Genomic DNA, 72,089 nt, shown 5'->3' on the forward strand with positions numbered 1-72,089 from the left:
CAGAGCTGCTGGTCCAGTTAGAGGGTACTGATAGAGGTGGCTGCTGCTGAGGCTACAGGGAAAAGAAGAGGGCGTCTCTATGTTGACACGCCCTCGAAGTCAAGGTAAGATTTTATTTTACTGTGCCATAGCCAGGCAGGCAGGTCGGCCTCGGCAATCAGATGGGTGAAACCTCCAGCAGTGGAGGCGGAGCCTCGGGGTAGCCGTTGCTACCAGGGGGCCCCTCCATGTGCCATGGAGCGGCCATAAAGGAAGGCCCCCACCCCAGAATCCGCTGGGAGGCCACCACAGCTTACCTGGCGGTCTCCCCATGCAGTGGCCCTGTCCCAATGCGAGCAAAATGCCAGGGGAGCAGGACGTCGCCCTTAATTGGCCAATTGATTACTTCCAAAGTATAGTAACTGTTGAAATGCTGGTAAATGTGGCATGCAGTTTGAACACAGCCAGGTTCTACAAACATTAGTGAGATACGAAACCAGATAATTTGTTTTAGTGGTGTTGGTTAAGGCATAAATGCTGGCTAGATAACTACTCTACTCTTCTTCAAATAGTGCCATGGGATCTTTTGCACCCATCTGAGCAGGCAATTTAACATCTCAGTCAAAAGACAGCACCTCTGATAGTGTAGCACTCCTTCAGTACTGCACTGAAGTATTTAGCTTAGGTCATGTTTCTGGAGTGGAGCTTCAACCCACAACCTTCTAACACAAAAGCAAGAAGGCTATCATTGAGCCATGGCTGGCATTGAATTATAGTTTTCTAAATATGGTTTGAACACAGATTAGTATCTCTTCTCTATTAATACAAATGTTGGAAAGGCAGTTCCTGTTCTGTGGGGAGGAAATGGCACTGCTGAAAATATGACAGGCAGTTGTGTTTCATAATTTCACTATTTAAATGAATGCAAGGTAAAAGATATGACCTAATCTCCTGGTTGACTTTGGCATATTAATGAGGAAAAAAGAACTGATACATAAACTTGATCTGATTAAGACAGGAGTCCATCAATAAAGCAGGGTCACTTAACTGTGACAATAGAAGATTACTAATAATTGGTAAAACAAGAATGGCAGCCTGTTCTATGTGATCTGCATGCTGAAATTCCCTCAATACAATAAGGTTAAAATATCCACTGAGGTTGTATGTGTGCTCTCAATTCACTGGTGTACTTTAAAATATTTATTTCATAATCCTCATCAACTGTCAGTAATGCTATCTTCAATGCTTGAAAAGAGGGAAGGAAGCTGTAATGCATTTACTAAACTAGCATGTTAAGAATTTTACAGGCACGTATGAGAATGATTTGACAAAGATGGCTAATTTAAGATAAACAGCGTGAGGAAAGGAATGGGAATTGAAAGAAATTGTGGAAACATTCTAGTCACCTGATTATTCACTTCTTAAATCCTACCATTTTTCACCAAATGGCTCCGTATCAAATTTTCTTCCATAATGCTCCTGTAAAGCATCCTGGGATGTTTTATTAGGTTAAAGGTGCTATATAAATGCAAGCTGTATTTTTGTTGATTGGAGGGCTCAGCTCAATACTCCCTGGGATCTTTGTAATGTGCCATTTTTTGCTTTCAGCTGATGATGATAGTTCTAGCACGTACACATATGGTAACCCCGTGTCACCTTAATTGATTCACAAAAAAACAACTTCTATTTGTATAGCATCTTTAATGTAATAAACCATCCCAACACACTTTACAAGAGCGTTATAAAGCAAAGTTTGTCACTGAGACACATGAGTAGATATTATAGCAGACGAGTAGGTATAGAAATAGGAAGGGGCAAGGCCATGGAGAGATTTGAAAACAAGAATGAGAATTTTTAAACTGAGGCATTGCTTAACCAGGAGCCAATGTAGATCAGCGAGTATGGGATGATGGGTGAACAGAACTTGGTGCAAGTAAAAAAACGAGCAGCAGAGTTTTGGATGACTTCAAGTTTATGGAGGATAGAGTGTGGGAAGATGACCAGAAATGCGCTGGATTAGTCAAGTCCAGAGGGAACAAAGATATGGATGAGGGTTTCAGCAGCAGATGAGCTGAGGAACGGGCAGAGTTGGGCGATGTTACAGAGGCGGAAATAGGCATTCTTAGTGATGGTGAAATAAAACAACATCACAGAGCTCTTTTTAAATCTGTCATAAGATCTGCCTTCCCCTGTTGCACAATGGCCAAATGTAGAGCTCCAACTAGCTCCTGAGTGTAAAAAGGGTTGAAAATACCACTGGAGACTCAGGGAAGGATATTGGTCATTTAAAAATTGAGGTAAGGAAATACTGCTAATGACTCGCTGGTTAGCAGTTGATCTATGTGCAGGGCTACAGTGGCTTTACTTACATACAGTCTTATTTTGTAGGAAAACATATAAAAGCAGCTTCATGGTGCCTCACTTGTGAGAGCCTGTACATCCATTCCTCTGTTAATTCCAAGGGTATGAGTGTGGCTGCTTGGAGTATTAGCATAATTCTTACTTATTGATCTTACCTTTTCTGTGCTCGGTGGGAAAATAATACAATTGAACACAAATCAAGCCTGCTTACACCGATGTGTCTATTCTTGTGTCAGGAGAGAATGAGGCCCTGGATGGCCTGATGCCTGTACTGACGCTGCATAACTGCCATTCTGTATGAAACTATATGGTTCTGCATGTAAGTAGTTTAAAGCAGAGAGGGGAATGAAAGTGTTTAGTTGTATTTTTTCATTTTGATTCATTTCATTTATACCGACTGTAATTGCCACATAATTCTGAATGGTATTTAAGCTGTAACTTCTTCTTCTTCTTCTTCTTCTTCTTTGGCCTCCTTGTCTCAAGAGACAATGGGTAATTGCCTGGAGGTGGTCAGTGGTTTGTGAAGCAGCGCCTGGAGTGGCTATAAAGGTCAATTCTAGAGTGACAGACTCTTCCACAGGTGCTACAGATAGAATTGGTTGTCGGGGCTGTTACATAGTTGGCTCTCCCCTTGCGCTTCTGTCTTTTTTCCTGCCAACTGCTAAGTCTCTTCACCTCGCCACACTTTAGCCCCGCCTTTATGGCTGCCCGCCAGCTCTGGCGATCACTGGCAACTGACTCCCACGACTTGTGATCAATGTCACAGGACTTCATGTCGCGTTTGCAAACATCTTTAAAACGGAGACATGGACGGCTGGTGGGTCTGATATCAGTGACGAGCTCGCTGTACAATGTGTCCTTGGGGATCCTGCCATCTTTCATGCGGCTCACATGGCCAAGCCATCTCAAGCGCCGCTGACTCAGTAGTGTGTATAAGCTGGGGATGTTGGCCGCCTCGAGGACTTCTGTGTTGGAGATACCGTCCTGCCACCTGATGCCAAGTATTCTCCGGAGGCAGCGAAGATGGAATGAATTGAGACGTCGCTCTTGGCTGACATACGTTGTCCAGGCCGCGCTGCCTTAGAGCAAGGTACTGAGGACATAGGCTTGATACACTCGGACTTTTGTGTTCCGTGTCAGTGTGCCATTTTCCCACACTCTCTTGGCCAGTCTGGAAATAGCAGTAGAAGCCTTTCCCATGCGCTTGTTGATATCTGCATCGAGAGACAGGTTACTGTTGATAGTTGAGCCTAGGTAGGTGAACTCTTGAACCACTTCCAGAGCGTGGTCGCCGATATTGATGGATGGAGCATTTCTGACGCCCTGTTCCACGATGTTCGTTTTCTTCAGGCTGATGGTTAGGCCAAATTTGTTGCAGGCAGCCGCAATCCTGTCGATGAGTCTCTGCAGAGACTCTTCAGTGTGAGATGTTAATGCAGCATCGTCAGCAAAGAGGAGTTCCCTGATGAGGACTTTCCGTACTTTGGTCTTCGCTCTTAGACGGGCAAGGTTGAACAACCTGCCACCTGATCTTGTGTGGAGGAAAATTCCTTTTTCTGAAAACTTGAACGCATGTGAGAGCAGCAGGGAGAAGAAGATCCCAAACAGAGTAGGTGCGAGAACACAGCCCTGTTTCACGCCATTCAGGACAGGAAAGGGGTCTGATGAGGCGCCGCTATGTTGAATTGTGCCTTTCATATTGTCATGGAATGAGATGATGATACTTAGTAGCTTTGGTGGACATCCGATCTTTTCTAGTAGTCTGAAGAGACCACGTCTGCTGACGAGGTCAAAGGCTTTGGTGAGATTAATGAAAGCAATGTGCAGGGGCATCCGTTGTTCGCGACATTTCTCCTGTAGCTGGCAAAGGGAGAACAGCATGTCATTGGTGGATCTCTCTGCTCGAAAGCCACATTATGTCTCAGGGTAGACACACTCAGCCAGCTTCTGGAGCCTGTTTAAAGCGACTCAAGCGAAGACTTTCCCCGCTATGCTGAGCAGGGAGATTCCACGGTAGTTGTTGCAGTCACCGCGGTCACCCTTGTTCTTTTAGAGGGTGATGATATTGGCATCACGCATGTCCTGTGGTACTGCTCCCTCGTCCCAGCACAGGCAAAGCAGTTCGTAGAGTGCTGAAAGTATAGCAGGCTTGGCACTCTTGATTATTTCAGGGGTAATGCCGTCCTTCCCAGGGGCTTTTCCGCTGGCTAGAGAATCAATGGCATCACTGAGTTCCGATTTTGTTGGCTGTACGTCCAGCTCATCCATGACTGGCAGAGACTGGGCTGCATTGAGGGTGGTCTCAGTGACAACGTTTTCCCTGGAGTACAGTTCTAGGTAGTGCTCCACCCAGCGGTCCATTTGCTTGCGTTGGTCAGTGATTGTGTCCCCTGATTTAGATTCGAGGGAGGCGATCTTCTTGATGGTTGGCCAAAAGGCTCTCTTAATGCCATCATACATTCCTCTGATGTTTCCGGTGTCAGGGGCCAGCTGAATATGACTGCATAGGTGTTGCCAGTAGTCGTTTGCGCAACGCCTAGCTGTTCTTTGTGCAGTACTTCTGGCTGCTTTAAGTGCTACGGATGTTAACTCGCTGGGGGCTTTCTTGTAGTTCAGCAGTGCAATGCACTTAGCGGCTATGACAGGTTCCAGCTGTTCAAATGAGATTGAAACCAGTCTGCATTCTGCTTCACACGTTTGCCATAGATGGTCATTGCTGAGTCAGAGATGGTGTCTCTGATGTGGGCCCACGTGGTCTCTGCATCCCCTCCAGGAGTGTTTTGAAGGGCTTTTTCAAGAGAATTTAGAAACTTATGTAACAGCTGTGGATAAGAAATTCTGCTAGTGTTGATGCGCTTCTGCTTGGAGTGATGCAGATTCTTTGGTTTGAGTCTAATCTTGCTGCACACCAGGGACTGGTCGGTGTCGCACTCTGCACTGTGGAAGCTGCGTGTGATTTGAATGCTGTTTAAAGAGGCTCGCCTTGTGACGATGAGGTCCAGCTGGTGCCAACGATGTGATCTTGGGTGCCTCCAAGAAACCTGGTGACAGGGTTTCGTATGAAAGAACGAGTTGGTGATGCAGAGGTTATGATAGGTATACAACTCAAGCAGTCTCTGTCCATTCTCATTCATCCTTCCAACGCCATAGCGCCCAAGGCAGGAGGGCCATGAGGCATGGTCGGTCCCAACCCTTGCATTAAAGTCCCCCAGCAGGAACAGATGTTCGGTATTGGGAATGCTACTAATTATATTATGGAGTTCCTCGTAGAACTGGTCTTTAGCTTCATGTGGGGATGCAGAGTGTTGGTGCATAGATGCTGAGTAGGTGTACTGGACCATAAACGGTGAGCAGTCGGATGGACAGTATGCGTTCCGAGCCATTTGAAGGTGGCTCTATCATGCTGAGCAAAGAGTTTCTGATGGCAAAGCCCACTCCATGCTGTCTTGGTTCTTCAGGATCCCTACCCTGCCAGAAGAAGGTGTAGTCTTGCTCTGTTAGAGATCCGCTCGCAGGGAGGCGTGTCTCCTGAAGTGCTGCAATGTCCACATTGAGTCTACTGAGCTCGTTGTTAATGATGGCGGTCTTCCAAGAATCATTGATTTGTGTAAGGTCTTCCGACAGGCCAGGACACATCGTTCTGACGTTCCAGCTTGCAAAACGAAGGGCTGGTACCTTCTTTCCTTTTTTTGTTGTGCTGTTTGGTGCGGTGTTGCAGTCCACTTTTCGGGCAATGACCCTGAGCTCCAAGCACCCATTGAAGCAGGTGGATTGTGGCGGGACAGAACCTTACTGACTGGGGGTTGCCCAGTTTGAGGCGGGCGGTAGCTGTCCAGTGAGATGCGATGACCTCTCCCACCGACAAAGGCAACCCGTGGCACCCAATCTCTATGCCAATTGAGCTGGAATTATAACCCGTAACTGCTGCCTTCCGTGTTGTTTTGGTCGCTGTGAGGCGACTATGGAATGACCTCTCCATGGCGCAAGCCTGGGCGGATGTATGGAGGTTGTGAGTTGCCCAAGCGTCAAAACCCCCCTCTCAGCCTTTTTGGTGGGGTCCAAAGGAACGCAGAGCACGGCGTTTGGCACCGGTATGGCTGCAGGAACTGCCGGAAACATGCCAAAGGTGACACATGACCGCCTTCGGGGTTCCGCTCCAGATTTTCTGTTAAGGTTTACTCCCTTAGCCTTGGTCTCTCCCGAGCTGCCCACAAGGCAGTGGGATTGTTGGGGCCCCTGCCCAGGGATAGGTGGATGCCGGTGGGTGGAGGTGGGGGGGAAAGGGGTTGCAAGGGGTTAGGGGGGTGCGAGGGGGAGGAGTACAGTGGGAAGGGGTGGAGGGAAAGGGGTGCGAGGGGGAGCTGGGAAGGAGGCTGCAGTGGGGGGTACGGGCGGGGGTGAAGGGGAAGGGGGTGCGAGGGGAAGATGGTGCGAGGGGGAATCTGGGAAGGGGGTGCGAGGGCGTGGGGGAAGGGGTTGCGAGGGGGTTGAGCTGGGAGGGGGGAGCCTGGTGAACCTGTTCGCTTCCATCTGCATCGTCTTCGTCAACAGGTGGATCGCGACCCTGGCGAGCAGTCCAGCCCACAGCCTGCACGACCTCCTCAATATCAGCACCCCCCAGTGTACAGCATGGAAGGAGACCTTGCCTTTGTCGTACCTGACTTAGTTCAGGTACTCTGATGCAGCTCGAAGCGCATCTGCAGCGCAATGTCGGTGAATTCCTGCTGGTAACTTAATAGAGTGAAAAGCAACAAATTATATAAGGAGCAAATATTCAATATGCTCTTTCCCCCCTGATGATACAACAGTTTTGTACCATCCTTGGAACATTTACAAATAACATTGTAAGTAACACATGTTGTAAATGTTAGGACAGGCCCACTGGTAGCACTCTTGTCCCTGAACTAAAAGGTTAAGGGTTCAAGCCCTCTGCCAATGACTTGAGCATATAATGTAGGCCACCACTTCATTGTAGTACTGAAAGAAAGGAAGGTTACATTTATAGAGTGTCTTTCAAAACCTCAGGATGTTACAGGCAATTAAGCACTTTTGCAGGATAGTCATAGTTGTAATGTAGGGAACACAACAACCAATTTGTGCACAACAAGATACCACAAACTGCGATGTGTTAATGACCAGCGGAGGTTCTCTGCTGTCAGAAATGCCATCTTTTGAATGTCAAACCAAGGCTCTGTCTACCCTCTCAGGTGGATGTATAAGATCCCACAGTACTCCCCAAAGAAGAGCAGGGGAATTCTCCCAGTGTTCTTTCCAACATTTATCCCTCCGCTAACACTAAAAAATAAATGATCTGGTCACTTATTTTATTGCTGCTTATGGGACTTTGCTGTGCAGTGTCTCCTCCAGTGTTTTCAGTTGTCATGCCTTAATGGTGCCCCCTGCCCATAATTTTGCCAACACATTCTCTTCAATGGGAGAGAGCATGTGCAGTCAGACTCAGCAGGCTGAATTTTATGGGTGCTCCACAGTTCGCGGCGGTGCACTGTAAAAATGGCGTGTATCCTGCGCGAATGCGCCGTCCCTGAGCCCCCGCGATATTACACGCAGGGGGCTCATTTAAATAGAGGGGACTGAGTGGCCGCCCCTGATGACATAAGGGGGCGGCCACCGCATCCCTGGCAACTGCGTTCGGCGCCATTGTGCAGGACCAGCACCATTTTTAAAGGGCTTTAAGTAATTTTAATTTTTAAAGGTGCAGTCATCGGGAAGTTTTATTGGCAATGAATAAAGATGTTGAGGCCCTTCCCCAACTCCCTCAATGGTCACTTAAGTGGCATTTATTCTCAAAAAATAATTTGTTCCCCTCCCAAACCTTCCCCCCGAACCTTTGAGCATTTGGCCTCTAACCCCTTCCCACCAACCCCACATCCAATAAAATGTGTTCTCCCCACTCCTCCACCCCTCCCACCCTGACAATTTTATTATTTCCCCCTCCACACCATGTTCTTGCCCAGAACTCCGTATGGAGTTCCGAAGGCACAAGGAGCACGAACGATGGCCATAATATTGGAGTGGGACAGCCGCCGCCTGAGGGTAGGTGAATTTGCATTTCATTAGGTCTTATTTTAATATGGAGATGAAGGGCCCACCGCCTGGCGGAGGGGGACCGCACCAAGGTCCCACCACCACTGGTAATATGCGGTGGGCCCTTCTCGTCATTGAGGGCCGAGGTGGGCCTCCCCCCTCAGCATTTTCCCATCCCTCGCGCCATGACCCGCGGCGTCGAGCGGCTGGTAAAATTCAACCCAGCATTCCCGCAGGGCCAGCCTCCTGTCCTTAGTTTGTCGGCAAGTTTCTCCTGAAAGAAAGAAGGGAGTGTGTTAGTGAGTCTTGAGAGGAGTTTACAGAATATGGCTGTCATGGTTGAATAGTCAATATGCAGTCTGTGTCAGATGTGATGTGTGGAGAAGTGAGGGTTGCAATAGTGGTGAGTATGAGGAGAAGGAGGTGTACTCAAGGTTGGTGCAGTGTTTATAGGGGAGTGAACTGTAGTGGGGAGGGGAATATTAGATGGACTGAAGATAGAGCTTTAAAGGTATGAACAGAAAACAAGAGAGCAAATTGAAACCTTGACAAATTTGGTGAAATTGTTGAACTTTTTATGGCATCGAAGGCATGTCCTGGAAACTAGGCTCCTTGCATTCATTTCCTCTGCCACCTCTTGCCATTGCAGGTGAAGCTGTTGCCTTGGAGGCTTTCTACTTACTGCGAGGAACAGGATCTCCCTCCTCCCATCCACTGCCTGCATCAGGGCCTCCGAGATAGCATTGGGAAAACTTTGATACCATATCAGTACTTATGACAGCCATTCCTGAGCTCAGAAGTGTTTCCCCTTTCTACAGCTTGAGTGCACCTACCCTTTAGGCGTGCCGTCTGGCTTTGAATGGTATCAGAGACATCCGATTCCAGACCACCCTAAATAAGTGTGCAGCCAATGAATAGCACGGGGAGCACTGGCTGCATGCCTGACTCATGATAATGAGTTGAGAGCGCAAATATAACATGGGACAGCGCGAACAGTGTGTGCCCCTCCCCTGCACACCTCCTCTTCTCCATTAATGACTAGTTTGGACTAGCCTACTATACAGCTAAAAAACAAAGAGCTATTCTACTCACTCAAAAAGCTACTTGATTTGAAGTGCCTCAAAATTCATGCATCAAGATCATGTGGTTACTCTCCAAGAGTCCGTGTTCCCTCGTTGAACTTCTTAGAATGTTACAAACTGGACCCAGTTGGCAAGGTAGCTGCAACACATCTGCTGTGTTATCTAAACTGCATAGCTCAGATGGACTGCCAAAGAAATTTTCTTCAGGTGAATAATTTTTCATCATCCTACAGGGTGCCCAACATCTCATGGTTATGGCAGTATGAAGCTCTTTTAAAACTGCTCAAGACAAACAGCAGTAGAACAGAAAGGTCTAGTGTATTTTTTGTATAACCATTCAGCACTTCACAGCTGTACATGATTTGAGCTAGTGACAGAGGAGAAGTCATTGATTGGTTTGGAGACAAATGTTTGAAAGTAAGTGTTCTATTCTGCTCTTAACACGAAGCTGCAAATGGGCGTTTACAACTAACGAGTAACTTTGAAGTTATTTTTATCACAGTCATAAGCCAAGGACTATCCTCTTGAAGGGTAAGAACAGGACTTAATGTCTTTTTAAGATTTAAGCATGTAATAATTTCTCTGCTACAGTTGACTATAGAGGTATCTATTGCTGATCCAATCTTCGATCCAAATAGTGAATTCCAATGTTGCAAATCATTGCCATTTCTTCAATCTTAGAAATTGTTCCTTTCAGACACCCAGCAAAAAAAGCTTGTGGGATTAAATATTGACAGTCTAGCATGTGTCAATCATCTTGAATGTGCCAAAATATTGTATAAGATATTCTGTATAATGATGTGCTTCAATTTGGATTCAGATCAAATAGGCAAAGGTATAATAAAAGCAAAATACTGCAGATGCTGGAAATCTGAAATAAAAACATGAAATGCTGGAATCACTCAGCAGGTCTGGCAGCATCTGTGAAAAGAGAAGCAGAGTTAACATTTCGGGTCAGTGACCCTTCTTCGGAACTGACAAATATTAGAAAAGTCACAGGTTATAAGCAAGTGAGGTGGGGGTGGGGCAAGAGATAACAAAGGAGGTCTAGATTGGACCAGGCCACATAGCTGACCAAAAGGTCACGGAGCAAAGGCAAACAATATGTTAATGGTGTGTTGAAAGACAAAGCATTAGTACAGATTAGGTGTTAATACACTGAATATTGAACAGCAGCAAGTGCAAACCTGAAAGAAAACAGTGGGTAAGCAAACTGAACAAACTAAGATGAAATGAAATAAATGCAAAAAACAGGGTTCCCCTTGTCCTCACTTTTCACCCCATCAGCCTCCATATCCAAAGGATCATCCTCTGCCATTTCCGCCACCTCCAGCGTGATGCCACTACCAGTCGCATCTTCCCCTCCCTTCCCCTGTCAGCATTCCGAAGGGATCGTTCCCTCCGCGACACCCTGGTCCACTCCTCCATTACCCCCACCACCTCGTCCCCGTCCCATGGCACCTTCCCCTGCAATCGCAGGAGGTGTAATACCTGCCCATTTACCTCCTCTCTCCTCACTATCCCAGGCCCCAAACACTCCTTTCAGGTGAAGCAGCGATTTACTTGTACTTCTTTCAATGTAGTATACTGTATTCGCTGCTCACAGTGTGGTCTCCTCTACATTGGGGAGACCAAGCGCAGACTGGGTTACCGCTTTGCGGAACATCTCCGCTCAGTCCGTAAGCAGGACCCTGAGCTTCCGGTTGCTTGCCATTTCAACACTCCCCCCTGCTCTCATGCTCACATCTCTGTCCTGGGATTGCTGCAGTGGTCCAGTGAACATCAACGCAAGCTCGAGGAACAGCATCTCATCTACCGATTAGGCACACGACAGCCTGCCGGACTGAACATTGAGTTCAATAATTTCAGAGCATGATAGCCCCCCATTTTACTTTCATTTTTAGTTATTTTTTTCTTCCTTTTTTTACATTCTTTTTTACAATTTTTACAATCTTTTTTTTTGCATTTATTTCATTTCATCTTAGTTTGTTCAGTTTGCTTACCCACTGTTTTTTTTCAGGTTTGCACTTGCTGCTGTTCAATATTCAGTGTATTAACACCTAATCTGTACTAATGCTTTGTCTTTCAACACACCATTAACATATTGTTTGCCTTTGCTCCGTGACCTTTTGGTCAGCTATGTGGCCTGGTCCAATCTAGACCTCCTTTGTTATCTCCTGCCCCACCCCCACATCACTTGCTTATAACCTGTGACTTTTCTAATATTTGTCAGTTCCGAAGAAGGGTCACTGACCCGAAATGTTAACTCTGCTTCTCTTTTCACAGATGCTGCCAGACCTGCTGAGTGATTCCAGCATTTCTTGTTTTTATTTTAGGCAAAGGTATAATTTCAACTCGATACTTGTACCTAAACTGTTTACAAAAATCATGATTTGATCAAACCAGAATTCTTAAACTGAGCCCCATTATCACAGTTGGGAATCTTTGGCCATTCTTTAATGGAAAACAATTGGACATGAGTTGCGTTAAGACATGTTTTTTAGCAAACAGCTTGACTAAGAGGTTAGCTTCTCGAAGCAGTGCTATGCTGCGTAGGCGAAATGCAGGATTTGAAGATGTTCCTCTGATGTCCAAACCATAGACAATTCATTAACCACATTTGGATTTGTTTTTTATTAATTTCAAGGGATGTGGGCATCGCTGGCAAGGCCAGCATTTGTTACCCATCCCTCATATCCCTTGAGAAGGTGGTGGTGAGCTGCCTTTCTTGAACCGCTGCAGTCCATCTGGCGTAGGTATATCCACAGTGCTGTTAGGGACGGAGTTCTAGGATTTTGACCCAGAGACAATGAAGGAACGGTGATATATTTCCAAGCCAAGATGGTGTGTGGCTTGGAGGGGAACTTACAGGTGGTGGTGTTCCCACATGTCTGTTGCCCTTGTCCTTCTAGTGGAAGAGGTCGTAGGTTTGGACAGTGATGTCTAAGGAGCCTTGGTGAGTTGCTGCAGTGCATCTTGTATATGGTACACACTGCTGTCACTGTGTGTCAGTGGTGGAGGGAGTGAAGGTTTATGTGGTGGATGGGGTGCGCTCAAGCAGGTTGCTTTGTCTCGGATGGTGTTGAGCTTCCTGAGTTTGTTGGAGCTGCACACATCTAGGCAAGTGAAGAGTATTCCATCAAACTCCTGACTTGTGTCTTGTAGATGGTGGACAGGCTTTGAGGAGTCAGGAGGTGGGTTACTCACCACAGAGATCCCAGCCTCTGACCTGCTCTTGTAGCCACAGTACTTATATGGCTGCTCCTGTTCAGTTTCTGGTCAATGGTAACCCCCAGGATGTTCATAGTGAGGGATTCAGCGATGGTGATGCCATTGAATGTCACGGGGAGATGATTAGATTCTCTCTTGTTTGAGATGGTCATTGCCTGGCACTTGTGTGGCACGAATGTTACTTGCCACTTGTCAGCCCAAGCCTGAATGTTGTCCAGGTCTTGTGGCATAGGGACACTGACTGCTTCGGTATCTGAGAAAAATTGTACAATCATCAGCGAACATCCCACTTCTGAGCTTATGATGGAGGGAAGGTTATTAATGAAGTATCTGTAGATGGTTGGGCCTAAGACACTACCCTGAGGAAATCCTGCAGCGATGTCCTGGGGGGTTGAGATGATTTGCCTCCAACAACCACAGCTATTTTACTTTGAGTTAAGTATGATTCCAACCAGTGGAGAGTTTTCCCCCTCATTCGCATTGACTTCAATTTGGCTGGGGCTCCTTGATGCCATACATGGTCAAATGCTGCCTTCCTATCAAGGTTACTCACTCTCATCTCACCTCTTGACTTCAACTCTTTTGTCCATGTTTGGACTATGGCTGTAATTAGGTCAGAAGCCAAGTGGCCCTAGAGGGACGTAAATTGGGCAATGGTAAGTTGGTTGTGGCTGTGTAGAGTTATCGAGAAACAGGCCCTTCGGCCTATCGTGTCTGTGCCGACCATCAAGCACCTAACTATTCTAATCCCATTTTCCAGCACTTGGCCAGTAGCCTTGTACGCTATGGCGTTTCAAGTGCTCATCAAAATACTTCTTAAATGTTGAGGGTTCCTGCCTCTGCAACCCCTTCAGGCAGTTCATTCCAGATTCCAACCACTCTCTGGGTGAAGATTTTTTTCCTCAAATCCCCTCTAAACCTCCTGCCTCTTACCTTAAATCTATGCCCCCTGGTTATTGAGCCCTCTGCTAAGGGAAAACATTTCTTCCTACCTAACCTATCAATGCCCCTCATAATTTCATATGCCTCAATCAGGTCTCCCCTCAGCCTTCTCTGCTCTAAGGAAAACAACCCTAGCCTTTCCAGTTTCTCTTCATAGCTGAAAAGCTCCAGCCCAGGCAACATTCTGGTGAATCTCCTCTGCACCCTCTCCAGTGCAATTACATCCTTCCTATAGTGCGGTGAAAAGAACTGTACACAGTACTCCAGCTGTGGCCTAACTATTGTTTTATACAGCTCCATCATAACCTCCCTGCTCTTATATTCCATGCCTTGGCTAATAAAGGCAAGTATCCCATATGCCTTCCTAACCATCTTATCTCACTGTGCTGCTGCCTTCAGTGATCTATGGACAAGTACACCAAGGTCCCTCTGACCCCCTCCACTTCCTAGGGTCCTACCATCCATTGGATATTCCATTGCCCTCTTAGTCTTCCCAAAATGCATCACCTCGCACTTCTCAGGATTAAATTCCATTTGCCACTGATCCGCCCATCTTACCAGCGCATCTATATCGTCCTATAATCTAAGGCTTTCCTCCTCACTATTTACGACACCACCAATTTTCATGTCATCTGCGAACTTACTGATCATACCTCCTATATTCACGTCTAAATCATTAATGTACACTACAAACAGCAAGGGTCCCAGCATCGATCCCTGCGGTACACCACTGGTCACAGGCCTCCATTCACAAAAACAATCCTCGACCGTCACCCTCTGCCTGCTTCCGCTAAGCCAATTTTGGATCCAATTTGCCAAATAGCCCTGGATCCCATGGGCTCTTACCTTCTTAACCAATCTCTCATGCGGGACTGCTTTACATCAACTGCTTTACCCTCATTCTACACGTCTAGTCACCTCCTCGAAAAATTCATTAAGGTTAGTTAGACTTGATCTCCCCCTGACAAAGCCATGCTGACCATCCCTGATTAATCCCTGCCTCTCCAAGTGGAGATTAATCCTGTCCCTCAGAAATTTTTCCAATAGTTTTTCTACCACTGATGTTAGACTCACCGGCCTGTAATTACCTGGTTTAACCTGCTACCCTTCTTGAAAAATGGTACCACATTCGTTGTTCTCCAGTCCTCTGGTACCTCTCCTGTGGCCAGAGAGGATTTGAAAATTTGTGTCAGAGACCCTGCTATCTCCTCCCTTGCCTCACATAACAGCCTGGAATACATCTCATCTGGGCCTGGGGATTTATCCACTTTTAAGCCCGCTAAAATAGCTAATATTTGCTCCCTTCAATGCTAATATGTTCAAGTATATCACAATCCCCCTCCCTGATCTCTATATCTACATCATCCTTCTGCATAGCGAACACAGATGAAAAGTAATCATTTAAAAACTCACATATGTCCTCCGGCTCCACACATAGATTGCTACTTTGTTTCCTAATAGGCCCTACTCTTTCCCTGGTTATCCTCTTGCCCTTAATATACTTAGAAAATGCCTTGGGATTTCCCTTACCTTGCCCGCCAGCGTTTTTTCATGTCCCCTCTTGGCTTTCCTAATTACTTTTTAAAGTACCCCCCTACACTTTCTATACTCCTCCAGGGCTGCTTTCAGCACTCTGAATCTGCCATCAGCCTCCTTTTTTTCTCTTGTCCAATCCTCTATATCCCTTGACATCCAGGGTTCCCTGGACTTGTTGGTCCTGCCCTTCACCTTTACGGGAACATGTTGGCCCTGAACTTTCGCTATTTCCTCTGAATGACTCCCACTGGTCTGATGTAGACTTTCCTACAAGTAGCTGCTCCCTGTCCACTTTGGCCAGATCCTGTTTTATCATATTGAAATCAGCCTTGCCCCAATTCAGTACTTTTATTTCCGGTCCATCTTTGTCCTTTTCCATAACTACCTTAAATCTTACAGAGTTATGGTGGGTGGAATATGACAGAGGCTTTTCAAAATCAGAAGAGTTGGTTTAACAGCAGAAGGCTGCAAAGGAATGATCCAACATGTGTAGTGGGAGGGGGTATGCAGAGATTGTGTTTTTAAGTTGAGATTGACAACTCAGTAAAGTAGAATAATGTAGACATTATTTGTGTAATAGTATGCAAGCAGACATTATACTGATTGTACCAAAGTGTCTCCCATACTCAGTGCTCTGCATATTTTGCCTGCTGTAGAATAAAGCAGTTTATAAATCAAGGTGAACATTGTAATGCTTAGTATTAACTTAGTTAACCTTCAAAGAGATTGAAGGAATATGACTGCGTAAGATTCAAATATTCGTTCCAGAGCACAAGGGAGTTTCATTGTTGAAATCCCAAGTCTCACCACAGTGTTATTAGTTATGAGACAGTGGAAATCAATTTCTGTACGAAACTCATGACCTGGCTGATTAAACAAGTGACTGACGCCACTGACCCTACAGCAGACAAATTCTAACACCAACCAAAAACTCTCACAGTCTCGCGCTCCCTATTCGCTATGGATTGTGGTAGGTTAGCTCACAAAAATAAGTTTGTCCATAGTGTTCATTTTCAATCTCCTGCTTCATTTCATTTTGACAGGGTCCTGTATCTTGCATTCAAAATGATAAGGTCAGTTTAGGCAATGGGTCTCGTGCAACCACTGACTGAAATGTGCATTCTGTGTATTCATATTACATTTAAATGCTGGTAATCTTGAAATATAGCCATCTTTTAAAATATCAAATCAGCTGCAAAGGCCATATGATCTATCATGCAGGTGATTGTAGCCACTCCACTTGTGCTTGGTCCGGGATCTGAGTGCCCATTGGTCAGTGTAGGGACAGACTTGGTAAGTGTCAGTCAGATCCTGAAGATCCTAACAGACAATAGCCCAAATCTCTTGGAAGCTGTTTACCATCATTCTGCTCAGACTGTTCCCCAAGATCTGAGAGCATGAATCAAAGCATCCTTGTTGAATGCACTGACTGGTCTGGAGGCTTTCTGTGGGGAAGGGAGGGATGGATGCAGATGTTTGTGACACTACCACTCCCTCCAGTTGTAATGCAGGAAATGCGGCTGCTAATTTGCACACAGCAAACTCCCACAAACAGCAACGCGACAAGGATGAGACAACATATTTTTCTGATGTTGATTGCGAAATAAATATTGGCCAGGACATGGGAGAATAACTCTCCTGCTCTTCTTCAAAATAGTGGGCTGGGATCTTTTACATTCATCTGAACAGGCAGATGGGGCCTTGGTTTAATGTCTCATCCAAAAGACAGACTGAAAGCAAGTTATGGAGCAGTCATCGTACCTTGGTTGCTTTGTTGAGGTTATTAGACTTCTTCCTATACTACAAAGGAGCCTCGACATTTTTTGAAGTGGCACTCAATGTCACATTCACCTCTCTTTACAAAGTATCTTACCATAATTTTAGTGGGTATATGGCCTTAAACATCCCATATTGTATGCTCTGTATCTCCACGAGAAGGACATTCTAGTCCGCTTCTCTCCGCCTTGTTCCCATGCCCACATCTCTGTCCTGAGCCGGCTGCAGTGTTCCAGTGAACGTCAATGCAAGCTTGAGGAACAGCCACAACTGGCACATTAAAACCAGTTGCTTCGGTAGATAGAACTCATTAGCTGTGGTTGGTAGTCCATCTAGGAGAGGAAAAACTCTGATATTAAACCTACCCGTGCCTCTGGGTGAGGTTCTTTAGCCAGAGGCTAGGAGATGGAAACTGATGTAAAACCTACAACTCCGTAGTTGCCACGGTTGTCTAGCCTGCTGAGCCATTGCAGAGAAACCCTTAGCCTAAAGAGTAAGATCAGTCAGCGCAAGCTGATACTCACTTGGAACCAACTAAGCGCAGTTGGGAAGAATAAGGCCGACAGCAATGGGGGGAAAAGCGAAAATGGTAGGTGCAAGATGACACTGGCAGCCGCAGACTTAATCTTGCATGTAGGCGGTTCAGAAGTATGGGTCATCTGACTGTTGACCTGGAAACAACAACATCACTCGGCAGCACTTTGAGTGACCAAGCAGCCTTTTCTGGGGATAGCACTGCTTGCTCCAAAGGAAAACGGGTCTAGAAAAGGTGACCCAAACATTGCTTGTCTTAACCTTATCCAGTTGGTTTATCGCAGTCAATGGGCATCTCTCAAGCGGTGCAAAAGAAAGTAACAAAAAGAGCTAAAACGGTCTGAAATTTGTGTGTTGGAATGTTCGTACAATGACTAACATAGATGATAACATATGCCCAGAACACGTCTCATTGACAGAACATGGAACAGGCTACACACTTTATTGGTCGGGGAAAGGCAAAGAAGAATGACACTTATCCAGTGTCGCCTTTATGATAAAGAATACGGTTGCAAGCAAGCTTCACAGCCTTCCCGTCGGTCATTTTGATCGTCTCATGTCCCTTTAACTGCCGATACAAAACAACTCCGGAATCCAAGATCTGCTCCAAAAGAAATGCTCCTGCTTTACAAAAGTTCTTGTGAGATCGGATGACCAATCTGTAAAAGTCGCTTATTTGGAAACCTGCAGTACCATTCAAACCAAGCTTCGAATCATATCAAAATGACTGGTGGCAAGCAATGGCAGAGAAGACACAGAGTTACGCAAACAATGGTGACATGAGATATTTTTACGAGTCCTTGAAGACTGTTTATGGACCATCCCACCTGATGCAGGCACCACAGAACACCTCCATAATCCCGTGGAGAGGGGAATGTGCTGTGGTGCCAGACCAATGGGATTTCCCTTCTGTTTTCAGGTACCTTGTCTTCAGTCCCATTGTCATGGGCCACTAAAAATTCAGCCTGTGGAGTTGCTTTGCATTTTTGATTAGATTTAATTCCAAGTGTTGCACTTATCATTTACCTGTTCAGGCCAGTTGGATAGGAGGCTCCAAAGCAACTCACAAACAAACTGACAAGCACCTCAGAAGTAAAGATAAAGGTAAGGCAGGAGTATATAATTTATTGATTTGTGGGCTGCTTCTGTATTTTCTGAGATTATTTTTATTAGGAACGAAAAAGAGTAAACTATTATGTCCCTGGTTTGATGCATTTGTTAACCCACCTCACAAAGGTGTATTTCTACCATTTCTCTGCATTCCAGGCTGGTTATTTTGTGATGATTATTATCTCTCAATTTTTCATATTCATTTGGTGAATAAGGAGCCAAACCTGAACATAACTGATTTACAAGAAATGACCTGGAAATGAGAAGTGTGTGATAACAAAAGAAATTCAGCAAGGAGATCATTGTAATTGTCATTGGCCCAGATTTTGCAGTTAAAATAACAGTGAGACTATCAGCGCTCACTGTTAATAAAGAGTAAATTGAACAACAACTTTCAGTGACCACACGTGCACGTTAAACGTGGAAATTTGGAAGTTGCTCTCTGAGTTGCCCAGCTCCTCCAGAAGCTTCACTGGACTGGTATTTTGCCAAGAGACTCAGCATTGAAGTACATGGAAGGGCATGAAGTTGTGGTACTTACATGATACGATACCCATTAAACACACTAGGAAGAAGTTATGGGTTGTCCATTCCGGTGTAAATAAATCTTTTAACAGTGTGATAAGTCCTAATGACTGGCAATCAACCTCTCCAGCACTGAAAATGAACTTTTCCAAAGTGTGGAGTCTCATTCCTTCAGATTTTAATTATCGTTGGTGAATTAAAAAAAACATGGAAATAAATGTTTCTTTTAACTTTTTCTTTCTGTCTCTTTTATCTCTCTCTTTAATCCATCTTTCTTTCCTTCTCTTTATTTTACGTTCTGTACATGATTTTACAATCAACTAACTATTCAAATTAACACTTCCTGGTTCAGATTCTATTTGTCCATAAGAATTCCTCAACGAGACACATTGTTGCTTGCAATGTTTTAGATTTTTTTTGTTTAGATTTAGATTTACAGCACTGAAACAGGCCCTTCGGCCCACCGAGTCTGTGCCGACCATTAACCACCCATTTATACTAATCCTACACTAATCCCATATTCCTACCACATCCTCACCTGTCCCTATATATTCCCCTGCTGCCTACCTATACTAGGGGCAATTTATAATGGCCAATTTACCTATCAACCTGCAAGTCTTTTGGCTGTGGGAGGAAACCGGAGCACCCGGAGGAAACCCACGCAGACACAGGGAGAACTTGCAAACTCCACACAGGCAGTACCCAGAATTGAACCTGGGTCGCTAGAGCTGTGAGGCTGCGGTGCTAACCACTGCACCACTGTGCCGCCCATGTTCATACAGGTCACAGATTCCCTGTAGAGGGTGCCACTCCAAAATGGATTTCTAATTACTGCAAGTTCCATTGCAAGTTTTTGGGCAAGTGCAATGAATGGTTGGCATCTTCGCCTTAGCAGCTTAATTTTGCAGCCATATAAATTCCACTTGCAGATAAGCAACCTTTCAATCTTAATTCTTTTCCATCAAATCCATGTGATGCACTGGGGGATGACCCAAGTGATTATCAATATGAACTAATAAAACAATAAAACTGGATTACATTTTAAATTTGTTTCAAGAAAATCAGCTATTGAGGCAGATTGATGTGCTACTTGCATCATTTTATCCACGTGTGCCAAATGATTATCATTTGATCTGCATTTTTAGTTGCAATAATCTTGTATTCTTAACAGATTTGCAAATTTGGCATCCAGGCAACAAACTAGGTCTGTGACTGTACCCCATTTTTCTGTAATATGTAGTTGCTGCTAACCATACCCCACCATCCCACATTGCCACACTGGGATATGTTCTGAAGTTTGAGAACTGGTGAGTTACACAGTCTCTTAGTAAAGTACTTATGCATTTGTCAGGTTTTATCCCTAGGGTGAATTGAAAATTATAGGGATGGGTATAAATTATCAAATGATCTATAGAACACAATGGCTCCTCTGTGATTGGGAATTAAATCTGTAGAATGCAACTGGTCGAATAATATATGGAGTACTATAAGATTAATACTCTTTAGTTTTCCAAAATCACTGCAGATCAGGGCGAAATTTCAAAAACGTATCTTCTTAGGAGTGGTTACTCACTTCCTTACAGTGGAGCAGAGTCCATAATAGGATAAATAATTCATGGTCTAATGAAGCCAAATGCCCTTTTAATATTTCATCTTTTCTTATATTTTTACAACAGACTGACTTTGTAACTCCTCACCTTACCTGGAGAGAACCAAGAAAACATATACAGGTGAAAACAAAACTCTTCCTTGTCCACAACAAACAGCAGAACAATATAACGCAAATATTGATACAAATGTGTTTCATAGAAAGCAGATCGTTCTGAACATCCGATTACAGTAGACTCCAGATAAGTATAAGTCTAATATACATAACAGTTGGATTGAACCATAGAATTCCGATGGACCAAGCCAATTCTTTTGTACTAAATTCCTAATCAATGTATACTATTTAAATATAATATCCTGATCCAAGCATAATTTGTTCCTCAATTATTTGATTTTAATGCTCAATCCACTGAACATTGTCCATTGCCCAGTGTCAACTGGAGGCAAGTGATAATATGAATCTTTAAAATGAACATGAGAAACAAATACAATGAGAGGATTAGGTGGGGATGAGATTACCTTATAGATCAAGCAGTAGCGCATTGGATTTATCTTCAGAGGCCAAAATTCCAATTCAACTTGCATTCATGTTCTTGACTACTGTCTTGAATGGGCTTTAATATTAAACAGTAAAATAACAATTCTAGGGTTGTCACTTTGTGTCAAGCCCATAACTGAACAGGGCAGGTCCTGGCACCAGATGTGGTTTTGTTGGCTGTATTACCCATCATGTACTGTAGAATCACTCCCAAATTGTCAACCAAGTGTGATTATCATGACATTAGTCGCAGGAAATGAAATTATCTATTTAAATATGTTTTCTATTAGTTAGTTAAAAATGAAAATAGAAACGGAAACAGTTATTCTAGAGCTAAACAGTCTCAGCTGGCTGATTATACAGAGGGAGTTGGAGAATATTCAACATGCTCCATTTCTTCAAGCTAATGAGCCTGAGTCAATCCACTGCCCTTAAAATGGAACCTACTCTTCCACAGCTCCAGTGAGTCCATGACTGAAGCACATTTTGACATTTTAGCTTTATATGAGTTTATGACTCTTTCAGGCTCTGTAAATACAAATCATCCGTGGAAATTTTCTCATGACAAGCTTCTTCCTGTGGGAGAGCATTTTTCAACTGAGGCAAAGAAGGATTTGAGGTGAAATTTGTAAAAATAGAACAGCTAATCATTATTTTGGCACTAATAACTAAATCCAAAAATGTATACACAGACCTAATTATTTTATGTCCTTTTTGACAATAAACAGTGTGTTGGTCTGAAGTTAATCATCAGATTATCAATGTGAAGGAGGCAGTAGATAAGAAGAGCTTTAAAAGCCAGACATCCATGCTGGAGGGACCATATGTCAAGCAATACCGAATCTCCTACTTCATTTTTGTCTATATTCCAAGTGACAACAAGCACCGAAACAAAAATCATGAGGACAAGCTTTCAATTGACAGCACTGTAGCCAATCAGAACACCAAGTGGAAGACTTGGCAACATGCATTCAAGCCATTCTTTTGCCGTTGGATTATATTTTATTTTAGAGCAGCCTGTTCAAATTGCATACATCTAAATCAAATACAGTCACTAGTTTAATTGTTATTCTGTTGAGAATGTATCAGCCAGAAATCTGTTTCCGCAGAAGTTTTGAAGCAAGTAAAATTGCATTTTTATTTGAGAACTGTGCATAACACAACATAAAACATAAATCACATAATCACAGAATTGTTATTGTTCAGGAGGCGGCCATTTGGCCCTTCATGTCTGCACCGGCTCTCCGAAAGAGCAATTCACTCAGTTCCACTCCCACACCTTCTCCCTGTAATCCTGCACATTCTTCCTTTTCATATAACAGTCTAATTCCCTTTTGAATGTTACAATTGAACCTGTCTCCACCACACACTCAGGCAGAGCATTCCAGACCTTAACCACCCGCTGCATGAAAAAGTTTTTCCTCATGTTGCTTTTGCTTCTCTTACCCATTATTTTAAATCTGTGCCCTCTCATTCTCAATCCTTTCATGAGTGGGAACAGTTTCTCCCTATGTACTCTGTCCAGACCCTTCATGATTTTGAATACCTCTATCAAATCACTTCTCAGCCTTCTCTTCTCCAAAGAAACAGTCCCAACTTCTTCAATCGAGCTTCATAACTGAAGTTCTTCATTCCTGGAACCATTCTTGTGAATCTTTTCTGCACTCTCTCCAATGCCCTCACATCTTTCCCAAAGTGCAGTGCCCAGAACTGGATGCAATACTCCAGCTGAAGCCGAATTAATGTCCTATATAAGTTCAACATAACTTCCTTGCTCTTGTACTCTATGCCCCTATTAATAAAGCCCAGGATACTGTATAAATAAAAGCAGAAAATACTCAGCAGGTCAGGCAACATCTGTGGAGAGAGAAGCACAGTTAACGTTTCAGGTCTGTGACCTTTCTTCAGAACAGGATACTGTATGCTTTATTAACCACTCTCTCAACCTTTCCTGCCACCTTCAATAACTTCTACACCTTGGTCCCTCTGCTCTGGCACCCCCTTTAGAATTGCACCCTTTATTTTATATTGTCTCTCCATGTTCCTCCTACCAAAATGAATCACTTCACATTTCTCTGCATTGAACTTCATCTGCCACCTATCTGCCCATTCCACCAACTTGCCTTTGTCCTTTTGCAGTTCTACACTATCGTCCTCACAGTTCACAATGCTTTCAAGTTTCGTATCATCCGCAAACTTTGAAACTGTGCCCTGTACATCAAGGTCTAGTTCATTAATATATATCAGGAAAAGCTACGGTCCCAACACTGACTCCCGGGGAATTCCACTACAAGCATTCCTCCAGCCCGAAAAACATCCATTAACCACTACTCTTTGTTTCCTGTTACTCAGCCAATTCCCTATCCACGTTGCTACAGTCCCTTTTATTCCATGAACTATAACTTTGCTCATAAGTTTGTTGTGTGGCACTGTATCAAACTCCTTTTGAAAGTCCATGTACGCCACATTAACTGCATTGCCCTCATCAACCCTCTCTGTTACCTCCTTAAAAAATTCTAACTTGTCAGTCAAACATGATTTTCCCTTAAGAAATCCATGTTGGCTTTCTTTAATTAACCCACATTTGTCCATGTGACTGTTAATTTTGTCCGGAATTATTCTTTCTCGAAGTTTCCTCACCACCGAAGTTAAACTGACTGGCCTGTCGTTGCTGGGCTTATCTTTATAACCTTTTTTGAATAAAGGTGTAATGTTTGCAATTCTCCAGTTCTTTGACACCATCCCTGAGTCTAAGGAAGATTTAAAAATTATGGCCAGTGCTTCTGCAATTTCCATCCTTACTTCGCTCAGTATCCTTGGATGCATCTCATCTGGTCCAGGCACCTTATCCACTTTATGTACAGGCAGCCTATCTAATATGTGCTCCTTATCAACTTTAAATCCTTCTAGTGTCTGAATTACCTCCTCTTTTATCATTACCTGGGTTGCATCTTCTTCCTTGGTAAAGACAGATGGTAAGTATTCATTTTATTTCTCAGCTATGCTTTCTGCCTCCATCTGTAAATCCCCTTTATGGACCCTAATCGGCCCAACTGCACCTTTTACCACCATTTTACTATTTATATGTCGATAGAAAACTTTGGGATCTCCTTTAATGCTAGTCTCTTTTCATGCTCTCTGTTTGCTTCTCGTATTTGTTTTTTCACTTCCCCTCTGTACCTTCTATCTTCAGCCTAGCTCTCAATAGTATTTTCTACTTGGCATCTGTCATAAGCACACTTTTTCTTCTTTATCTTAATCCCTACCTCTTTTGTCATCCAGGGAGCTCTGAATTTGTTTACCCTACCCTTCCCCTTTAAGGTAACATAACTTGATTGTGCCTGAACTACCAATTCTTTGAAGGTAGCCCATTGTTCAGCTACCATTTTTCCTGCCAACCTTTGACTCCAATTTATTTGCCCCAGCTCTGTTCTTAACCCATGGAAGTTGGCTTCCCCCAGTTAATTATTCAAACTCTGGATTGCTCTTTGTCCTTTTCCATAGTCAGTCTAAACCTTATGATACAATGATTACTATCCCCTAAATGATCTCTGACTGATACTCGATCCACTTGGCCCACCTCATTCCCAAGAACCAGGTCTAGCAGTGCCTCCTTTCTCGTTGGACTAGAAACGTACTGCTGTAGAAAATTTTCCTGAACACATGTTAGGAACTCATGCCCCTCACTGCCCTTTACACTACTACTATCCCTGTCTATGTTTGGATAATTAAAGTCCTCCATTATAACCACTTTGTAATTTTTCCACCTCTCTGTAATTTCCTTGCAATATTGTTCCTCCATGTCCTTCCCACTAGTTGGTGACCCATAGACAACACTGAGCAATGCAACAGCACCTTTTTTGTTCCTTAACTCTTGCCAAATTGATTCTGTCCTCAACCCCTGTGGGACATCCATTTTCTCCAGCACTGCAATGCTCTCCTTAATCAATACTGCCACCCCATCCCCTTTTTTCCCTTTCCTAACTTTCCTGAACACCTTACATGTGAACCAGGTCTCTATTATAGCCACCACATCATATTTCCACATGTCAATCTGTGCCTTCATCATGTGTTGTGTATTGCTTTAATAAAGTATTTGGCTGGCTCTCAGATTTTATACATCTATTACACCAGACATATACTAAGATGGATCTAAGAGCTGGGTGAATGCGGAGGAAGAGATTCTGGCTACTGTGCTGGAAGAAGATTCCATAGCTTCACCTTGAAGAAGAATGGGTTAACCAATCTGTAACGAAAAGAAGGTTAGAAAGACTGTTTTATGACATCATACAAAAGCTAATCATGATCAAGCACCAACAAAATAGAAAATTATGCTGAAATTCTTTTTCAATAATATGGTTCAAGTCATAGCTTTGTACACATTTATTCTTAAGGCCTTTACAGAGATCACTTTCAGTTCAGGTCAGAAAGAGCTGAACTGAATTCTATCCCCTGGATATTACAGTCAGGATTGTCTGCCCCATTTCAATCCCACAGACCCTATTCTCAGAGCAGCATGTTTTGGTTTGGTTCCATGGCGCTTATAGTCAAGGATGACCAGTTAAATTTAATATAGAGTTTCATTTAGCATTCTGGGACTTGGTTTTCCCTAGTCCATAACCAGGGCTTCATATCTCAATTCAATACCCAACAGACTATAGGTTAGCCATTGACCTAAAACATTAACTCTGTTTCTCTTCTCCAAAGGCCTGACCTTTCCAGCATTTTATTCCAGATTTCTCCCAATTTAATGCCCAACACAATGCAGTATGCCTTTATACCCAATTCAATATCTGACATCTCATATTCAGGCTGGATGTCTCAATTCGATCCTCCAGAGTTTATAGCCACTTCAGGTGTACTCCTCCTGGCTTCACACTGGCAACCATTGTTAGTCCTCCCTAATAAACTCCTCCCCCCAGTGGACATACCACAGGCCTGATGCTGACATTTCTGCTGTCACCTTACCTTCTATTTGCTCTTAGCACTAGTGTCGCGTCATGATGAGAAGACCAATTTTGTGTCATTGTCTGGCGTATCAACTTTGGTGCAGCTGGGTTCACACCTCAATTCAGGCACAGAAAGATTTCTCGGCCTATGATTCTATGAAGAAAAGACAGAATGGATGGTAGAACTGAGACAGCAGAATGGAGGGTGTGAGTGGGCATGTAGAGCTGCAGAAAGTTGCAGAGGTGGGGTTAAGTGACATTATAGCAAGATTTGTGTATGAGAACAAGCAAATTGAAATCTGTGTTTTAAAGAGCTGATTTGGGATATGTCGTCCTGACCATTAATTCTGTTAGATTAAACTGGGACATGTAGCAGTGACTATACACTACGGGGGATTCAATTGGACATGTAGCATTGACTATATACTGTGGGGGATTGAACTGAAACATGTAGAACTACTATATCCTTTGGGAAATTGAATTGTGAAACAGCAGTGACTTTTTTACTCTGGAGGATAAATTGGAAAATACAGCAATGGTTATGTACTCAAAATGGAGGTGGGGGAGGGTGGATTAAAAATTTATAGCCACTGTTACATGTACCAACCTAATCCCTCACAGTATACAGTCACCACTACATATCACAACTGAATCCCCTAGGAGTTTATAATCACTGCTGTATCTCCACATTCTATCACCAAGAGCTTATAGTTAGGGTTTCATGTCCCATTTCCTAACAACCATAGCTTACACTTAAACAAGCACTGTAGTGAATCTTTCCATGTGTTTTAAAGATGGGAGTCAGAGGCAGAGCATGTTGGTATGGTTCTTCATTAGTACTTTGCGAAGGGTTGATACAGACATTGCAAGCAGGGAGGAGGAATGTGAAATATTAGATAAAATTAACATAATGAGAGAGGAAGTATTAAGGGGTTTAACATCTTTGAAAGTGGATAAATCCTTGGGCCCAGGTGAAATGTAACCTAGGCTGTTACAGGAAGCAAGAGAAGAAATAGCGGTGGAACTGATCATCATTTTCCAATCGTCTGTGGCTACAGGTGTGCTACCAGAGGACTGGAGGACAGCTAACATTGTACCATTTTTTTAAAAGGGAGAAAGGGATAAAATGAGTAATTATAGGCCAGTCAGCCTAGCCTCTGTGGTGAGAAAATTATTGGAAAAAATTCTGAGGGACAGGATAAATCTTCATTTAGAAAGATATGGATTAATCAAAGATAGTACGAATTTGTTAAGGGAAGGTCATGTCTGACTAACATGACTGAATTTTTTGAGAAGGTAACAAGAAGGGTCAATGAGAGTAGTGCATTTGATGCAGTCCATATGGATTTTAGCAAGGTTTTTGATCAGGTCCCACATGGTAGACTGGTCACGAAAGTAAAAGCCCATGGAATCCAAGGCAAAGTGGCAAGTTGGATCCAGAATTGGCTTGGAGGCAAGAAGCAAAGGGTAATGGTCGATGAGTTATTCTGTGACTGGAAGGTTGTTTCCACTGGAGTTTTACAAGTACTAGGTCTGTTGCTGTTTGTGATATATATCACTAATTTGGACTTGAATGTAGAGGGTATAATTAAGAAGTTTGTCGATGATACAAAAATTGGCTGTGTGGTCGATAATGAAGAAGAAAGGTGTAGACTGTGTTGTGAGTGTACATCTTTAAGACGTATGGCTACAAGATCATGTTAGTCATGTAAGAGCTATGATGTAACACACCATGTGATTCTGAATGTTAGTCAGTCTTGAAGATACACCTGTACAATTACAATCTCAATGTAACTGCTGCTCTCTCAGTAATCAATAAAGAACCCACAATATTGCATTACTGATCCCATCTTGAGTGATCAGCCTTTGTGTACTGTCAATACAAACACAGAGGTTCAAGGAACATGCAACAGACTGCAGGGAGATATAATGGACCAGTCAGTGGGCGGAAGAGTGGCAAATGGAATTCAATCCAATGAAGTGCGAGGTAATCCATTTGGGGAAGGCTACAAGGCAAATGAATACACAAGAAATGGTAGAATACTGAGATGTGTTGAAGAACAGAGGAACCTTGAAGTGCAAATCCACAGATCCCTGCAGGTGACTGGACAGGTAGATAGTTGGTCATGAAGGCATATGGGATACTTGCCTTTATTAGCTGAGGCATAGAATGTAAGAACTTGGAGGTTATCCTGGAACTGCATAAAACACTAGTTAGGCCATAGCTGGAGTACTGTATACAGTTCTGGTCACTGCACTACAGGAAAGATCTGATTGCACTAGAGAGGGTACTGAGGAGATTTACGAGGATGCTGCCAGGACTAGAGAATTTTAGTTGTGAGGAAAGCTTGGATAGGCTAGGGTTGTTTTCTTTGGAACAAAGGAGGCTGAGGGGAGACCTAATTGAAGTGTATACAATTATGAGGGGTCTAGGTGGAGTGGATAGGAAGGCTCTATTCCACTTGGTTGGGTGCCATAACCAGGTGTCATAGATTTAGGGAAAGAGGTAGAAGGTTTATAGAGGATTTGAGGGGGAAACTTTTTCAGCCAGAGGGATCCAGAACTCACTGCCTGAAAGGTTGATAGAGTTGGAAACCCTCACAACATTTAAAAAGTACTTGGATATGCACTTGAAGTGCCGTAACCTACAAGGCTACAGGCCAAGTGCTGGAAAGTGAGATTAGGCTGGATGGCTCCTTGTTGGCCACGCAGACACGATGGACCGAATGGCCTCCTTCCATTCTGTAAATTTCTATAATTGTATGATTTCTACTCCAGATGTGAACATAGGAACTTAGGAAATAGAAGCAAGAGTAGACCACAAGGCCCCTCAGGTGTTTCATCATTCAATAAGATCCCATATCCCATGATTCCCTTAGTGCCCAAAATATTTTGATCTCAGTCTTGAATATACTCAATAACTGAACATCCACAGCCCCCTGGGCTAGGGAATTCCAGATGTGTCACAAAAACCCTATATAATTTCTGCAAGATTTCTTTACTCTTGTACTCCTTCTCCCTTGCAATAAATGCTAACATACTATTTGCCTTCCTAATTGCTTGCTGTACCAGTATGTTAACTTATCCTAACTCACATCAAGTCACATTCGCCCATCACCTCAGTCCTCACTAACCTACATTGGCTCCTGATCTGGTAACACCTCAATTTAAAAATTCTTATCCTTGTTTTCAAATCCCTGCATGGCCTCGACCCTCCCTATCTTCATAAACCTCTCCAGCCCTACAAGCCTCTGAGAACTCTCTACTTCTCCAATTCTGACCTCTTGTACATCTCCATTGCCAGCCTTGCCTTCATCTATCTAGGCCCCTCAGCTCTGCAATGTCTTCATAAAACTCTCTGTCTGTCTGCCTCTCTCTCCTCTTTTAAGACGTACCTTAAACCTACCTCTTTGACCAAGCTTTTGGTTGTCTGCCCTAGTATCTCCTTATGTGACTCAGTGTCAAATTTTGTTTGAAAATCGTTCCGGTGCAGCGCCTTGGGATGTTTTATTACATTAAATGCGCTATATAAATGCAAGTTGTTGCTGTTAATGCTTTGTCAGCTCTGTGTGAACAGCACAAATGTAGGCTGGAAGAGTGAGCTACATTAAAAGGAGTGCCTTGAAGTTAATGGCTGGTAAGGTGAAGTGATATTAAGAAATGCAGAAACTATTAAGCACCAGAGATTAGACTGAAAATTTTTAAGAGTTAGGCTTGTTTCAGCAGCGGGACCTGACACAGAATGCCTCTTTACTTGATTAAGGTTCAGTAAGCTTTACACCCAGACCTGATGCAGATCATGAATACATCCAGAGCAGCAGAAGTAACATTTTATTTCAATGTTTTTGTGCTGTTTGTGTTCAAACTTATTTTGCGCAAGAGAAAAGTGAAAAATGTGTCAATAGGGGAACTGAACAGAACACAGGGGGCTAAATTCAAAAGCCCCTGAAAACAACAGCAGGGACTGCAATGCGCGATTAACCTGCGGTCATTGGTTGAAGGCGAGCAGCACACCATCTTCCTACTGCTGCTCATCAGAATGATTGTTGTGTCCAGCCAGTGCTAACCGTGCTGTTCATTGTACGAATGCATCAACAGAGGCCCAGAATTGTAAATTCCTAGTACTTCTTAAAGCTAGCCTGCACCCCTTAAAGGGGAGGTGCATTTTGGCTGGAGCAGGTGCTGGAAGTTATACAGGAAGTGAATCTGACCGGGGAAACAGTGAAGAATGGCACAACAAGGAAGAGAGCTGGCTCCAAGGTTTTTGGATGCTGCACTGGAGGAGGTAGAAAGTAGCAGAGATGTCCTATATTGCCAGGGGGCCACGAGGCTCTCGAGACACACACTCAGAAGGCAGTGGGAGCAGATAGCTGTGAAGGTCAATGTCAGGAGTCAGCCACTGAGCACCTGGATGCAGTGCTCCAAGAAGTTCAATGACCTCACATAAGTGGTTAGATCAAGGAGTACATTTTCAAATACCAACTGCACCACTAGCCTTAGACACTCCTCAATTCACCACATCCCCATTACTCACCTATCAACAATCTCTATTAACCAGGATTCATACCTGACATACGTATGCCCTACCCCATCCTCACACACTTAGCACTGCTGCAAGCCTCATACCCACACCTCACACCTTTCACACACTGCCAGCGATTCAACCATGACAGTCACATTATCCAAATAAATTGTACAACACTCACTGACACACTTGCAGGACAAGGTGGTGCACAACCAAAGGCAGCAGGAGGTAACCAGATAGGAAAAAGGAGCACTGCATGTTCTAACTCTCATGGAGGAAACAGTGTGGCCATTATTGGGATGGCCATTGCTGAGGCTGTGGCCAGCTGCGGGGCTGAAAACATCGAAGATGACAGTATCCACCCACTTAATCCTCCTTCTCACACCCCACTACCTCCTCTTTCCACAATCTCTGTAACTTACAAGCTGCACATGGCATGTACCTCTTATTTTCACCACTCCCTTTACCACAGCCTTACCTTGTTTCTTTACAGGTACCCAAGAAGTGCAACCTGGCCAGTTAGTAGAGGACCACCAAGAAGTGCATAATGATGAAGACATAGCACCATCACTTGATCTCACACTTGCAACTACCAGTTCAGATTCTGAGACTGCATGTATCTTAGAATATGGATTAGAGGCAGGATCTGCACATGGTGAGACACCAAGCACGAGTGTTCTGCAGTCAGAGCAGTGGGTAAGGATAGTCCAGGTGCCAGTTCGTCGGAAGTCACAAGTTAAGGCCATATTGTGGGGGGAAGTATTAATCTTCCTGTTTTCTGAAATCTTTCAAACTAGACATATTGCATATTTATGATACTTGACACTTTTGGTGGCCTGTGCAGTAGGGAAGATAGTTGTATAACTGCTGAAAATTTCTGTATCTCTGCCAACCCTATCCTGCAGTGAGCCATGAGATCAAGTTCCAGGATAAGGATGCTTGAATACTATTGGATGCTTTCACACAACAGCAAGGGATGTATATCAAATTTTGTATGCAGCAGTGCATAGGTGTCTTGTTTTCCAGGGTTACCTACTTTATCAATTACCTTATGGAAAGCAGCAGCACCACACTGTTCCAAAGTGTAGCCATATGTGTCCCTGCCCCGAATCCCATAGCCTTCATGAACAGAGATGAGATCCATTCCATTACTGTGCAGATGGTTTGTAACCATAGACACAAAATTATGCACATGAATGCCCATGACTCTGATAGCAGTCATGACTCATTTTACGATATTCTAAGGTGCCATTGTTATTTGTATAGGCAGGAAGACTGGACAGATGACTCCTCAGAGCTAAAGGAATATCTTCTTCTACCCGAGCTCATGACCCCCTTGTTATGCTAAACTTGTACTGACCCTTGGTTAGACCACACTTGGAGTAATGTATAGTCCTGGTTGCTGTTATGGTGTCTTCAGGCTGGATTTTGTGGTGCTGGCAGGGCTCCTGGCGCAAGTCTAAAAGGCAGGGGAACCCCGCCTTGGCCTTTCCAAGCCCCTCCAGTGAAATCTTGCATTGTTCTGGCACTTAAGTGGCCGCCGCCAGGACCCTTGTCCCTTTATAGACGAGAATCCCATCTCAAGAGCTGCTAACCAATCACAAGGCTGGCAGCTTAGCAGTATTGGCAGCGCCACTGTGTAGCGGTGGCCACTGCTGGCATTGCAGAGGCCTTGAACCCAGGCCCAGTGCTGGACCTCAGGTAAGAGAAGCAGGGTGGCCGGGGCCAGTCCAGAAGGCCCTGTTGAGTGGGGTGGTGGTGGGAGGGTGGGCGTGCAGTGCAGGGGAAGGGTGTCCAGGGAGTTGGAGTTTTTCCAAGCAGGAGCCCTCCGTTGCCACAGATTGCCCATGGAGGAGGGACCCCCCACCATCAACCAAGCCCGCAAGAGGGCATCTCATATTACTGGGTTAACATCCTGTGCAGTGAAGGCATCCCCCGCTGCTGGTTCAATCCCACCAGCAGGGGTAAGAGGCCCTTAAATGGCCCTGACAAAATTGCTTAGTGACGGGGAGGCGACAGGCCCTCCACCGCCCGGCATCCATCACAATTCTGTGGGCCCCCTCCACCTCTGACCCCGCCTCAGGAGGACCCATAACATTCAGCCCTTCATGAGTAAACTTTTGTTTGTGTTTTTGAAATCGTCTCTGATTTGAAGTTTGGGGTTTCCAAGTTGAACCCAGGTTAGACAAAGAAAGTCTTGTGACAGTGGGAAAAACTTTTTTTTAAACCAGATACATGTGATTGGAGTTTTTTGTTTCAGAAGTCTCCACGGGATGTTAAGCCAGCAAAGGAAAAAACTGTGTGAGTTTGTCAAGAAAACACCAGAGAGTGTTAAGCCAGAAAATAGCTGTGTGGTTTTCACAAGAAGTCAGCTGCAGGGCTGGGTGTTGTTGGTTTTAAGAGAGTCTCCCAGGGCTGCTAAACTGGAAAAATGCTGACAGCTGTTCGTTAAAATGACAAGCTCTTTCAATTGCAACTTGTTTTCAGGTAGCTGACCCTTAGAAGATACAAGTTGGTATCATTGTCTTCGGTGATTGTGAAGTTATCAGCGGAGCTCTGCCGTCACAACGGTTGTGGGCAAGGCTGAAGTGGTTCAAGAGGCGATAAGACCAAACCATTAAAGGGAAGATTGCATCGACAGGACATCATTACTTCCATATCCGCATCCTGGGGGACAGGACTTGAAAAACTACCTGAGGAAAATCCTGATTTTGGTTGTGCTGAGGGACTGCTCAGCAGACTATAAGGACTTTCCTTGAAGTATCTGCTCATTAAAATGTAACTTTTAAGATATATACATTGAACATGATTTAACTGTTAGTTCATATTTAATTTATGTTGGTTTGAACGTTAAAGTAAAATTTGTAAAAGTGAAATCTTGTCTGTTTGGTTTTTGGATTCCTAAATTGGGGTCAGTCAGTGGAATAATTTTTAGGGCTATGGGGGAAAGCAGGGAGTGGGACAAATTGGATAACTCTTTAAAAGAACTGGCACAGGCATGATAGGCTGAAAGGACTCCTCCTGTGCCATGCGATTCTATGATTTTATACGCCTATTGAACCCAGTCTTGCTAATCATCAACATCTGGGGTGCCTGTTTATGCTGTCCATGCTTGTGGCCCCAAAATTGGCAGAGAGTGTAAAGCCCTTTCCTCACCTGTCGTCTCCTGCTCCTGCCTCAGTCTGATAGCTAATGCGCTGGATAAGCCCCCAATCATCTTCTTCATGCAGTTCCAATGCTGCTGCTTCTGATTGTTGCCTTTACCTTCTGAGACAGGAATTCTCCCCCTTCAAACATTTCAAAATCCATCACAAAGTGTACTTTGTTTTCCGATAACATAAATGATGGGATATTGGGTATAGTTACAGCTAAAGTCATAACTAGTTTATCTCCCATTCCGTCCATTTACTTAATTCCCATTGCAACTCGTTCTTTTCATATTTCATACCTGAGGCCTCGTGGCTTCAGTTTTCACAGAAAGGCAAACTTAATTTCTAAACGTGATTCCAAAACAGTAATAACAATGCTGAAATGCAATTTAATGAAAAGTCTACAACACGTTCAGTTGCATTGGAACAGTGGACTCTGTTACAGGCCTTTATTCAGGGTTGCTTTTCAGTTTTATATTGGTTTTTCAGTTGTTAGCATTTTTTGTTCTTGGTATGTAGGCAACTCTGGCATGGTCACATTTATTGTCCAACCCTACGTACCCTGAAAAGGTACTGGTGGGACCTCCCCTTGGACTGCTGCAGTCCTTTATGATGTTGGGATTTCCAAAATGGTGTTTGGTAGGGAATTCCAGGTTTTTGAGCCAGCAATGACAAAGAAATGGTAATATATGCTTAAGACAGGATGGTGTGTGATTTGGAGATGCTATGAAAGAAACCTTGATTGCTGCTGTAAATTATACATACTGCAGCCCAAATGTCCTGGTGACAGAGAGAGTGGATTTTGAGTTGGTGGCAGGAGTACCAATGAAATGAATTGCTCTGACCTTTGTGAACATAGGAGCAGGGGTAGGCCATTCAGCCCATCGAGCCTGCACGGCCAATCAATTAGATCATGGCTGATCATCTACCTCTACGCCACTTTCCTGTGCTATCCCCGTATTCCTTGATGTCATTAGTATCCAGATATCTATCGATTTCTGTCTTGAACATGTTCAATGATTGAGCTTCCACAGCCCTCTGGGATAGAGAATTTCAAAGAATCACCACCCTCTGAATGAAGAAATCCCTCCTCATCTCAGTCTTAAATGGTTTACCCCTTATTCTGAGGCTATGTCCGCTGATTCTAGACTTACCAGCTAGGGGAAACATTCCTATCTACATCCTCCCTGTCACGCACTGTAAGGATTTTGTAAGTTTCAATGAGATTACCTCTCATTTGTCAAAACTCTCGAGAATTCAGGCCCAGTTTCCTCAATCTCTCCTCATAAGATAATCCTGCCATCCCAAAGATTAGTCTGGTGAACACCTGTTGCACTCCCTCTACGCCAAGAATATTCTTCCTGAGGTAGGGAGACCAAAACTGTACACAATACTCCAGGTGCAGTCTCACCAAGGCTCTATACAATTGCAGCAAGACTTATATTCCTGTACTCAAAACCCCTTGGTCAACATACCATTTGCCTTTCTAATTGCTTGCTGCATCTGCATGTCAGCTTTTAGTGACTCGTGAACAAGGACACTCAGGTCACTTTGGACATCAACACTTCCCAATCTCTCACCATTTAAGAAATACACTGTTTTTCTGTTTTTGCTATGAAAGTGGATAATTTCACACTTATTCACATTATATTCCATCTGCTATGTTATTGCCCATTCACTTAGCCTGTCCATGTCCCTTTGAAGCTTCCTTGCATCCTCCCTCAACTTATATTCCAACCTAGTTTTGTGTTATGAGCAAATTTGGAAATATTACATTTTGTCCCCACATCCAACTCATTGTTATATATTGTGAACAACTGTGGCCCAAGCACTGATCCTTGCAGTACCCCACTAATAACAGCCTGCCATCCTGAGAATGGCACGTTTATTCCTATTCATTGTTTTCTGTCTGTTAACCAATTATCATTCCATAGCAGTATATTACCCCCAATCCCATGGACTCTAATTTTGTTAACTAACCTTCTGTTTGGACCTTATCAAAAGCCTTCTGAAAATCCATACACACCACATCCATTGGTTCTCCTTTATCTATGTTATAAGTAACATCCTCAAAAAACTCCAACAAATTTGTCAAACATGATTTCCCTCTCAAAAATCCATGTTGACTCTGCCCAATCATATCATTATTTTCTAAGTGTCAGTTATCATATCCTTTATAATAGATTCTAACATTTTCTCTACTACTGACATCAAACTAACAGGTCTGTAGTTCCCCGTTTTCTCTCTCCCTCCTTTGTTAAATAGCAGGGTTACATTTGCTACTTTCCAGTCTGCAGGAACCTTTCTAGAATCTATAGAATTTTGAAAAATAACCACCAATGCATCCACTATCTCTATAGCCACCTCCTTCAACATTCTAGGATATAGCTCATCTGGTCCAGGGGGTTTATCGACCTTCAATCCAGTTAATTTTTTGAGTTATACCTCTTTATTAAAACTAATTTCTTTCAGTTCCTCATTTTCACAAGTCCCTTGGTTCCCTAGTATTTCTGGGAGATTTTCTGTATCTTCCTCTGTGAAGACAGACCACAAAGTCATTGTTTAGTTTCTCCGCCACTTCCCTATTCTCCATTATAAATTCTCCTGGACCCATATTTGTCCTTGCTGATCGTTTCCTTTTCACATTCCTAAAGAAGCTTTTACAGTCCACTTTTCTGTTTCTCGCTAGCTTTTTATTCATAATCTCTTTTCCCTTTCTTTATCAGTTTCTTGGTCATCCTTTGCTGGATTCTAAATTGCTCCCAATCTTCGGGCTTACCACTTTTTCCAGCAACCTTATAAGCCGCTTCCTTTGATCTAATGCAATCTTTAACTTCTTTTGTTAGCCACAGTTGATTCATCTTTTCTGTTAGGTTTTTGTGGCTTAAAGGAATGTATATTTGTTGTAAACCACATAATACTTCTTTAAATCCCAGCCATTGCCTGTTTAATTTCAAATCTTTTAGTGTATTTTCCCAATCCACCATAGCCAACTTGCACCTCATACCTTCATAGTTTCCTTTGCTCAGATTTAAGACCCTAGTTTCAGAATGTATGGTGTCAAACTTCTGAAGCTGCACTCATCCAATAATGAGTATTCTATCCCACTCCTGAGTTGAAACTATGCCAGTTTTTTTGAATATGTTCATAGGATTTTCTGAGTTTTCTAGGTTGTCAAGTATCATACAATATAGAGTTTTACAGCACAGAAACAGGCCCTTCAGCCTAAGGTACCTGCGCCAACCATCAAGCACCTGTCCAAACTAATTCCATTTCCCAGCACTTGCCCCGTAGCCTTGTGTGTTATGGCGTTTCAAGTGCTCGTCTAGATACTTCTTAAATGTCGTGAGGGTTCCTGCCTCTACCACCCCTTCAGGCAGTGTGTTCCACATTCCAACCACCCTCTGGGTGAAAAAATTCTTCAACTCCCCTCTGAACCTCCTGCCCCTTACCTTAAATCTATGCCCCCTAGTTATTGACCTCTCCACTAAGGGAAAAGGTTTCTTCCTATCTATCCTATCCAAGCCCCTCATAATTTTGTATACCTCAATAAGGTCCCCCGTCAGCCTTCTCCGCTTCAAGGAAAACAACCCCAGCCTATCCAGTTCTCTTCATAACTGAAATGCTCCAGCCCAGGCAACATCCTGGTGAATCTCCTCTGCACCCTCTCCAGTGCAATCACATCCTTTCTATAGTGTGGTGCCCATAACTGTACACAATACTCCAGCTGTGGCCTAACCAGCATTTTATACAGCTCCATCATAACCTCCCTGCTCTTATATTCTATGCCTCGGCTAATAAAGGCATTTATCCCGTATGCCTTCCTAACCACATTATCTACCTGTGCTGCAACTTTCAGTGATCTATCGACAAGCATCCCAAGGTCCCTCTGACCCTCTGTACTCCCTAGGGTCCTACCATCCATCGTATTTCCCTTGCCTTGTTAGAGCTCCCACAGTGCATCACCTCACACTTCTCAGGATTAAACTCCATTTGCCACAGCTCTGCCCATCTTACCAGCCCATCTATATCATCCTGTAATCTAAGGCTTTCCTTCTCACTATTTACACCACCACCAATTTTTGTGTTGTCTGCAAACTTACTGATCATACCTCCTATATTCACGTCAAAATCATTAATGTACACGAAGGGTACAGTAAGGGTCCCAGCACCGATCCCTGCGGTACCCCACTGGTCACAGGCCTCCATTTACAAAAACAACCCTCTACCATCACCCTCTGCCTCCTTCCACTAAGCCAATTTTGAATCCAATTTGCCAAATTGCCCTGGATCCCATGGGCTGTTACTTTCTTAACCAATCTCCCATGCGGGACCTTATCAAAAGCCTTACTGAAGTCCATGTAGACTACATCAACTGCTTTACCATCATCTATACCTTTAGTCACCTCCTCGGAAAATTCAATCAAATTTGTTAGACATGATCTCCCCCTGACAAAGCCATGCTGACTATCCCTGATCAATCCCTGCCTTTCCAAGTGGAGATTAATCCTGCCTCTCCGAATTTTTTCCAATAATTTCCCTGCCACTGACATTAGACTCACTGATCTATAATTATCTGGTTTATCCCTGCTAACCTTCTTGAATAATGGCACCACATTCGCTGTCCTCCAGTCCTCTGGCACCTCTCCTGGGGCCAGAGACCATCTGAAAACTTGTGTCAGAGCCCCCGCTATCTCCTCCCTTGCCTCACTTAGCAGCCTGGGATACATCTCATCTAGGCCTGGGGATTTATCCACCTTTAAGCCCGCTAATACAGATAATACTTCCTCCTTTTCAATGCTAATTTGATCAGGTATATCATAATCCCCCTCCCTGATCACCACACCTACATCGTTCCTCTCCACAGTGAACACAGATGAAAAGTAATCATTCTAAACCTCACCTATGTCCTCTGCCTCCACACACAGATTGCCGCTTTGATTCCTAATGGGTCCCACTTTTTCTCTGGCTACCCTCTTGCCCCTAACATACTTATAAAATGCCTTGGGATTTTCCTTTATTTTGTCTGCCATTGATTTTTTATGCCCCCTCTTCACTCTTCTAATTACTTTTTAAAGTACTCCCTACACTTTCTATACTCCTCTAGGGGCTCCGCTGTTTTCAGCACTCTGAAACTGCCATAAGCTTCGTTTTTTTTCTCCTTATCCAATCCTCTATATCCCTTGACATCCAGGGTTCCCTTGACCTGTTGGTCCTACTCTTCACCTTTACAGGAACATGCTGGACCTGAACCCTCATAATTTCCCTGCTACCTGACTCTGCTTCAATATGCGGCATTACACAGGGATCACTACTAGTCTGACTAAATGTTCCTAAGCGTACAGTCACTCCTGCATTACCCTAGTTCAATAACCTACACTTTATAGTTAGTGCTACATGAACCCTGTACAATTCGCCATGTTTTATACAGGGGTCACTTTTCATGTGTGGCTTACATAATGCAGGTGGTGGGTATGGCCATTGCTCTGTTGGCCCAATGGCAATTACTTGATCAGGCCTCATTTAAATTTGAATAGCAAGCTGTCAAGACTAATAGCACTGCACAGAGCAGTTTGCTGTTTTGGAGGATGGGAAATCTGACGTGGACATTCTCATTGAGCTGTTATTGGAGGAGGTTACCTGGCGTGCTCAGGCAGCAGAAATATTGCTTGAGCCACTCCAATGGCTTTCTTGAAAAGATCAACTCTTGAATCTGGTTGTAATGCAATTCAGCTGGTGAGAGTGGGTTTCTGAGAGGAATCATGAGCCAAGTGTGCGGAGGTGGCCCTTATTTCCAAGGAGCCAGAATCTCACTTGATTTGCAGGGGCAAAGAATGGGGGATTGAGAATTGGTGCAAGATAAAAGCATCATAGAAAAGCAGGCACAGACCTGCATTATATGCTGCTTGTGACCATAAACCAGGTACAAATTGATGGAGCTGAAGCGGGTGACATAGTTGCAGTCAATGAAGCCTTGGATTTGGGGGAAGCTGCAGTCTGCACAAACTTTATCTGTGGCTTAGACTTGTTCATGGGAAACATGACATTAACAAACATGGCATCAGTCATCTGCTTAATGAAAGAATGAACTCCAGACTGGCTGTTGTTGCTGATATCCACTGTTTCAGCCTGGAAGCAGCCAAATGCAAAGATGCTGAAGGGCACAGTAACCTTGACTGCAACAGGCAATATAGAAGCAGCTGTGGTAATGGGTTACAGGCATTCTGCAACAGGCAACACAAGTATGTGACAGGCTCCCTGAAGAGCTGCTGCCTCCTTATGCAGTAATGCTTTGAGAAGGGCAGCTATGTAACTTTGGGAGTGGGGAAACAGTAAAGATGCTTGTACAATCTCCCCCTCCACCTGTAATTTCCCTATACCTGCAGCTCCATGTGCTCCTTCCACCTAGTGTTTTTCCTCTCCTCGTCTCTTCTTCTAGCCAAAATGGAATGGTCAAAAGGATTTCTATTTTCAGAACAAGAGCTTCCTGAAAGATGTCCAGCCACGACAAGCAAATAAATAGTGATACTGCACTGTAAGCTGCTGAGAAATACAAGCAAGACATCTTCCAATGATTTACAACAATTTAAATTAGAGCCACTGAGTGTCCCTTTCAATTCCAGTGGTATTGGCTACCATCCACAATGTGCCATGCATGATTTGTGGGTGGGTTCAGGAAGCAGTAATGTCAGCACAAAACCCTTATGAACATAGTGGTCAGGTCCAAATCACTTCGTAGGACCCTCACTTAAATATATTTATTGGGCTCCTGTCTGTTTCCGGTGTGAGGTTGGAGGGGGCAGTGGGGAGGTGGAGGGGTTGGATGTTTAAATTGAGCCTAGCTTGAAAATCGCAACAGAACCATCGCTGGCGGCAATTTTTAAAAGAATACTGTGCTGCTATCACCTTATTCTTGCTAAAAAAAAAGGGCCAGAAGGAAGATGAAATTACCCATATTTATTGCTACATAAACCAGATTGGATAAGAGCTGTATTCAAATAGTCCAGTTTGGACCCCATAGTGTGGTTAGGGCTGCATATTCCAACGGAAATCTCAGATCACACTTTGAACTAAATGCTCTCCACAGTTTGTGATCAAGTTTGTCTCAATTTAATTTATGGTCCAAGAAGTGTTACATTTTCTGTCAAATGGAAGTGGTGCTATTATTACGGCAGAAAATTTGATTCTCGGTAGATATTTCTATAGGTTGCAGACAATATCCAGCTTTGCATCCTTGGTAGCTCAATACCAAAAAGTAAGAGTTTTGATTCCAAACTATAATCAGAGTAAATCAATTTTGACCGGCAGCTGAAATTCCTGCAATTGTGGGGCACAAGCCTGGCTGTCAATTTTAAATTATACTCTAATCTTATTAATTACAAATTTCTCAAGTTCCACAATGCCATCCATAAGATATCGTCAACATGCATCATGAAGGTGGCTGAACATTTTCCTTTTTGATACCAATAAAACATTGCAGGATTTGTTTTTAGTTGAAGGCAGCAGCACAGGTAGATAAGGTGGTTAGGAAGGCATATGGGATACATGCCTTTATTAGCCGACATATAGAATATAAGAGCAGGGAGGTTATGATGGAGCTGTATAAAACGCTAATTAGGCCACAGCTGGAGTACTGTGTACAGTTCTGGGCACCACACTATAGGAAGCATGTGATTGCATTGGAGAGGGTGCAGAGGAGATTCACCAGGATGTTGCCTGGGCTGGAGCATTTTAGCTATGACGAGAGACTGAAAAGGTTAGGGTTGTTTTCCTTAGAGCAGAGAAGGCTGAGGGGAGATATGATTGAGGTATACAAAATTATGAGGGGCATTGATAGGAAGAAACTTTTTTCCCTTAGCGGAGTGGTCAATAACCAGGGGGCAAAGATTTAAGGTAAGGAGGTTCAGAGGGGAGTTGAGGAAGAATTTTTTCACCCAGAGGGTGGTTGGAATCTGGAACACACTGCCTGAAGAGGTGGTAAAGGCAGGAACCCTCACAACATTTAAGAAGTATTTAGATGAGCACTTGAAACGCCATAGCATACAAGGCTACGGGCCAAGTGCTGGAAAATGGGATTAGAATAGTTAGGTGCTTGATGGCCGGCACAGACATGATGGGCCGAAGGGCCTGTTTCTGTACTGTATAACTCTATGATTCTACGACTCTATGACTACTTATTTTCAGCAAAACAGATCTCGCCAAAAAATACCACACCCTGAAAGCATCATTCAGGCCACAGAAGTATTTGTTCAGTATCCATAGTTTTCCTTCTGCATCCGCTGCCTCTTTGGGTGGTTTCAGAACACTCCTCTTTGAAAAGTATCGCCCAGCAGAAATGCAGCTTTTATGTCAATTGACCTACACTCCATGAGCAGTAGAGCTAAAAAGATTTTTAAGATTACCTTTCCAGCTGTGAGAGAGTCCACTTTAACATCTGTACCACCTAGTTGCTCTTCAAAGCCCCTAGCAACTAGCCTCGCTTTAGCATTGAAAGTCCCATCTGCAAGGACTTTTTCAGTATGAATCCACCTATGCCATAAAACTGGTTGACCCTTGTCTGGTACCTCAGAATAAATTTCAAACTCTCTTCGAACATTCAGCCAATATTTAAACTTACCAGTAGCTTTTCCGGCATGTCCCACAATTGCTGCATCCCTCCATTCACTAGACCCCTCTGAAATATGTCACTCGAGTACCTACTCTGGGCAATAGCCCTGTGGATGTGATAGCTCTGTCCTATGTGTCATGATCACTCGCATCACCACCATCCAGCTCTTGAACTGTCGCATTCTGTTTCTCAGGACCTTCATCACAAAACTTATGAGCATTTGAGGAACAAGGTGCCTCGTTTACTTCTATCAGCTGCTCAGAGTCTGAGATTTTGTAATTAATCCTGATTAATCATGAGGAATGAACCTTAACAATTTGATTGTTATGTTTGATAAGTGCTATCTTACCATTACAACCTATTACCTTAGCAGTGCCTTTCCATTCCCTATGACCCTCTCTTTTATAGGATACCAAATTTCCTGAATTGAACTCTGTGTCAAATTGTCCAGTCCAATGCCTCAGTGCTCTATGAATTTTCTCTGACAGTTCAATCTTGATGAAAGCCTGTCTCCCTGCATGTAAAGCATTCAAATGTACAGAAAAAATTGAACTAATTGTAGTACCTTCTAGAGGAGGACTAGCACAAAGAACAGAAGGCATTTTGAGATTTTGCCCAAAGACTAAATTATAGGGACTGTACTCTTCAACCATCTGGAGAGAATTATTTGCATGAACTGCCCATGCCAGGGCATTTACAGTCTGGTTGATTAGCCAAAATTTTATGCATCATTTCATCGATCACAACATGATTCCTTTCACAAAACCATTGCGAACAGGACTCCTCGTTGCTGTATTAGATATTCATGTTTTCACTCATCATTAGAAAATTCACTTCCATTATCAGTCAGAAACTTTGCTGGTGTCCCAAGTCCAGTCCCATTTGTTTCTCCATAATTTTGTCTATAATAACCCTTTTGTCTACTAGATATTAATGTAGAAATACTAAATCTGGTTGTTTGGCTAATAAAATGAAGGATGAAAATATTTCTGCCTTTGTCCTATACCTTTAGATCCATAGCAACTACCTCGTTAAAATCACCTGCAATGAAAGGCTTATAAGAGGACATGGTGGCATCCTCCGATACTTTTTATAGATTTCACACTTCTCACTCATCTCTTCTATTAGCCTTGTATACTCCTCATCAACTACACCTGAATTTTTAGCAGGATTTTTAACCATTCACATGTAGGGTGAGACAATTGTCTATGTACTTTTAAGACAATTTGCTTTTTTTCTCTGATTCTTATCACCAAATGCCATTAACACTTGTTTAAAACTGATGAGAAACACCCTAGTTTTGTTCATCGATGCATTAATGCTCTGATTGGGTAAAATACAGATCAACTGATTTTCCAAAAAAATAATTACCTTATCGTGCTCCATGTCAAGTTTCATTTGTACCTATTTCATAGAAGGGTTTACTCTACACTATAGGTATCAGTAATTGTAAAATAGCTGGAGTAAGCCATTTTATATGGAATTACAACTCTCTTCAGTGACCTCAATGTGTTGTCATTGCCAAATCTAAAGCAAGTAGTATTTTTATATTCCTTAACCTTGCATCACTACTTAGTGAATCAAGATAACATTTTAACCAATCTGTCCCACATACTGTTGAAATACAAGCACGATCTAATACCACACAGAGGAGTCCACAATTAACACATTCATCACAGGACTAAAATTCCTTGTCACCAGTATAATTTGTTCAGAGTCATCATTATCTTCATCCTCTTCCTCATAATTCTCTTCATCATGTGTCATTTCAAAGACCTTGCCTCTTCACTTGGGGCAGTTCACCACATAATGATGCTTCGAGTCACACCTGAAGCACCTATTAACTGTTCCTTTGGCATTCTGTTAAAGATACTTTCACCCTCATTCTTCCTACCTTTAATCTTTCCATTGTATTGACACCTGCATCAGGTATTTGGATTATTTTGAAATCTGGTAATCATTGAGTATTCTATTCTTTGTGTCTCTGCAGAATGTCTCATTTATTCCATGAAGGCTAAAGGAAATGATTGTTTCCCCAGGACGAACCAATAGAGTTTCCTTCTCCAAGAACCAAACTGGTTAGAACCAGTTGCCTGTCTATATGAGACAGTTTGGCACAATCCAGTACTTTAAACGTTAGTACCAATCCAGAGATCCACAAATTGAACTTAATCAACCTTTGATACAAATTGTTAAAGTCCATAATATATTCTTCCATGGAATTACCATCTGTTTTCTGAAATCTATCAAATTCTGACCATGCCTCATCTTACCGCATCATTATTCTTGTTGTCATGTTCACGCAAGGAAATATTATGAACTATAACATGATCTGATGAATTGAACTCGAAACGGACACCTTTTGTTCCAAAATAAGATGGAGTAAGAAGTCAGGTGACCTCTCCTGTACTGCGAATACATATGGTAACTGTGGGAACCTTGAACAAATCATCATATCTGGTCAAGTGTTGAAAAAAGCATTAGAAATGTAAATGGCCCATTCAATGTAAATGGCTACTCATTTTCAAAAAGTTGGGCTAACAATTACTTTGCAGACATAGAGACTCCAGACTCAAATTTAGGATAATGGGTGTGGAAAAATACCACTTTATCAAGATGGCATAGAGATGAGCAACATCCAAATCCATTGACTAACAATGGCCACACCAACAAACACCATTTATGAAAGCACAATGAGAAGAAAGTTGGGTCACCTGACAGAAGCCAAGTCTCTGATAAGGTGTTTTTAATAAGAGACATTTTCTATGAAAGGCCAGAAAGCCAGAAGCCAGAAGGAAGAGAGACCCATCCCAGCAAGAAGAAGGACGCTATCAGAATACCATCTTTAAACTACCTAGAGGCAGAGATGAAAGGTGACGTTGAAACTCCCTGCCTGAGAAATTGTAACAGGATTTTTGCCATTGAGCTGTCACTGAGATTTAACCAAAGATGTCTACAGCAAAGCATCTATCCACCTGAAACTTTCCAAAGTCTGACGAACCAGGAAAAGGAAAAACAGTTGTGCACTGCTTTTAAGTCTTCCTCCCGGGAAACAAACAAGATTTCACAACAAACTCTTTTTTAAACCATCAGACATAAATGCATGCCATCTTTAAATCTCTATTTTTTCTTGTGTGTGTGCATATGTGTGTGTGAGTGCTTGAGGTTACAAATATTTTCGAGTACTGTTGAATAAATATTTATCTCTCTTTAAACCTATGAGAAGCTTGTTCATTTATTGACTATTAAAATGCTCAAGGGTTAAAACAGATTTCTAATAAAAGTGCTGTCTTCAGTCAGTTGAGAGGTGAAAAAGGGAAACTACCCCTGTGTTTTCCTATCTGTTTGTAATATTGTCGGAATTTCATCCAGGAACTCTATTAGAAATTCCATATCTTCATCACTATCCAACTGATGGGCATCCATCTTCCAAAATACTTTACTTCTGGTTTTATTTCTTACAGGAAGTGACAATGCCAAGGCCATACCTTGCTTTCTCTTTTGTTGCGTAAAGCCCATGTCCACATAGCAACCTCATTCTTCCACTGGTTATATGGTTCAGACTCTGAGAACATTGGAAAGTAATCATACCCCAACAAGTTAAACTTGCTTTCTGCCATTTTCTCTAATCGTCACGAGTTTTATGTCTTTTTTTTAATAGTTTCCAACCTAAAGGTAACCATTCTCTGCTACCATGTTGGATCCCTTGGTAGCCAGGAGGTGAAGGATAGAACCTGAACCCAATCTTTACATACTTTATAAGCTTTTATTCACAGAAATACAAATTACAAACATGCAAACCCTGAACCAACACAGTTTCAGTCTGCTCCTATTTATACGAGCACAAGTGAATCCCCAGTTAATGCAATTAAGAATCAAATTTATATACAATTAACACCCACTGCTGATGTTTGAAGGGCCAGCCATCCAACTTTCAAGTGAGATGTTTTTGACTTATTTCTGCTATTGCAATGTTTGTGGAATTACTGTGGGTTTTTAGATGTGTTGTGGTGAATTGACATAGCCATACATGGAGGGCAGTGGATTTTGGTCACCTCTCCACACTGAGTTTGGATCTGCAACATTGTAGGGAAATGGAGTTGAGGCTTTAGGGAGGGAAGTTCCGTGCAGAGGGAGGAGAAGGCGGACTCTCCACAGAAGGCCCTAACCACCATGGATTTTCAAAGAGTGCTTCTCCTGCCTCCATCTCACCCAGGAGCAATATGTAAGGCTTCTCAGATTCAACAAAGAGGTGGTCATTGTACTGTATGACCTCCTTTAACAGGACCTGCAGCCACATACCAGGGTGAGGACAACACTGCCAGTGGCCATCTGGGTCATTGCCGCTTTAAACTTCTATGCGACCAGACAATTCCAGACGGGAGCAGGCAACATGGTGAACATCTCCCAGTACGCTGTTCACCACTACATCTTGGAGTTAACAGAAGTTCTGTATGCAAGGAGTGGCAAATTCATTGTTTTCTCTCTAAACAGATAGAAGCAGGATGAGCGGGCACATGACTTTCCCAAGATAGTGGGATTTCCCAATGATGCTGCGCACCATCGACTGCACGCACATAGCTTTGTGGGCTTCCCATGTCAACAGGGAGAGGTACAGGAGCCACAACAGCTATCACTCCATTGATGTACAGTTGGTGTGCGACCATGCACAAACCATCATGTTGATGAATGCCCCCTATCCTGGCAGCAGCAGCGATGTCTTCATTCTGAGGTAGTCTTACATTCCCACTGTCTCGGGCCAACCAGAAGGGTCAGAGGGTGGCCGCTCGGAGATAAGGAGTCCCCCTCTCCACGTGGCTGATAACGCCTTCCACTACCCGATCATGCAAGAACAATGGGTGTACAATGAAAGCCATGCTGCCACCAGAAACATCATGAAGCAGACCATCAGCATGCTTAAGCAACAGTTCCAATGCCTGAGTCGCTTGGGGAGAACCCGGCAGTACTCTCTGGAGCGTGTATCAAAGTTCGTGGTTGTCTGCTGTGCCCTCCACAACGTTGCTATCATGAGGGCACAGCCATTGGCACCAGGCATCCAAGGTCACCTCAGGAGGAGGAGAAGGAGGAAGAGGAGGAGGAGGGGGAACAAAAGCGCATAAGAAATAAGAGTTGAAGTAGGCCATTTTGTCCTTTGAGCATTATCCACTTATTCTGAGACAGAGACCCCAGCCAGGGGAAATGTTTTTTCAGCACCTAACCCTGTCAAGCCCCTTAAGAATTTTATAAGTTCCAATGAGATCACCTCTCATTCCTCTAAACGCCAGGGAATATAAGCCTAGTCGACTCAATCTCTCCTCATAGGACAATTCCCTCATCCCAGGAACCAGTCTAGTGAACTTTCTTTGCACTGCCTCTAGGGCAAGTATGTCCTTCCTTAGTTAAGGAAACCAAAACTGCACACAGTATTCCAGGTGTGGTCTCACCAACGCCCTGTACAATTGTAGTGAGACTTATTTACTCTAATACTCTAATCCCTTTTGCAACAAAAGCTAACATTTGCCTTCCTAATTGCTTGATGTACCTGCATGTTAACTTTCTGTGATTCATGTACAATGACACCTAGGTCACTCTGAATGCACACATTTCTCAATCTCACTACATTCAAAAAATATTCTTTTTTAAAATTTTTCCTACCAAAGTGGATAACGTCACACTTTGCCACATTGTATTCTATCTCCCATGCTCTTGCCCACTCAACCAATCTGACTATATCCCTCTGTAGCTTCTTTGCATCCTCCTCACAGCTTACCTTCCAATCTCGCTTTGTATCCTCAGCAAACTTGGATGCGTTACATTCAGCCCCTCATCTAAGTCATTAATATAGATTGCAAATAGCTGAGGCCCAAGTACTGATCCTTGCAGTACCTCACTATTTAAATACTGACAACCCAAAAATGTTACATCTCTTCTCACTGTTTTCTGTCCATTAACCAATCCTCAATCCATGCTAATATTACCCCAATTCCCTGAGTCCTAATTTTGTGTAATAAACTCTTGTGTGGCCCCTTATCGAATACTTTTTGAAAATTCAAATACACTACATCTACTGGTTCCCCTTTATCCATCCAACTAGTTACATCTTCAAAAACCTCTAATAGATGTTTCAAAAAAGATTTCCCTTTCATAAATCCGTGATGACTCTGCTTAATCATATTATGATTTTCTAAGTGTCCTGTTACCACATGCCTAATAATAGGATTCTAGCATTTTGCCTATTACTGTTTTTAGGCTAATTGGTCTATAGTTCTTTTTTCTCTCTTCCTCTTTTGTTAAATAACGGAGTTATGTTCACTACCTTCCTTCTTTTTTTTCTTTCTTTTGGGCCTCCTTATCTCGAGAGACAATGGATACGCGCCTGGAGGTGGTCAGTGGTTTGTGAAGCAGCGCCTGGAGTGGCTATAAAGGCCAATTCTGGAGTGACAGGCTCTTCCACAGGTGCTGCAGAGAAATTTGTTTGTCGGGGCTGTTACACAGTTGGCTCTCCCCTTGCGCCTCTGTCTTTTTTCCTGCCAACTACTAAGTCTCTTCGACTCGCCACAATTTAGCCCTGTCTTTATGGCTGCCCGCCAGCTCTGGCGAATGCTGGCAACTGACTCCCACGACTTGTGATCAATGTCACACGATTTCATGTCGCGTTTGCAGACGTCTTTATAGTGGAGACATGGATGGCCGGTGGGTCTGATACCAGTGGCGAGCTCGCTGTACAATGTGTCTTTGGGGATCCTGCCATCTTCCATGCGGCTCACATGGCCAAGCCATCTCAAGCGCCGCTGACTCAGTAGTGTGTATAAGCTGGGGGTGTTGGCCGCTTCAAGGACTTCTGTGTTGGAGATATAGTCCTGCCACCTGATGCCAAGTATTCTCCGAAGGCAGTGAAGATGGAATGAATTGAGACGTCGCTCTTGGCTGGCATACGTTGTCCAGGCCTCGCTGCCGTAGAGCAAGGTACTGAGGACACAGGCCTGATACAATCGGACTTTTGTGTTCCGTGTCAGTGCGCCATTTTTCCCACACTCTCTTGGCCAGTCTGGACATAGCAGTGGAAGCCTTACCCATGCGCTTGTTGATTTCTGCATCTAGAGACAGGTTACTGGTGATAGTTGAGCCTAGGTAGGTGAACTCTTGAACCACTTCCAGAGCGTGGTCGCCAATATTGATGGATGGAGCATTTCTGACGTCCTGCCCCATGATGTTTGTTTTCTTGAGGCTGATGGTTAGGCCAAATTCATTGCAGGCAGACGCAAACCTGTCGATGAGACTCTGCAGGCACTCTTCAGTGTGAGATGTTAAAGCAGCATCGTCAGCAAAGAGGAGTTCTCTGATGAGGACTTTCCGTACTTTGGACTTCGCTCTTAAACGGGCAAGGTTGAACAACCTGCCCCCTGATCTTGTGTGGAGGAAAATTCCTTCTTCAGAGGATTTGAACGCATGTGAAAGCAGCAGGGAGAAAAAAATCCCAAAAAGTGTGGGTGCGAGAACACAGCCCTGTTTCACACCACTCAGGATAGGAAAGGGCTCTGATGAGGAGCCACCATGTTGAATTGTGCCTTTCATATTGTCATGGAATGAGGTGATGATACTTAGTCGCTTTGGTGGACATCCAATCTTTTCTAGTAGTCTGAAGAGACCACGTCTGCTGACGAGGTCAAAGGCTTTGGTGAGATCAATGAAAGCAATGTAGAGGGGCATCTGTTGTTCACGGCATTTCTCCTGTATCTGACGAAGGGAGAACAGCATGTCAATGATCGATCTCTCTGCACGAAAGCCACACTGTGCCTCAGGGTAGACGCGCTCGGACAGCTTCTGGAGCCTGTTCAGAGTGACTCGAGCAAAGACTTTCCCCACTATGCTGAGCAGGGAGATTCCACGGTAGTTGTTGCAGTCACCGCGGTCACCTTTGTTTTTATAGAGGGTGATGATGTTGGCATCGCGCATGTCCTGGGGTACTGCTCCCTCGTCCCAGCACAGGCATAGCAGTTCATGTAGTGCTGAGAGTATAGCAGGCTTGGCACTCTTGATTATTTCAGGGGTAATGCTGTCCTTCCCAGTGGCTTTTCCGCTGGCTAGGGAATCAATGGCATCACTGAGTTCCGATTTGGTTGGCTGTATGTCCAGCTCATCCATGACTGGTAGAGGCTGGGCTGCATTGAGGGCAGTCTCAGTGACAGCATTCTCCCTGGAGTACAGTTCTAGGTAGTGCTCAACCCAGCGGTCCATCTGTTTGCGTTGGTCAGTGATTATGTCCCCCGATTTAGATTTGAGGGGGGCGATCTTCTTGATGGTTGGCCCAAGAGCTCTCTTCATGCCATCATACATTCCTCTGATGTTTCCGGTGTCTGAGGCCAGCTGAATATGAGTGCATAGGTGTTGCCAGTAGTCGTTTGCGCAACGCCTAGCTGTTCTTTGTGCAGTACTTCTGGCTGCTTTAAGTGCTGCGGATGTTAAATCGCTGGGGGCTTTCTTGTAGTTCAACAGTGCAATGCGCTTAGCGGCTATGACAGGTTCCAGCTCTTCATTATGAGATTGAAACCAGTCTGCATTTCTCTTCGCACTTTTGCCGTAGGTGGTCAAAGCTGACTCATAGATGGCGTCTCTGATGTGGGCCCACTTGGTCTCAGCATCCCCTGTGGGAGTGTTTTGAAGGGCTGTTACAAGTGAATATAGAAATTTCTGTAACACCTTCCAACCCTTAGGAAATGTTCCAGAATCTAATGAAATTTGGAAGATCAAAACCAATTCCTCCACTATCTCTGCAGCAACTTCTATTAAAACCCTAGGATGCAGGTCATCAGGTCCAGGGGATTTGTTACCACTTAGTCCCATTACTTTCTCTAGTACTATTTCTTTACTTATACTGATTTCTTTAAGTTCCATATTCTCAGTAGACCCTTGGTTCCCCAGTATTTCCAAAATGTTTTTCGTGTCTTCTACCATGAAGACAGATACACAGTATTTGTTTAATGTGTCTGCCATTTCCTTATTCCTCATTTTAATTTTACCTGTCTCTTTCTCTAATGAGCCCATGTTTACTTTCACTAATCTCTTCCTATTTACATAGCTATAGAAATGATTAAAATCTGTTTTTATGTCTCTTTCTAGCCTACTCTCATATTCTCTTTTCTCTTTCCTTATCAGTTTCTTGGTCCTCCTTTGCTGAATTCTAAAATCCTCCCAATTTTCAGGCTTATGACTCTTTTTGGCAACATATGCCTTTAATATTGATACTATGCTGATCTAATACTTTAACTCCTCTAGTTCGCCAAGGTTGGGCCACTTTTTCTGTGGGGTTTTTGTTCCTTAAAGGAATGTATGTTCATTGCAAATTGTTTTTAAATGCTATCCATTGCTTGTCTATTGTCATATTTTCTAATTTAGTTTCCTAATGTAGCTTAGCCAATTTTCCCCTCGTATCTAGGTGGTTTGCTTTGTTTAGATTTAAGATCCTAGTTAACTGAATCACCTTCAAAATCAATATAAAATGCCATCATATTATGGTCACCCTTCCCTAGAGACCACTTTATTACAATGTTATTAATTAACCCTTTCCACAGCCATGATGACAGCAGGTCTAAGCCTGCATAGGAGCAAGCATCAATCTCATGACCGCCATCTGAGCTTCCATTGTAGCACCGTTGGATTGCTTCTGCATGTGCTGCAGTGAAAGCTGAGATAGCAACCACCAAGCACTGTTTCATGGCTGGGTCCACAAGTTCTGTCAAGGAATTGGCCACCACTTCCACAGTGGAAATGATGAGCTCCAAGCTCTGCGCAATGCCCTCTGCCACATTGCAGCCTCCTTGATGCTCCTTGACAGTTACCGGAGACTGTCTGGCAGACCTGCCAATATACCAAGCATTACAGTGTGCATTCTCAACAGCATTTTCCTGTAGGCCGTCCCATCAAAGTCCCCATCTGAGTCCCCTCTAGCAGAACTCGTGTGTGACCTCACCCTATGGGGAGCTGGCACACAAGGTATCCTTTCCCCTTGGCCTGGCCACAGCCCATTCATGTGCACTGACTCATCACATGCAGATCGCAACTCTATATTAACCTCTAACGTTCACACAGTGTCAGTATTGGAGCTGGTGGCTGCGGGTATCAGATCAAGTGATTGTGTTTCTTCATTAATGTTTTGGTGTTGCTCTTGCCCTTCTTCCTGAGGCTGCTGTAGCTGGGCAGGCGACATTTCTTGGGTGTCTGAAAGCAGAAAAACAGAAGGGGAGGGATGGGTGTGAGGGAAGAGGGGGTGAGATGGAAAGCAAGAGGCTTATGCTCACACCATCTGCAGCTTTCACTTCATGTCAGATAGCAGGATGAGGGTGAAGAGGGAGTTGAGAAGGGCAAAAGGCAGGAACATGCTGTCACCCGCAATGTTCTCAGCGATGTTGGATGCAACAGGTATTGTCGTGGCTGGATCCATGATGCAGAGCACCATCTGCTTTGTTGGACTTAGGAGATGCAGGCCCTTTCCAATTCTGCTCTGCTTCCGGTGAGTGTGTGCTACCTTATGTTGCAAGATAGAGAAGGAAGAATGCCAGTGATTGTGTTGCATTGTGTTTGGGTAATGTGCCTGACATAGCTGAATAGCTGGAGGTATGTGGAGGCTGTGAGAGGTGAGTGTGAGGCTTGCATCATTGGAAGTTGTGTGAGGGTGAGGTGGAGCATTTGAATGTTAGGCCTGAGTCCTGACCGCTAGGTCTGCTGATTAGTGGGACTGTGGTGCATTGAGCAGAGTGAGAGGTTTGTGGTATGGTGGGTATGAGATGTCCTTTGAAGATGCATTCACTGACCTTGACCAATCACATGAGGTCATTGAACTTCTTGCAGCACTGCTGTCCTGTCCTTGGGGACAGACTCCAGGAATTGACTTCTCTAGCCACCTGCTCCCATTCCAATTCAGAGGGTGTTCCTTGAGGGTGTCCTGGTCCCTGTGGAAACATGGCCTCTCTCCTCCTGTTGCCCTTCATCACTAAGGCCATCAGCATCGCATCAGAAAACCTGGGAACCCTCTCCCTTGGTCCTCCATTATTTTTGCTTCCACTTGCAGCTAATTCCAGTTCAGGCAGTCAGCAGCAGCTTCCTTGTAATGAGTGCAGCTCTCCTTTAAGTGTGGCAGGCTGCCTTTAAGAGCTAAAAGGCTAGCTGGAACACAAGGTATCCTCACACACTGATAGGCTCCCTAGTCAGCAGTACAGGTTGCATTGGGCTGAAGGTTACAATCAAGCAAATTAGGAGGCAAGGTTTGTGTGCTGCCTGCCTAAATAGGATAGGGCACAGGCAGATAGCGAATCATAACCCCCTTGCCCAAAATGGGAACAGATGAATTTTTAGTTCAGGGTGTTGAACATTTAACGTGAGAAGAATGCCACAAAGACCACACAAGTAGTAGCCTGCAGCACTGCCTGTCCCGACGCAATTCTTCCCCTTAATCTTTGAAATGTTTTCAAATACTAAGCCTACTACTAGGTACAGGAACACAAATGTTCGCTGCATCTGGAACAGGAAAATGTCCTGCATCTACTTTACATTTCACTATGCATAAAAGCACGCTGTTACAAAGATAAATGCCGTTTTCTAATGGAAGTCAATTAAATGAACTGGATTTGAACAGTAAAAAAAAATCAACTTCCTCTTGTACACTCATTATACCAATTGTGATGTACTTCAACTCGCAGAATCATTCTCCTCCCCCAAAATACTGCATTCCCAAAATGTGATGAATTCAGATCCTGTTGTATTTGTCGAGTAGAATCTCAGAAATAAAGATACAGCCTCTCTTTTTCCAGTTATTTTCTTTCATTTTTATCTCTGAAGTTTTAAGCTGTGTCCTAATATAGCCAAGAAGGTTCATGAATGATCTGCACACCTAAGACCTACCAGGAGGTGCCATACAGCTCATGAATTGATCAACTCTTGATCTTTTCTCCCTATGGGAGAAAAGTGCTCAGCCTCCACTTGATACCTTTCCACAGGCGATATGGGTTCATATCTGCATCACACTGCTCCATGTTGCCTATACAGATGCTTCAGTATAACTGGGGCAATTTGCTGCCAGTTTCAAACCTAATAAATAGATGGCCAGCAGTGGAAAATTAGAAGGAGGAGAATTTGGTCGGGGGCACCTCAGCTGCTTCTCAGATGCCTGTGGGAGACTGCCTACATGTGCAACTTATGATCCTATGCCAGTAGTTGGACTGCGTTTGCAATTTTCGGGGACAAATGGGCAGTACATCCTTCAAGGGACCGCTGGATATTGCTTCACAAATGGCTTGGAAACTTTTGACAGGAATGCTCCTCCACAAAAATACTGCACTTCATCATCAACCACTGGCTGGGTGCACCCCTGCTCTTCAGTGCTCCTCCCTCCCCATTACTACGGTCATCAAACTCAGCTTGGCCATGGAGTGTCCAGATTTCCCACCTGCACCCACTCTCCCCCACCACCACCACAGACGCCCCCCTCCACTGCCGCCCCACCCCCACCACACCTCTCCCCACAATGTGGCAAGCTTCCAATAACGCTCATTGAGCATGAGGCAGCCAGCCTAAATTAAAGAGTTGAGGCCTGAACCTGAAAGTAGTTGGCGTCTCCTGACATGGTTTCAGGCGGGTGACACCTTCATGCTAGTTGGGGAGGAAGTTAAAAATCACACCCAGTGCTTAGTAAAAATAGATTTTTCATTAATCAATAACAAAATGGCATTAAGAATAATAGAGCATCAGAAATTACTGTCAAGAGGGATATCTTATTGTGAAATGTCATGTTAAAGCAGTACTCTTATCTGAAAAGCATTTGTTTCATTCTGAACACAAGAAGGTAGATTTTCAAATAGTCATCCAGGCATAAAACCTGCATTGCCGAGTGGCCACCCAGTATAGAAACCAGCTGATTTTTATTTCCATTGTTTATTTAACTGGCAGCTGATCTGCAGTGCTGGTTTTACCCCTGGGTGGCAAGGTGAAAATCTAACCCTAGGTGTAATTTTATCGCTGTATGTGCAAACAAGAAAATAAAATTAAAATGCACATTTCTCCATTTATATGCACTGAGATCACTCCAAAGAAATTTATGATTTGTACATTACATATATATATATGAGGAGACTCAAATGCATCACAACTAGTGCAGGAGCCTTTTTTTAATGAAGTGTAATTGGCTTCTGTTAAAGTAACAGCTAGTCTGGAGAGGTTAGCGTATACTGAATATGACAGGGAAAATTATTGGATATAGGGGCTAGGAATAGAAATGCTCACTTTAGGCTGGTAAGGGAAATAAAGTATTTTTAAAATGCCACTGTCTACATTTCTACATAACATCACTCCCTTATTGCAGCAAGGTGAAAATTAGAATGGTTCAAGCTTAACATTAACTGCTACACAGCACGTCAGATGCAAGAACAGTTGACATAAGTCATGATCTGCACGTGAGTACAAGGCATGTATAAAATTATCTGTGTGCCTAGGTCATCAAATTATTACTTGGCCCATAAGGAGAACACTTCTACAGTTGATCAGCTTGAAATATGTTTTTAGGCTAATTATTGTCTTTTCCTGAATTAAAATAAAATAAAATAAAAATGCTAATTCCTCAGATCATGATTTATATCTTTGTTTATTCAAGCAATCATTTCCAACAAAGAAGCAACCAGAAGTTGTCAGTATATCCAGAGATCAATGCTCCGGGAGAGGCCCCCTTGGAAGATTTCTTCTTGCTCATCAACACAAATACTTTGACCTACCTGAATGATCCAATCAAATGCCATCTTTCTATAAAGCCAAGATACCTGAAATGCCTGGATTAATCTCTTCAGAGGTAGCCTGGAAGGTCCTTGTTGTGTGCTGTAACTTTGTCATGCGTGGCCTTAGGGAAAATCCTGCTGTTCATTCTATGTACTGTAAGCGATCAGCAATGGTATCATTGAAGAGCCACATTGGCTGAGAAAATTAGAGCCTGAGTTTAGGAAACCTGAATTCCTGTTCTTTTAAAAAGATGTGCAGCTGGAACTAGCTTTGTTCTCAGTTCTCAATATTGTGATTAGTGTGTATAACCTGCAATATTGTAAGAAATTACTCATTTTTATTGCTTTTTTCCCACTGTTAAATCAGCACGTTCTGGTTCACCACACACACATTGTCTTCCTTCAGGCAGGAGTGGTTTGCTAAAGACTTTTGCACAATCTGCACCAATGCCATCACCAGGTACACTCAGTGGATGGAAGGCTCTGCCTTGCTGCTTTTGTTCTTCTTGACAATTAAGAATTTTGTTACCTCAATGTGTTCGATCTAATGCTTGTGACTGTCACAAATGGCAAAATCCAACTGTAGAAGCTAACTAAGTACTATAATGTCTATCAATGCTGAGATTTAGAAATGCCATCTTCTGAATTGGAAGTCCAATGTTCTTTTGCTGGAGCTATTATGTTACTAAACGGTACACTTTAACATCTCCAAATACTCAGACAAATCATGGAATCATAGAAATTTACAGCACAAAAGAAGGCCATTCGGCCCATCGTGCCTGTGCCGGCCAAGTATTGATCCAGCCTAATCCCATTTTCAAACTCTTGGCCAGTAGCCTTGTCAGTTATGGCACTTCAAGTGCATATCCAAGTATTTTTAAATGATATAAGGGCCTGCCTCTACTAACCTTTTAGACAGTGAGTTCCAGATCCTCACCGCCCTCTGGCTGAAAAAGTTTTACCTTAAATCCCCTCTAAACCACCTAACTCTTACCCTATATGAATAAACAAAAAAAAATTGTCTATAAGCTCTGATTACATCATAATTAGGAAGATTAGAGATCAGCCTTTTTTATTTACCGATCAATGTGGTCTTCCCATTGTAGTGCTCCCAGTCCTAATTATTTCTCTCCTATTGTAAATATACCCGAGAACTGCGATAAGCAATTAAAATACTTCAGTTACATAAGTCAATGACCAGCTGCATTCTCTTGTTTACAGAAAACACTTCAATGTCCAAATGCCACAACATGAAATTATTGGGTGTGGGGAAGATTTTAACTGAGAGGGCAATTTTTGGATGGATGTGGGATGGAGCAAACACAAACCCTACCTCCAATGGCATCAATTCGAAGCTCTGGCTGTTTTAACTCCTAGGGCTCATGCACATCTCACCAGCCAGTTGCCTGCCAGAAACAGAATAGAGACAGCTGGTTGGCTGCTGACAGGGAATGATTGGGCAAACCAGAGCCTATCCACTAGCATTCAGGTATGTGGAGGTTTGGCAGGATCTTGCAGGCAGGAATGGGAGGAGCCAGGATCAGCATTCGGCTAGACTTTTGTGGTGCGGCTCAGAGGAGCACTCCTGCACCTTCCAGTTCCCAAAAGGTATCTTTCCCCAACCACGCACAGTTAAAATACTATTGAGGTCCTGATGATATCATAGGACCCCTAATGAGACTCCCCCCTGAATCAGGCAGGCACAATGATCATCAAAGAAAGCGAGCTGGTTAAAGTGACAACAGGTGGGAATGGTGCAGGAATAGAACTGTAAGTCTTCAACGGTGATTATAACTTTGTGAACATCCCATTCCCACTGGGTGGAGTAAGTTAAAATCACCCCCATTACATCTGAACACCAGTCAGTAATTACATAAAATGTACACTGAAAGGAAACTATTTGTAGAGTGTATCAAAATGGCATGTCATGAGCACACAACTCAGATGATCAAATAGGTATAATGCATATATATGTCACCAGCCAATGATGACTTTTATATAAAATTCTATTCTTCCATTCCCGAGCAATCTGCCACCTGATCCCAGGACTGCTAATATCTCTCTCAAGCTGCTGGAAGGTGCAGGTGAAACACACATTGGCTTGCTCTCCAGATTTCCTTTTTTGGGAAGGTCCTTGGCTCTGTTGGTCCGTTGAGATTGGATCTTCCCATGCAAGGAATCGCAAATGTTGACGAATGACATGCTTCTTAATTGTGCTGGGGAATAGCACACCAATGCGCTACGCTACTGGACTGACTAATGGTTGCAACTTAAAATGCATATGACAGCCTGTTTAGTGATGCTGTGAACAAAATACATTGAAAATTAATCTGAACCAGCTTCACTGCATAGTTTTTATACATAAATGTCAACGAATAACATTATGTATACTAAAAAGAGTCGGCAGATACAAAAATAGATTATAGGGCATATTCAGGGAAGCTGCACTCTTGGAGCAGATCCTTTTTATATGAGAGTAAAAATTAGAGGCAGGGCTATAACACTACAGCCCCAATTCTCCAACCAATGTTCCCATCGAGTGAGGCGATCTTCCAGGAGCACAGCCTCATTGAGTTTACCCTCATACTTTTCATATCGCAGTAATTATTTATTATAAATATAAACATCACCGTGGGCAGTGAAATCGTGCTTGAAGCTGAATGTTACGCTGATTTAGTTGGCAGGATATTAATTATCGAGATAAACAAGCACCCTCCTATTTTGTTGAGAGGGATTTTGGGTCTCACAATGCCTCAGAAATAAAAATCTGCATGAAAGTTTTAATGTGGATCATGACGTATATTCTACTAATGTGTGCCCCCAGCATGGAGGTTTGTCCATCGGGTGCATGTTCTGGGAATTCAGAAAGGTGGGGGTAACAGCAGCCCCACAGAATTTTGGCCCATTTTATTTCACACACTTAAAAGGAATGCTTATATATAAAATGCTTATATATTCTACCACATAACTTAGGTTTATCAATTTTTTGGAGACTTTTTTGATGATTCTTAGCAAGGTGAGATATGATGGAACATATTTTTGTTTAGGCACTCAATGTCATCATCAAGTATTTCCACATCAGTTTGAGCATGGCCAGAGGCAAAGAAATGCTCAGACTCTCCACTCCAACAATGGAGATTTCCTTTGTTCACTCTGTGAAGCAACATCATGAACCTCTTCTTTATAAATTGGTTTCTCAATTCATTGCACATAGCCCACAGAAGATCTTTCCCCTCGATGCATCTTAACCCAGTCTCACAAGAGCAGCCCTTCTTGCTCCTGTATGAATTTTTCCATATCTTTGTGACCTCTATGAGCACGATTGCCAATTGATTGTTGATTTATACCTGTCAGTAAGTTGCTTCTTCATTTGGGTTCCTTCCAAAAAACAGTAGTAGTGGGAAGTTGTGTGTGGAATCAGAGGAGATAGGGGAAGCGTTAAATGAATATTTTTCGTCAGTATTTACAGTAGAGAAAGAAAATCTTGTCGAGGAGAATACTGAGATACAGACTACTAGGCTAGATGGGATTGAGGTTCACAAGGAGGAGGTGTTAGCAATTTTGGAAAGTGTGAAAATAGATAAGTCCCCTGGGCCAGATGGGATTTATCCTAGGATTCTCTGGGAAGCCAGGGAGGAGATTGCAGAGCCTTTGTCCTTGATCTTTATGTCGTCATTGTCAACAGGAATAGTGCCGAAAGACTGGAGGATAGAAAATGTTGTTCCCTTGTTCAAGAAGGGGAGTAGAGACAGCCCTGGTAATTATAGACCTGTGAGCCTTACTTCGGTTGTGCGTAAAATGTTGGAAAAGGTTATAAGAGATAGGATTTATAATCATCTTGAAAAGAATAAGTTCATTAGCGATAGTCAGCACGGTTTTGTGAAGGGTAGGTCGTGCCTCACAAACCTTATTGAGTTTTTTGAGAAGGTGACCAAACAGGTGGATGAGGGTAAAGCCATGGATGTGGTGTATATGGGTTTCAGTAAGGCGTTTGATAAGGTTCCCCACGGTAGGCTATTGCAGAAAATACGGAAGTATGGGATTGAAGGTGATTTAGTGCTTTGGATCAGAAATTGGCTAGCTGAAAGAAGACAGAGGGTGGTGGTTGATGGCAAATGTTCATCCTGGAGTTTAGTTACTAGTGGTGTACCGCAAGGATCTGTTTTGGGGCCACTGCTGTTTGTCATTTTTATAAATGACCTGGATGAGGGAGTAGAAGGGTGGGTTAGTAAATTTGCGGATGACACGAAGGTCGGTGGAGTTGTGGATAGTGCCGAAGGATGTTGTAGGTTACAGAGGGACATAGATAGGCTGCAGAGCTGGGCTGAGAGATGGCAAATGGAGTTTAATGCGGAAAAGTGTGAGGTGATTCACTTTGGAAGGAGTAACAGCAATGCAGAGTACTGGGCTAATGGGAAGATTCTTGGTAGTGTAGATGAGCAGAGAGATCTTGGTGTCCAGGTACATAAATCCCTGAAAGTTGCCACCCAGGTTAATAGGGCTGTTAAGAAGGCATATGGTGTGTTAGCTTTTATTAGTAGGGGGATCGAGTTTCGGAGCCACGAGGGCATGCTGCAGCTGTACAAAACTCTGGTGCGGCCGCACCTGGAGTATTGCGTGCAGTTCTGGTCACCGCATTATAGGAAGGATGTGGAAGCTTTGGAAAGGGTGCAGAGGAGATTTAATAGGATGTTGCCTGGTATGGAGGGAAGGTCTTACGAGGAAAGGCTGAGGGACTTGAGGTTGTTTTCGTTAGAGAGAAGGAGGAGGAGAGGTGACTTAATAGAGACATATAAGATAATCAGAGGGTTAGATAGGGTGGATAGTGAGAGTCTTTTTCCTCGGATGGTGATGGCAAACACGAGGGGACATAGCTTTAAGTTGAGGGGTGATAGATATAGGACAGATGTCAGAGGTAGTTTCTTTACTCAGAGAGTAGTAGGGGCGTGGAACGCCCTGCCTGCAACAGTAGTAGACTCGCCAACTTTAAGGGCATTTAAGTGGTCATTGGATAGACACATGGATGAAAATGGAATAATGTAGGTCAGATGGTTTCACAGGTCGGCGCAACATCGAGGGCCGAAGGGCCTGTACTGCGCTGTAATGTTCTATGTTCTATGTTCTATCCCAGAATTCAAACCCTGGTCCCAAGGTGAAAGGACGTACTCTATACCCTTCTGCCCCTGCAGGTCCCACTGAAATTATTTCTAAAGGCATAATGAATGTTATTGCGTGAAATCAATTAATCTCCTATTGATCTCAATGTAAATCAGCTGTCAGCATACACTCTAGTATGGAGGAACAATAGAAGTCCTTTACAATAGGGTGTTCTAAAACATGTTCTGTAAATCAAATAACTAGTTAACCAGAGGATTAGGACAGGACGTTATCACCATTTTAAAAAATTGAATCACTCCCATCAAACTTACAGAAATAAAACGACAAATAGGAAACAAAAGGAAAGCTCCCATCCACAAATAAATCACAGCTCTCTACAGAATACAAAATTCAATGGAAATCTTCATTAGTTCAAGGGCATCAGGGGATAACGAAAAAAAGATGAAATATTTAATTAGTGTCTTCATTACGCTGACTTGTTGACAGCCTTCTAGCCAGGTGTACATTTGCACCGGTGTGAAGCCAATTTTTATTTGACCATGTCTAAGTGGTATGGTTGCTTGGTGTTAGACCATTAGGCAAAATGAAGAAAATAGAAATTCACTAAAGGTATTATATGCATTAGCTGTACTGTAAAAGTACCAGGTACAAACACGTGAGGTATTGTAATCTTTCCACCATTTCACAATTCTCTAAACAGTACAGTGAAATACGATAGCACCAGTTTCAGTGTTCAATACCTTTGTGTCTAGCCTTTTAGTTCAGTTTTTCGTCCTGTTTTACTGACAACCTCACAACTTTCAGGCAAGAAAGCTAGCATTAATTAAGACAGTGCCAGCTGTAATTTTCCTGGGAAGTAAATTTCTGCACAACTAAAGGTTACAGAGACCTTTTCACTGTCAAAATTTACTACAGCCTGTGAATGTTAATGTTTCTAATGAAGACATGCTCTCTGTCCCTGAACTTAAAAGTACCCTGTGAACAAGGAAACGGGGAAAAACTTAATTTGATGAATGTAGCTCTAGATTGCACATTAATTCAGGGTTAAGTTTTCTTTTACATATTATAATTACAGTGTTGATACAGTCTCTTGTTTTTCCAAACAAGGAGTTGTACTGTAAATTGGCAATTTTACAACAGTCACAGACTTTCAGTAAAAACATTACAGTGAAGGACATGAAGAGGCAAACATTATTTTGCATTGTTGCTGTGATGAAGCAGCAAACACTAACAGCTATTTTTTTTACAAGAAGTAATTGTGAGGGCACAAAGAGTGGAGTTGTGTTGGCCATCATCCTTCATGTTTACTGTTCCCAATTCTAAAGAAATAATCAAGACTGCTTCCAATCTGTAAATTGTCCTTTTCTGAGGAATTTGTTTTTCATTACCTCTTGTACGCTAAGGTTAACATTTTGGAAGAAATTATACAACCTCCTTATTCCCTGACCAAAATCAAACCCTCCCTTGATTCCATTTGGTTGCTTCCACTGCAAAGCAGACTTTAAATATAATGTAATTTGATGTAAAATTTCAGTAAAGAAAGCCATTTGTGATTTAACTGTTAAAAAAAAATGAATCAGATTCCCTTATATACAAAACCTGTAGGTAATAAAAATTACTCATAAAGGGCTGGATTTAGTGCAGCCATTTGGAGTGGGAATGGTAGCGTGGGGGGACGGAGAATCAGGTGGAAGCATCCATTCTGGCATTGTGACGTCGGTTCCAGATTTAGTCGGTGGCAGGAAAGCACCAAGGCAGAATCACCACCCTGACGCAAGGTGAAGGTATTTTAAATTGCTGAGCAGTTACTTTTAATACAGTTGCATCTAATTCGTCGCAATTCAACGGGGGCCTTAGGATTAAGTGGACGGTGGGCGGCATTCATGTGCCTTCAATTTCTGACCATTAAAAGCTGGCAGTGCTGAGGAGAGGCTTCGGTGCCACATTGGGAAGGCAGCCATGTCCAGCACTGCATCGGGAAAGTGGGAGATGAGGAGGCCATTGTCAGTGAGGTGCACTCTGCAAGGGGTGTTGGGTTCTCAGGTACTCTGCAAGGGGTGGGATCAGGTTCTCGGATGCTCTGCAAGGGGGAGCTTGGGTTTGGGTGACTGTATCGCGTGATTAAACTGTTGGGTGAGATGTTTGGTTGCCCATACTGCTGGATGAGAGGGTCGACTATCAGCAAGGGTGGCAATGAGGGCCATCAGGGAGTGTGCTGAAAGAAGCTCAGTTCACAGGGAGGGGTTGTCTCTGTATCGACAGCACTCTGGAGGCCCACTGGTCACCTGGCATGAATCTCATACATCCTGTCCTTTTGGATCCTGTGGCTTGATGCAGTGCCTCTGACAAGGGGAGGGCCAGGAGGCAGCTGCACCTGTCCGTGAAGTTCCACAACTGACAGCAGCAGCAGCTGGTCATGCCAAGAAGGGCTCACCTGTGCCAGAGAGTGTACCGGACTCAAATCAGCTACCTCCAAATGTCCGAGCGTCATTGTCAATGAAGATTACGCATCTCCATGGAGGCTTATGTGCCCTGCTGCAGGACGAGTTGCGACCTTTGGGATTTGGGAGTCACCCCATGCCAGTGGACCTGAAGATCAAAGTGGCACTAAACTTTTACACACCTGGATCATTCTAAGAATCCATCGGAGGCATGCCTGAGGTCTCCCAGGCAGCAGCCCACTGCTGCACCAAGAAGGTGACCAATGCCCTGTCCAAGAGGGCCGGTGACTATGGGCATTACCGGACCGACCCTGACAGGCAAGCTGAGAGGGCCATCGGATTCGAGGCCATCACTGGATTCCCCCAGGTACAAGGTGTGATAGCTTGCACGCATGTGGCTATCAAGGCTCCAATGGACCAGCCAGCCGCCTTCATCAATAGGAAGGGCTACCATTCCATTAACGTTCAACCGGTCAATGACCACAAAAACATTTCCTGCAGATATGTGCCCGCTTACCAGGAAGCAGCCATGATGCCTACATACTTGGACAGTCCCAGGTGCCACAGCATTTCGGGCCCCCCTGCTCACCTTCAGGGATAGATTATCAGGGACAAGGGCTACCCATTGAAGACATGGCTGCTGATGCCTGTGAGGAACCCTCACACCATAGCAGAGGAGAAGTACAACACTAGCCACAGCTCTACCTGAGTGACCATCAAGCAGGCCATTGGGCCTCCACACAAGTGGATGGCTGTCCCCCTTCTGCTTGAATCTCCTGTGCTCACCAACTTGCATGAGAGAACAGAAGCATGTGTGAGTTAGGCTGTGCAGATCTCGTCATGCCAACCATGTGTGATGTGAGTCTCCAGAAGTGAACTGCATGTCAATGGAAGCCAATCGTCACTCTCTTGCATGGAGAGTCCAGTCTCTCCATCAGATAGGGAGCGGTCACCCTGGATTCCCACAAATTCTAATGCCTGCTCCTCTGCTGTGACGATAGGCTGAAGATCTGGGATGCCTCCGTGAGTCCAGGTTGTCTCCCTGCTGTTGTGGGCCCTATTGTCCTGCCAACCTCCTCAGCTACCTCCATCCAGGCTTGCTTGGTCAGGCGAGAGGAACTCTGTTTCCCATCGCTGGGGAAGAGAACCTCCCATCTTTCCCTTGCAGCCTGAAGGAGAATATCGAGGGAGGCATCACCAAACCGTGGGGCCAACCTGTGTCTTATCTCTGCCATCCTGCGGGGTCCAAAATGTGGGGCATGGGGGAAGGGGCCAGAGTCACTGCAACAGGTCACAGTTTTGACGAGCAAGCAGCAAATGAGTGCAAGGCAGCAGTACAAGCAGGGCTGGCAGGCCTTTAAATATAGTGCCAGCACCTGCTCTGGAGTCATCTGACGCCATATTTGGCGTTTCGCATTCCTCCCCCATCGCGTGATTGGACAAGCCCCATAACTCCATTATGCAAAGTGGCTGCCCGTCGCATGATCGCAGTGGGGCAGCTGCCTATGTGATGAGCGGCAACGATGCCCATTTCCGGGTCTGCCGCCAGGGCCCAAGGCGGGATCACTAAACTCAGCCCAAAATATTTATTAAACAGCAAAATGATCAATTACAGAAATCTAAATGGCTACAAATCCACAATATGATAATTTTATTGGTTGGAATTTTTTTTTTTAAGCCCATTTTGGAACACAGGGCTTACACCAATATTTCATTAAAATTGAAGCTGGCCATGTGTGCTATCCACAAATATTCAATGTTGTGTTGTTTCCATGGTCTGGAGTTCATATGGTTCCTCGTGAATTTCATAATTAATATCTGAAATGTCCGTCTGTCAGAACAACACATATTTTATGTGAAGCAAGAAGATTATAGCTCAGAAAGGGGACTGAAAGGTCTGTGACAATCATTTATTGATAAAATATGGACTGTGATGTATAAGAGCATGAAGCATATTCATTATTTTGCTTGGAATATGCCAAAAATCATTTACTGCAGAGGTGGGGCTGATGATTTTGGCCATTGTTTACATAGAATTGCTTTTATAGGTAAGGATAATACAGTGAGTAAGCTGGAAAAACAAGCAGGTGATCACGAAGGACACAAAGCAGCTGACAGGACATGAACTGTTAGGCAGACATCTATGTGCAATGAGGTATAGAGAAAGTGTCAGTGGGACTGATGAAGAATGTGAGGAAGATCCCACAGTCTGGTTTGATTATAATCAACAGTCCTTTTCTATTAGAATTTTGTAGCATTATTGTAATTTCTAATGATTTGGATCATATTTGTTAATGTTCTTGTACTCACAGGATATGTCAATCTGATTCTCACATTCACACATTTTACCAGGTTTAAGCATTAGCCACATTTTCCCAGTGAGAGAAATGGATTAATATTCCTTTTAATTCTTGTGGACATTTGGAAGGGGGGGGGTGGTGGGCGGTAGGCAGGGCTGGAAATCAGCTTTTCTCTCATAATGTTTATTTTCTACTGATATTTTACCGTCAAAACTTTGTTTGATGAGTTTGCATGCCCCTTACATCACATCACAAGTGAAGGAGTCACCCACAGAGGTCAGGATTTTAATTGTTGTGATTCCCGTGCACCATTATCATTACACCAGTGTAACCGTACCTTGAAATGGTTCATACAGAAGTGACAAGTTTTCAGGCAAACCCAGTTCTGAAAAAAGCCAGTTCAGAATATTCCACTGCAGTATTGCAATACTGTTAAGCACCTTGGGATAGTTTAACTATGTTCAGGGCACTATATAAATGGAAGTTGGTGTTGTTACTGGAGCAAGGTCACACCACAACAAACACTGGGGGGTTATTTTGGCCAAAGACTGAAAATAGGCATTAAATGGGTGCTGTGCTAATAAGACACACATATTTGGAAGTCTGGATTTAGCACATAATTTTGTCCCACTTACTTATTACCATAATTTGAACCTGCCTATTGGTGCTACAGCAGAAGCCTGCAGGTTTAGCAATCATGCGCTGATTTGATACAATTTTAATGGAGCAGTTTATGTGGGCTCCTCGCACCCACTTCCACTGAAAGTGTGGAGAGCTCTGGCTGGTACACAGTGTGGCATATTGCAGGATAGCACAGGGGCCAAGGGAGATAATGCAAAGGTTCTCTGATGTGGCACTGGAGATCCTAGTGGAAAAGGTCCAGAGGGAGAGGGATGCCTTGTACCCTCAGTGGGGAAGGAGTCCACCACGCCCATCTGTCCCTCTAGTTGCTCTCTCCCGCAGCTGCTCTGCCTGGCCTCATTTCTTGTCCAGACCAAGGAAGATCCTGTGCTAGGATCACATGACCAAGCACTCTCTTTCTCCTGTTGACTCCTATAAGATGTTCAATAATGTAGAACAGCACAGCACTTAGTCTTTTTAGGTGAAGTCCTCAAACAATTTCAGGAATAAATGCTGCTCAGGTGTTGGTGAAGTCCTGAAAAAGTCTCCCAATGTGTTTCAGAGGTCCCCTGCACAGCTCCAGCAGCAATGCCCATGAATTGAAGTGGTGAGTATCCCTTTAAGTAGCACTTGAAATTCACATCACTGCCATGTTTACTCCCAAACGGCTGGTCACTCAAAGTGCTGTGTAGCCACTTTAATGAGCGCTAACCGGCATTTTAAGTGGCAAACAGCAGTTTAACAAGCCTCTGGCAGCTGTTCCTTGTGGTGGTTTCAACTCCTTTACCAAGATGGGGTTGTGCACTAAATGCGGGCTAAATCGGCGTTTCAGCTTAAGACCCCAACTTGGCCATCTTTTACCTCTTTAGCGCCTAAAGTATTCAGCAAAAATCACCCTTGCTTCTCCTGCAGTGCTAAGTTTGCCAAGTATTTTTCAAATTTCATTTTTTTTTAATGTTCTGTCAGAGTTTAGCTAGTGACACGGTAGCATTCTCAGACCACCAATTAAATCATTGCACTTTCCTTAGCACATAAATGCAGTTAAATGTCATATAAGATATGTTACAGCAGCACAATCCCTGTAACCATGAAGAAAAAAGTGATAAACAAGTCTGAATTCCTATTGTGTTGCCCCATTGGTTTTTTTGCCGTGTTGGAGATACAGAAAAAATCTTTTCCCTCATGAAAGGTGAAGTGAAATTTACTTGGAAAATGTTTCCCAAATTTTCAATACACCTGGAGATAGTGGAAATGGTAGAAATATTATACTCACAATTATTCCATATTGTGCAGAACATTAAAGACACAGTGACCTTCTGTCAGAAATCTGCTATGTTGTAAGCAAGTGCAGCAACAACCTTTAAAATTTGCCCAATGGTGCACTGTCAATGCTTTATCTACAAAGAACACTTGGATCACTGGAGCATTTGGCCTGCTTTTCTCAGCTAGCTAAGTGATAACCTGAAGGAAGCCTTTCAAAACACTTTTGATGTGCACCGAAGATTGTAACAACTTTAAAATGAAGGCCATGTACCCAACATATGTAGATCTCCTGATAAAAACAAACACTAATGGTATAGCTGATGGATAGCTCAAGGTCTTCAGTACAGTTTTAAAAAGCACATTCATAAAAGCCATTTTTATAAATATAACAAAAACTTTCTACAGGAGCAACTTAAACAGTAAAATACCTGGCAAATGCAGTATGACCCAAAGTAATGTTATTTTTTATTTCTCTTCGACTGTGTTGTTACTGCTCTCATATCTGTTCAATAAATCCTTGATGACTGATATATTTAATCATTATAAACAACAAATGGAAATGAATTAGTTCTAGCAGTTGAAAAATTTATTACTCTCTGCCATCTTTTCTGGCTCCTCTTCTCAACTCCCCAAACATAGGAAAGGACCCTTGAATGTGTAAAAGCAAAGTCATATCTCATAAATTCAAACTGCTCCAAGATCCACAGTGCTAACAGATTTGAGCAACGCCAAACCGAATAAATAGAGAAAAGCAAATGTTAATAGCATCTGACTAGAAATTCTTACCAATATGTGATTATGAGTGACAAGTATCATGAGGCATGTGATTAACTGTTGTATAAAGTTTACCAAATTCATTCAACCACATGATTTGAAACACGGTGAGTGCTTCATAGAGTCATAGAGCTATACAGCACAGAAACAGGCCTTTCGGCCCATCATGTTCATGCCGGCCTTCAAGCACCTATCTATTCTAATCCCATTTTCCAGCACTTGGCCCATACCTTGTATGCTGTGGCGTTTCAAGTGTTCATCTAAATACTTCTTAAACATTATGAGGGTTCCTGCCTCTACCACCCCTTCAGGCAGTGTGTTCCAGATTCCAACCACCCTCTGGGTGAAATTTTATTTACTCAAATCCCCTCTAAATCTCATGCCCCTTACCTTAAATCCATGCCCCTGGTTATTGACCCCTCCACTAAGGGAAAAAGTTTCTTCCTATCTACCCTATTTATGCCACTCATAATTTTGTATACCTTAATCAGGTCTCCCCTCAGCCTTCTCTGCTCTAAGGAAAACAACCCCAGCCTATCCAGTCTCTCTTCATAGCTGAAAAGCTCCACCCCAGGCAACATCCTGGTGAATCTCCTCTGCACCCTCTCCAGTGTAATCACATCTTTCCTATAGTGTGGTGACCAGAACTGTACACAGTACTCCAGCTGTGGCCTAACTAGCATTTTATACAGCTACAATATAACCTCCCTGCTCTTATATTCTATGCCTCAGCTAATAAAGGCAAGTAGCCCAAATGCCTTCCTAACCACCTTATCTACCTGTGCTGCTGCCTTTAATGATCTATGGACAAGTACACCAAGGTCCCTCTGTACTTCCTAGGTTCTTACCATCCATTGAAAATTCCCTTGCCTTGTTAATCCTCCCAAAATGCATCACCTCACACTTCTCAGGATTAAATTCCATTTGCCACTGCTCTTCCCATCTTACCAGCCCATCTATATCGTCCTGTAATCTAAGGCTTTCCTCCTCAAAATTTACGACACAATCAATTTTTGTGTCTTCTGCAAACATACTGATCATGCCTCCTCTATTCAAGTCTAAATCATTAATGTACACTACAAACAGCAAGGGTCCCAGCACCGATCCTTGCGGTACACCATTGGTCACAGGCTTCCAATCGCAGAAACAACCCGCGACCATCACCCTCTGCCTCCTGCCACTAAGCCAATTTTGGATCCAATTTGCCAAATAGCCCTGGATCCCACGGGCTCTAACCTTCTTGACCAATCTCCCATGCGGGACCTTATCAAAAGCCTTACTGAAGTCCGTGTAGACTACACCAACTGCTTTACCCTCATCTACACATTTCGTCAACTCCTCGAAAAATTCAATCAAATTTGTTGGACATGATCTCCCCCTGACAAAGCTAAGCTGACTATCCTTGATTAATCCCTGCCTCTTCAAGTGGAGATTAATCCTGTCCCTCAGATTTTTTTCCAATAGTTTCCCGAACACTGATGTTAGACTCACTGGACTGTAATTACCTGGTTTATCCTTTCTTGAATAATGGTTCCACATTCGCTGTCCTCCAGTCATCTAGCACCTCTATTTGGTTAGAGAGGATTTGAAAATTTGTGTCAGAGCCCCTTCTATCTCCATCCTTGCCTCACATAACAGCCTGGAATACATCTCATCTGGGCCTGGGGATGTATCCACTTTTAAGCCCACTAAAACCATTAATACCTCCTCCCTTTCAATGCTAATTTGTTCAAATGTATAACAATCCCCCTCTCTGATATCTACACCTACATTGTCCTTCTCCATAGTGAACACAGATGAAAAGTAATCATTTAAAACTTCACCTATATCCTTCAGCTCCACACACAGATTGCCACTTTGGTCCCGAATGGGCCCTACTCTTTCCCTGGTTATCCTCTTGCCCTTAATATACTTAGAAAACGCCTTGGGATTTTCCTTTATCTTGCCTGCCAGTGTTTTTTCATGTCCCCTCTTCGCTCTCCTAATTACTTTTTTAAGTACCCCCCCTACACTTTCTATACTCCTCAAGAGCCTCTGCTGTTATCAGCACTCTGAATCTGCCATAAGCCTCCTTTTTTTTCCTTATCCAATCCTCTATATCCCTTGACATCCAGGGTTCCCTGGACTTGTTGGTCCTACCCTTCACCTTTACGGGAACATGTTGGCCCCAAACTCTCACTATTTCCTCTTTGAATGACTCCCACTGGTCTGATGTAGACTTTCCGACAAGTAGCTGCTCCCAGTCCACTTTGGCCAGATCCTGTTTCATCATATGGAAATCAGTCTACCCCCAATTCAGTGCCTTTATTTTCGGTACATCCTTCTGCAGTACAGCATATTAGTGTGTTCTATATTGACTAGAAGTTCTTTCTGATTTTACTTCTCATAAAGCATCCTTCAATTCTTGGCTGTATGGCGTTGAGTGAAGAGCCCCAGACTGCTGCCAAAGCCTCCTGTAGCTGATTGTCAGCAGAACTAGGAAGCAACAGGTGTGACTCTCTCCTGTGAATTCCCCTTCACCCCCTGCCAGACAATGTTAGAGCCTTGGTTCTGTACCTTCCCACATTGTATGGATCAAATCAAAACTGCAGCAAATTAGGACAAATTATGAAGCTGCACAACTGAAAAATGCACACTTTGGACTGATGACTGCACCAACAATAACTGAGATTATTTATTAAATGAATTTTTACAAAGAAAAACATAAATGGAATGTTTAAAAAAAAATGTACGATTATTTGTTTGTACCATTTTTGGAGGTGTGATGTTTATATGTGGTCCTGGACTATGATATATTCCGATGTGAAAATGCTCAGACCATCACACTCATCTGCCTGAGCCCGTCTTTGAGGCCAAATCACACTGCTGTCCCAAAGCCAGCTCACTGCATACTAGAAATTATTTGGTGCAACTTCTAAATGATACTCACATCAATCTAGTCATAACAAGAAAAAGAAAGACTGAAGAATCCTTTCAGCTGAATGAAAACAATCCAAATGGCCTTGAATTTATAGGGAAATGATGCAATTCCCCTATTCTGCACTACAACAATACCAATGGGCTTTGACAAACAAAGAATTGTTGTGAGCAGTTCATCTCTCTATATTGTTGATGAGAAATTGCAACACATTTGTCTCTTAGCCTTTGATTTATTTGCACCACTTTTCAGACAACAAAAGGAATTAATATGGGAAATGATAGACTGTGACAGGAAGGGACAGAGCGTACAAATCTAAGAGTAAATCAACAGATAAGGCTAGAGGTTACAAAAATAATAAGAGGACATAACTAAAGGCTCTGTATCTGAATGGACA

At 43.3% G+C, this 72,089-nt stretch overlaps 1 long non-coding RNA gene across 8 annotated transcripts; it reads left to right on the forward strand.

Moving 5' to 3' along the window:
- Positions 1–2,162: 2,162 nt before the first annotated feature.
- On the forward strand, positions 2,163–58,295 carry LOC137378876 (uncharacterized). Of its 8 annotated transcripts, none has more exons than XR_010976694.1 (6): positions 2,163–2,276; positions 20,798–20,851; positions 21,996–24,242; positions 25,402–25,529; positions 44,489–44,633; positions 56,141–58,295. It is a non-coding gene; the product is annotated as an uncharacterized lncRNA (long non-coding RNA). The 8 variants fall into 8 exon arrangements; XR_010976696.1 differs by lacking the exon at positions 56,141–58,295 and adding an exon at positions 21,793–21,886 and having other exon boundaries at positions 44,489–45,717; XR_010976695.1 differs by lacking the exons at positions 44,489–44,633; positions 56,141–58,295 and adding exons at positions 31,235–31,437; positions 33,229–33,578.
- Positions 58,296–72,089: the final 13,794 nt, after the last annotated feature.

Source organism: Heterodontus francisci, chromosome 17 (genome assembly GCF_036365525.1).
Source record: "Heterodontus francisci isolate sHetFra1 chromosome 17, sHetFra1.hap1, whole genome shotgun sequence".
Taxonomy (NCBI): domain Eukaryota; kingdom Metazoa; phylum Chordata; class Chondrichthyes; order Heterodontiformes; family Heterodontidae; genus Heterodontus; species Heterodontus francisci.